This window comes from Symsagittifera roscoffensis, unplaced genomic scaffold (genome assembly GCF_963678635.1).
Source record: "Symsagittifera roscoffensis unplaced genomic scaffold, txSymRosc1.1 SCAFFOLD_63, whole genome shotgun sequence".
In the NCBI taxonomy this organism is placed as follows: Eukaryota; Metazoa; Xenacoelomorpha; order Acoela; family Convolutidae; genus Symsagittifera; species Symsagittifera roscoffensis.
In genome coordinates, this window is record NW_026971067.1 from 1 (window position 1) to 72,089 (window position 72,089).

The 72,089-nt window shown below is 46.6% G+C and overlaps 1 protein-coding gene across 1 annotated transcript; it reads left to right on the forward strand.

Annotated features, from left to right (window-relative positions):
* The first annotated feature begins 4,398 nt into the window (after positions 1–4,398).
* Positions 4,399–6,753, forward strand: LOC134856144 (uncharacterized). The gene has a single exon (XM_063872508.1). The coding sequence runs from the start codon at positions 4,399–4,401 to the stop codon at positions 6,751–6,753; it is 2,355 nt and encodes a 784-aa protein (XP_063728578.1).
* The last annotated feature ends 65,336 nt before the right edge of the window (positions 6,754–72,089 follow it).

Consider the following 72,089-nt stretch of genomic DNA (forward strand, 5'->3'; position numbering starts at 1 on the left):
AGACTGAAGCAGCTGCAAAGAGATATGATAAAAACAGACCCCTCTGACAAAAGTGTTGAAACAGTCAGAAAAAATTTAAAGGACAAGTGTCTTCTGGCAGTGGCGTTTGATAAGGGGCGGGATTTTGTTGTTACGAAAAAGGAGACATGTGAGAAGAGACATACAGATTTATTTAGGCAAAACAATTTAGTGAGAGGAAAAATTTGACAGACAACGTGATCAAAGAAATTTGAAAAAGGCATAAGCAAAGAACTACTCGCCATGAAAAAGAAAGAAAAGATTAGCGAAGCGCTGTATACTAGGATAAGATCAACGGTGGCGCAGCCGGCTAGGCTTTATGGATTAGCAAAACAAGGCACGCCATTTCGTCAGGTCTTTTTTTTACCTGGTAGCTCATTTGACCACCTAAATAAAACATTTGCAAAAAATTTTGACGAAATTGAGGGGCAAACATTGAGAGTATAATTTCCCTTGATGTATCGAGTTTGTACGCTAATGTCCCGCTTAAGAAAGCGGTTGAAGTAGCCCTGATGAGATTATATGAGCAAGTCATATTCGCCGGTTATATCTCGCAAAAAGTATTAAAAAATTACTAAATTTGGCAGAGAGTAAGGTACATTTTAAATGCAATGGTTCCTTGTATGAACAAAAAGACGGTTGTGCAATGGGCGCCTCCCTTGCAGTAATACTGGCCAGTTTGTGGCTCAAAGAATACGAACCTGCCTTAATGAAAGAAATACCAAAATGGACTGAGCTAAATGAGAATAACAAGGAAGTCTGCTCTGGATGTCAGAAAAAGGTGACATATCGAATTAAAGGGGGAAGCTTGTGAAGCTTGTTTGAGTTGGTACGAATTAGGTTGTGGTAGCATATTGGAATCCGAATACGCAAACTTCGCTGAAACAGTATGCTATTGCATGACTTGCAAAAAACAACAGGAAGCAGATCGGACTGAGAATGGTGTTAAAGTGTTCCTAAGATATGTGGACGACATATTCAGAACTGTCAAGGGCAATCCTGGGGTTTCCACGAGGCTGCCAATGAGCTGCATCCAAACTTGCAGTTCACCCTAGAAGAACTTGATAACTTGGACTTTTTGGATTCAAGTGTTAACGTGGACTCAGGAAAAAAGGGTCGCATGTGAATGGTACGAAAAACCCACTGATACCGGCACAATTCTGAAACTCAGAGGCTGCGTGTCTTTGCAAAACAGAAGAAATGTTTTTGAAGGGACGGGCCACAGGGTTTTCAGAAGTACCTCAACACGGGAAAAAATTGACTGGGCATTGGAGAAAAAACGGAAACAATGGAATGAAAATCAAATTCCGAAAAATTGCTTGGACAGAATAGTGTTTTAAACTCTCAACAAGATCATTGAGGGAAAGAAAGCTTAGAGGTGACGGCAGCAGAGCCGAGAAATGATCAATAGTTGAAAGATTCATCCCCTTTTTACAATGCAACATCGAGGCAATCCAACTCAGAACCGAGAAATGATAAATAAGTGGAAGACTCACACCCGTTAACAAAACAATATCGAAACAATCCATCTCAACTGTTAGCTGCAAACATTCGGCAAATATCCGAGACACGAATTATTCTCACAGGAAGAAAATTAAAAACATGCTTGACATCTCTCAAAACTTCCTTTGCTCGTGAACTGAGATCCAAAGTAGTGTATAAGCTTACATGTAGTGAATGTAACTCCAAGTATGTCGGCCAGAGAGTCCTAAATTTAGCCACGAGAGTCGATGAACACCTCAAATAGGACTCTTCTGTAGAGCAACCCTTGTAAGATTGTAATAAGGAGATCGATTATGTTAAATTTGTAAATTGAACAAAGGTTTTCGCACAATTTTAGTACATCTTGATGTTTAAAAATCTAATTAACATAAACAGAAGGATCAAAAAGCATATAAAGTGTCAAGCACAGTATTCATAAATGTAATATATCAAATTTCTCCATAATTTTTGTTATGCAATCAAACTTTAGGAATGCCGCCAAAATTATTCAGGGAATTTGTTATTTTAACTTCTTTATCCCAACTTTTCGTTTTGAGTTTTATGGTCATGCTAACATGAGGAAATTTTAAAATTAATCTGATGTTTTAGCAAAAACGTTTTCGATTTGCGACTTTAGCTTCAATGTTAGCTCCCTGCATCAAAACTCGCGTGTGTTGAGTCCTGGTTTCTCTTTCCAAATAGGCAGCGTTTCTAACGTTAATAACATATTATTGCTATTGGCCTGTTCAAGGATCTTCCAACTTAATTCTGAACTCTAGCCATCGCCACACTTGCTTTCAGATATTGCCCGACGGGAGTATCCGCTTTTTGGTGCTGCTCAATTCTAGTGGTAAGCTGTCTGAACGTTTGGTCGACATAGATGGATTTGCATCCACTACATTCTAATTTGTAAACCACTTTGGATTTTACCTCATACGAAAAAGCTCATTTCAACGACGGAACAATTGTTTTTAATTTCCTCTGTGAATGGTATCAGTTGGTTTTTGATACAATCCACAGCTCAATCTCCTGTCGTTATCGATATTTATTTCTGAATCTAGAATGACAAGATACCCCGCGGCATTTTGTGCTTCAATTGTGAACTGTAACTGAGAATGAAAACTCTTGACAGTTTGAATTACTTTTTCAGGGTTGATCACTCCAACTATATTGTCTACGTAGCGGAGGAAAAGTTTCACATCTTGAGGTTCTGCCTCGTTTTCTTTCCTTGAAACGTATTTTTCACAAAACCACACTATTTCAGCTATGTTTTGGTAAACAGTGTCAGATATATCTCCGCATTTAACGTGATACCAGTTCAAGCATCCCTCGCATTCTACCCTATTGGATTTTTTTTATTGCATTTTTGCACATTTACTTGAAATTAATGGTGTAGTCAATTCTGCAATCTCCAATTTCGGTGCGTATTCATACACCTTGAGCCAAAGATTTGCCAAAGTCACTGCCAGAGAGGCACCATTGCAAAAACTTTTGAACAAATCAAGTTTCATTGCATTTAAAATGCACCTGGCTGACGGCTATGTTTGATAATCCTTTCATGGTCTTTTTCCCATTGCCGATGGTTTTTCCTGCACATATAGTTTTCTAACCACTGCATCATCCAAATTCGAAATTTCGTGTTAAATTTGCGAGATATGCGAGTAAAATAAGGAGATAGGCGGTACTGCTGAGCTGAAGTCAGAGATTATAGACCAAACAGTCAACACTCGGAAGCTACTCACAAAAGAGGCTTGGCATATTTGGAGGGAAAGGCCGGAAATCAACACACGCGATGAATTCAGGAGCCGGCAGTTAACACTAAAATTGTAGTCCGCGTATAACATGGCTAAATTTAAACAAACTGACATCTCAGAAACAAAAATTTTCCCAAATCGAAAGTTTTCTAACAAGGAAAGAACATAAAACTAAAAAATCTCAGATATTTACAGAAAATGTTATTAATGATTACGTAATTTGTTTTGTAAAAAAAGTTGTTCAAATATTGATTGGTCAAGAAATTTCAGAGCATTTTAAGTCCTGTTTGTCAATTTCCAGATCGTTGATCGCTTATAAATATTGAAAAAAAATTTTAATCCTGATGATGCACAAAATGATGTACAAATTAAATTTCTTATAACCTAATAATTTTAATTATCATTTTGCAATTAGACTATTCTTTTTTTAACGATGGGAACAAAATATGTTTTGCAATTTGAGGAGTGCAATTTCCGCCCCAGGGGTCGGAAAAAACGTAAAAATACATTTAACCTAGACAATTCTATCAGTGCTATTATTAGTAGCCAAAAATTCGGAGAGACATAATTAGAGTAAATGATCAATCTGCCCTTTTCGACGCTTTTTTGCATGCAAGTTCTGAAGTAGGACAACCTTGAACTTTTTTCAGACAAAATTTGAAATGCAAGATCGTCGATTATCTGATGATTATGCTAGTTTCATGCTAACATGTAAGATATTTCATTTTTTTGGTTTAGCCAGATATTTCCGATTCTGGATCTATAATCTTAGTATCAGCTCCTGAATTCTAAACTCGTCGCGCGTGTTGAATGTTGGTATCTCTTTTCTAATGTGCAGCGCCTCTAATGTAAGTAACTTAATCTTACAGGACACCTGGTCAATTATCTTACACTCAGACTTACCACTGTCACTACCACGCTGCCTTATATGATGTCTAACTGTGTCCTCTTTTCGGTTTTCCTCAATTCTTGTGGTGAGATAAGGGAGTGTCTGGCAAACATAGTTGGATTTGCACCCACAACATTGGTCATGTAATTTTTTTATATGATGTTTATAAGATGTTGTCTTTCAGATAACTATTGAGTTAAAGCTTCTCCCCAAGCCGTGTTTTCCTCTACACAACAATTTAACTCAATAGTGTCAATGAAGTTCAAACCTCCGCAGCTGCCCACCAATCCCACACCTGAGCAGTGGCGATGGTGGAAGCGCATCTTCATCGACGGGCTAGCCATCAACGAGGTGGTTGAGAATACCCACAAACTCACGTTCCTCAGGTCTCACACCGGCTCGGAACTGTATCCCTTGCTACAAAACGCGGAGACCTTTGACGCCGCCATGGATATCCTGGACGCGCAGTTCGTGAAACCGACACGGGTCATATTTGCGAGGCATGAGCTGCTATCCTGCCGGCAGAAGGAAGGCGAAAGCATTCCTGAGTTTATCAAGCGACTAAAGATTCTCGTCGAGCTCTGTGAGTGCAAACCCCTTACAGCATATGTACATAAACAACTGTTGCTTAGAGACGCGCTTGTTTCCGGATTGAGGTCCGATCATGTCCGAGCGAGGTTACTCGAACTCGACGACACCAAATCTGTCGACGATTGCATAGCACTCGCTAATGCAGTAGAGCTCTCAACTGATTATTCCAGGTCATTCCGCGCTGAAACCTCGGAACAATCAAACTCCGTTTCGGCTGTCCAGCCTGAACAAGTTGCAGGGGCGATTGCACAGAAGTACCCCCGAAATAGCCGATACACAAGCCAAAATAACGCGTCACATTCAAACAACTCAAACTGTGGGTACTGCGGTTTGCGTTTTCACATACGCAGCAAGTGCCCGGCAAAGCGCGACACGTGCCATAAATGCCAGAAGTTGGGGCATTGGGCCACTGTTTGTCGTGCAAGTACTCCAACTACAGCCGCGTTGCAGGGTGAGGAATCCGAAGGATCCCTAGCATCCGTCCTCTGTGCATTGTCTCCCAACACGGAGGCGAGACAGACCGTTTATGAGAAGGTACTGATTGGTGGCGTTCATCAAGAACTTGCACTGATTGACCCTGGAGCAACCGATTGCTATATCAAGTTCAAGCTCGCACGGAAATTTGAATTGCCATTAATCGACGTTGAGTCATCTATCAAACTAGCAAACGGCGACAAATTGAATGTGCTTGGCTTCATCGACACACAAATCACAATAAAGGCAGAATCTTATTGTTGTCGCTTACACGTGGTTGAGTCGTTAATTGCCGATTTGATCATCAGAATGGACGTTCTTGCTATCCATCAATCGGTTTATCTTGACCTCGGCGGTCCAAAACCACCTATCACTTTCCACCTGGGAGGACGTGATACAGAGATTACTCCCCCAATAAGCTTAGAACGAGATCAGTGTACGAAAGCATGTTGCAGCGTGTTCCCAATTACGACAACCGAGCCTCCAGCACCATTTCCTGACAAGCTCCTGACCGTTAAGCCGATATCTTCCAAGTCTCGACGAGTTTCTGCTGACAACGCGCTATTCATGAAAACTGAAGTAAAGAGGCTTCTGGATCTCGGACTAATTGAGCTGTCTGTTTCACCTTGGCGGGCTCAGGCCTTCGTTGTCAAGGGACCAAGCAAAAAGAGAATGGTAATTGACTGTTCCGAAACATTGAATCTATACACCGACGTTGACGCATACCCATTTCCGGATGTCGAGTCCATGCTTACTCGTGCAGCCGCTTTTCACTATTTCAGCAAAATAAATTTGAAATCCACATACCACCAAATACCGTTGCGATCAGATGACAAACCATTCACAGCCTTTGAGGTTGGGGGCAGACTCTACCAATTCACACGCCTTCCATTCGGTGTTACAAACGCCCTCCCAGCATTCCAGCGAATAATGGATAGCTTTATTGAAAGAAACCAATTGCGATGCACCGAACCGTACCTCGACGACGTCTATATCGGTGGGATTACAAAGGAGGAACATGGCCGGAATCTACACGTGTTCTTGAAAGCCGCGGAAAAGGAAAGCCTGACGCTCAACATGGACAATTGTACATTTGGAACCAGGAAATTATCCTTGCTGGGACACATTATTGAAAACGGCTCGAAGAAGCCGGATCCCGAACGCTTACGTGTTCTCATGGAGTACCCAGTGCCCAACACCGCAGCTCAGCTGAAACGGCTACTCGGGTTCTTTGCTTACTACGCGAAATGGGTGTCACAATATTCAATTAAAGTAAAGCCGCTACTAGAGGCCCAGAAACAGGGTGCCTTTCCTTTGAATCGGAACTGTGTCGATGCAATTGACTCGCTCAAGCAGGGCATTAAGTCTGCATCTCTGGCTATGCCTATAGCGGGCGCCGGGCCGCTCCTCCTCGAAACAGACGCATCTGGGACAGCACTAGGGGCAACATTATCACAAGGTGGTCGCCCTTTGGCTTTCTACTCTAGAACCTTGTCTACTTCAGAACAGATGCAGTCGTCAGTCGAGCGCGAGGCCATGGTGTAACATTCGTCTACTGCAGTCACACATGAGGCTTAAGAAAAATAGGCCCTATAACCATTGGCTCAAGAGTCAGGAACACTATCTCTTGTGTTTTTCTACCTCAAATCAGTCGGAGCCAATTCGGTTCGCTTGTGACATGAGACTACGACCCGTTACAGCTTAAAGGCTTCTACCAAAATATCCCCCCCACTCTAGAAATAATAACGTCCCCATACTTAGGTCTCTAGATACCCAAAATACATGAACGCCGTTAAAAACCGGGTCGGAACAATCCGTTAAGTTACTTTTTATTGGACAGTGGAACTTCGATCCATTTCAGATGGATCAACCTAAAACTCGCCTTACCTCAACATAACAATCATAAAACACACTCTAGAAATTTAAATTAAGGACTCACATGTTGATGCGCTCAAGCACAGGAGGTAGTTAAATGGGTGAGCAACTCTAGAATTAACTAAGATAACTAGATAAGTTCAATGTTTGTCAGTTTGAATGGCAGAGGTAAGTTTGAACTCTAGAATGAAGTTTTATGTGAACCATTGGGACACTCAAGCTGTCCACCTTTCCGTCGAAGGTTCACTCTGGTCCAGTTCAAATAATTGTTCTCTCGGGAATACTCTGTCTTCTATTTCAGATAGGACAGCTCTACTCTTGTTCACTATGATGGAAATTGCGAATAGCAATTTCCCACTTGTTTTTATCTGACAACTTTCCCGCGATTGTTATTCGATCGTTCTGATTTCTCTTTTTCGGTTTTCAGTTATCGCGAAAAAAAATGACAGGCTCCATTCGAATTTTTGAAAAACTAAATTTCACTCCAAAATTAAGTGCACTTGCTATTCTCAAGGTCAAACTTCCAAATATGACCGACTGGCACATACTCCCCGGACTCAAGATCGATGTCCTCATCGCGTGCTGTCGTCTGCCAGTGAGTCCCAGAAAACCGAGTGTTGCTCAAGGTACAGTGCCAGTGGTCATTTACAGAAGTTTGCAGCAGACTTAAGCTTATCTACACCCCCAAAATTCACAGCCATGTAAAATTTTCACACTATCGCTAAACAGCAATCAAAATCTGCACACACCTGCACCCTTGAATTCTTGCTTTTCCAGCCAATGATTTAAAATTTCTTTTGTCCCATTCAATTAGGAAATTGTCATGCAGTATTTTGATTTATATAATAGATATAGCATATTAATAACAATATCTGTTTGGTTAAAATTTCTTTTTCGTGAACCCAGGTTTTACCCGAATCCACACTCAAGCCCCCCTTCCCTCGCAAGACTCAAGATCCATTCGAACCATCCACTCATCTCGCACTCTTCGCCTTGGAGGTGCCGCACCCTGAAGTACTAGATACGGCAAACTGTCTCAACAGTTCTTCTTCATCATCGGAGCTAATCACGATCTCCTCCCAAGCCTTCAGCTGTTCATAGGATCGCATCCATTCTCTTTGCTCCTGCAACCTCTTTGCCTGGTTGGGTAGTGCCTTCACCCTAGATTCCCGGTTCAAACAAAAGGAGTTGTGCAGGCTCAAGCTCACGTTCTTCGCCAAGTCTTCCTCTAGTATTGATTCCCTCGCTTTGGTATTGTCTCTAGACATTTTACCGGGTCGGAACAATCCGTTAAGTTACTTTTTATTGGACAGTGGAACTTCGATCCATTTCAGATGGATCAACCTAAAACTCGCCTTACCTCAACATAACAATCATAAAACACACTCTAGAAATTTAAATTAAGGACTCACATGTTGATGCGCTCAAGCACAGGAGGTAGTTAAATGGGTGAGCAACTCTAGAATTAACTAAGATAACTAGATAAGTTCAATGTTTGTCAGTTTGAATGGCAGAGGTAAGTTTGAACTCTAGAATGAAGTTTTATGTGAACCATTGGGACACTCAAGCTGTCCACCTTTCCGTCGAAGGTTCACTCTGGTCCAGTTCAAATAATTGTTCTCTCGGGAATACTCTGTCTTCTATTTCAGATAGGACAGCTCTACTCTTGTTCACTATGATGGAAATTGCGAATAGCAATTTCCCACTTGTTTTTATCTGACAACTTTCCCGCGATTGTTATTCGATCGTTCTGATTTCTCTTTTTCGGTTTTCAGTTATCGCGAAAAAAAATGACAGGCTCCATTCGAATTTTTGAAAAACTAAATTTCACTCCAAAATTAAGTGCACTTGCTATTCTCAAGGTCAAACTTCCAAATATGACCGACTGGCACATACTCCCCGGACTCAAGATCGATGTCCTCATCGCGTGCTGTCGTCTGCCAGTGAGTCCCAGAAAACCGAGTGTTGCTCAAGGTACAGTGCCAGTGGTCATTTACAGAAGTTTGCAGCAGACTTAAGCTTATCTACACCCCCAAAATTCACAGCCATGTAAAATTTTCACACTATCGCTAAACAGCAATCAAAATCTGCACACACCTGCACCCTTGAATTCTTGCTTTTCCAGCCAATTATTTAAAATTTCTTTTGTCCCATTCAATTAGGAAATTGTCATGCAGTATTTTGATTTATATAATAGATATAGCATATTAATAACAATATCTGTTTGGTTAAAATTTCTTTTTCGTGAACCCAGGTTTTACCCGAATCCACACTCAAGCCCCCCTTCCCTCGCAAGACTCAAGATCCATTCGAACCATCCACTCATCTCGCACTCTTCGCCTTGGAGGTGCCGCACCCTGAAGTACTAGATACGGCAAACTGTCTCAACAGTTCTTCTTCATCATCGGAGCTAATCACGATCTCCTCCCAAGCCTTCAGCTGTTCATAGGATCGCATCCATTCTCTTTGCTCCTGCAACCTCTTTGCCTGGTTGGGTAGTGCCTTCACCCTAGATTCCCGGTTCAAACAAAAGGAGTTGTGCAGGCTCAAGCTCACGTTCTTCGCCAAGTCTTCCTCTAGTATTGATTCCCTCGCTTTGGTATTGTCTCTAGACATTTTACCCACTCTCTTCCATCCTGTCGTGATCGCATTTCGATGGGTTAACAGGGGTCTCTTGAAAGCTTCCGGCCCAATCTCGGCCTGGAACTGTCGATACTCCTTTTGATGCTTTCCCATGTGATCTTTCGTCGTCATGTACAACCAAGACGTCAGTGTCGCCCGAAACCATGGAAAGTACCTCAAACGGCTCCATACGTGTCTGACTTCCGTTGGTATGGCGAATACTTTGCACGCAACTCGAGTCTCCTGCTGTAGTCTATCGCATATATTGATTCAGCCGTTGGCGTCGTCGCTTCCCGATACTTCGTTATATTCTCTTCTATCCATCTCAGAGCCAGCATCGTGCTCACTACTAAGAGCGTCACCTTCTGCCGGTGATCCGGTAGTCCGATCGACCGAATTTCTTCCATATCCCACACCAGGCAAAGGTTCTTGTGATCTGGATACCACACCGTTTGTGCCAAACAGTGGCATGGGCATTCGCCATGGGTGATCTCAATGCTCCTGAGGTTACGCTCCCCCGAGGCTTCCAAGAGAGGCTAAAGCTCCATCATTTTCTCATGCATGGTGTCGTTCTCCTCCATGTTTGGAGGACCCCCACAGGTTTTCCGATCACGTTTTGTCTCTCGTGATCGCTTGTATTCTCACTCTCCAACTTCAAAAGCTCTTCTCCCCAGATTTCACTCAAGTCGTCTCTCAACTCTTTCGGTACTGTCCCTCTGATCTTCCTCAACAACTTGTGCGAGTGATGCGATATCCGAGCCAACCTCACGCACTTGGGCACTGAGAAGGCCTTGTCCACCAGTACTCTCTGGCTGGATGCTTCCACCATCGCCATGTGCAGTGGGTAGTGGCTTCCGCACAAGTTGGCCATCATTGACCCTATCAGGGATTTTGCGTTCAATGGCAGGCCATAAGCTTCGCTCATGGGAAACCCCATTTCCGCCTCGAGACCAACCTTCCAGCTCCGGATGTGTTTTTGAGTCACCTGCAACACCCCAGGCCATGATTCTACGCTCAACGCCGTCACTAAATGTCGTTCAGAATCTAGCCTCTCCAGTGAATGCAGACTACACATTCTCGAGAAGAATCCGAGAGCTGTCGCTATATTCACCGTAGTTCTCGCGTAACACTCCGCAACTATTTGCACTTCACTTTTCTCCCTTTCCGTGATGTCTTCAAACCAAGTGACCAGGTCTTCTTTTTGAAAGGACAGTATCCTGACACATGACCGTCCATCGCAGGTGTGCTCTCCGTTCCCACACGTCGAATCCAGACAGCTACCCGGCTCCATCTTATTTGCTGACCCGAGCTTGTTCGTCTTTTCGCCTGACTCCTGCATCGGAGGTGAGATTAGTTTGTGCAACACACTCAACTTTGCCAAATCTTCATCCTCCGTTGGTGCTAGCCTCACTCGCTCTGTGGTTTCCTCGATCAGACTCGCGTGGAGATGTGGGCACCAGGAGGGTCTTAGTAACTTCCATACCACTCCCAAGTTTGTGATTAACAAGCCATTTCCATCGCCCATGTTCACTTCAACTCTCTTGTTCGAGCGCGGTATGCTTACCACCTCTGGTGTTTTCTCAAGAATCAGGCCCAGGCTCGGGCCCTCTTTCTCCACCGAGTCTATTTCCACTATTCTTTCTGTCCAAAACTTCAGTAGCTCCGCTACCTCGTGGTTCCTGTGAGCGCCTCCAGTTTCTGAGTCTAAGAAGGGGTTGTAGGCTATTCCCATCACTCCCGACACGTATTGGTATTCCCCCTTCTCGCTGAGTCTCGAGTACTGCTCTGACGAGGCCAGGTTACGGTGAACATCATGTTCTTCTTCGAACTTCCTATTATAAAACCTCCGTACCTCGTCTAGCTTTCTGTGGTTCTCTAGGGTTAGTTTGGAACCATCTTCCTTTTCTATTCCTGTACTCTGATACACGTTCAAGATGATCGTTGAGACTCTTTTTTCCATGGTTTTTTTTCCGCTTGCTCTCTGGTGGCATGCCAAGATGGTGCTATCAGACATCATTGACATTATCCATCTCAAGAAACATGTGGCATCCTTCCTCCTAGCCAGGCTCAAGCCTGAATTGTCCCTGGCCACGTGTTGCATCAGTGTTTGATACACATCTAGCTTCTTGCTTCCCAACTTCAGCCTGTCATACGAGGTCAATGTCTCCAACTCTATTCCCACCAGACTCCAGGTGAACTTTAATTGTCCTGCAGTTCTAACGAAGGGATTCGCCATCAATGGCGGTGCTGATGAGGGTGTCCTCATTGCCTCTTCAAAATGATCCTTCAACAAGTTCTGCCAGGACCTCTTCAGCTGATTCGCCATTTCTATCTTGTTAACCTCTGGCTTTTGCTGGGTGGCCCAATTGCGTCGCTTGCGAGCTACTCCACTGTCCAACTTCTCCAAGCAATCCTCCATTTCCTTCAACGTCTCGAGGGCCACCCACCACGTCCGGGAGGTGTTCCTCGTCTTGTTCCTCTCCAGTGGATCACTCGTCACTTGCTTGCCCGTGGCCTGGTGTGCCTTCGAGATCCATTCTTTGCCGACATCCACTTCCCATGTCTGTCCGTTCGTTGAACATCTCTTCACGTTTATCTTCTGAGGCTTGAAGTCTTCCTCCGATGTCGAACTGGTGGAAGCCTCTATTTCCCTCTCTACTTCGAGTGGTCTTCTGAGCTCCGAGCTGCTCTTGTATGCCGCCGTCTTGCATCGATCCAAAACCATGGGCGCCGTCTCTCTCAAGTTTCCTTCCGAAACAGCATCCACTGAAGGACTACCCAATCCCTCCACTTCTCTCTTCCTCTTGCGAGTCTTCACATCTCTGCTTGAGGGTGTTGTGGCTGTCATCACTGATTCGACCTCTCTGTCTACCTCCAATCCTTCCAACTCTTGCCTCCCCCCTGCTCGAGCCTTAAGGATATTAGTACTTTTAATCATATTACTAGTCCCAACCTTATCCCTTTTTATATCATCAACTATTTTATCTACAGTTTTTCGTTTCAGAGTAGAGATGTCCTCACATTTTTCTTCTCTAGTCTTCGATCGTGAATTCCTCAGCTCTATCAGCTTGTTCAGCAGCTCTTTTCTCGCCTTCTCATCCAGGCCCGTTCCTATCAGAAGCGGTTCTCCAAACTTTACGACTGTGTCCCACAGTTCCTTCTTGAATTTGTCCAGCGTCGTCTCGCTGCCCACTTCTTGATTGAATTCCTTTAAGAACTCCTGCCAAGCATCGTCCTTCAGAGACCCCAGGAACATGTCCCTGTTCCCTTCGAAAGTGTTCTTTTCCCTTTCCTCCGAGCTCAAGAGTATCATCCCCATATTGGATGTCTCGCTTGCCAATGGCAATTCCAGATTCTTCCGGGGGGACGGAGTCAGAGGTGGAGTGGCAGTATCTGCCCAATTCTCATCGCTCAAGTCTTTCAACAGCTCTTGAGTGGTGAGCTCCTCCCCTGATGGTCCTGGTTCAGGCGTATTCCCCACTTCCATGTCCTCACCGGCTTCACTGAGAGTTTCATCCATACTCTCTTCTTCTGACTCATTTCTCCTTCTCTCGAGAATTCTTTTGAACCGGTCCTCGACGGGTCGACTCCTCTTGTCTCCAGGCGTGTCCACTGACAGTGGTGATGGTGTCGCAGGGTCCAATTTCTTGTATTCCGTCAGGGCTACGTGCAGTTGACCTGCTGCATCTAGTTCTTTTCCCTCCTGTCTCATTTCCACCTGTTCTAAGCCATAGGGTGCCCTGTACTTTCTTGTTGCAAATTTCATGTCGTCCACCAATGCGACGTGCCCCTCCATCATGATCATCCTGCCATCATCCCATATTGGTAGCATGTTCTCTAGTCCCTCCTGCTCAAGAGCTCTCAAGACCTTTCGCACCTCATATCCGGGGGGCTGCGAACCTCTCATCTTTTTCGCTTGCGTCGTCCACGAATTTATCTTCGCCTCGCTAGTGTGGAAGTAGACCGCCGCCGTGTAGCCGATGAACAGGGGGTCCCAGCCATCAGTGAAATATTTCTGCATTTCCTCCGTCGTCATCCTCGCCATTATGGAGGGAACTACCAAGGGACTGTTCATTCCCAAGGTCATCCTCCTGACTATCGGGAACTCAGGCATGGCGGCTGCCAGGATTTCTTTCTCCATTATGGCCTCCAGCTCCCTCTTGACCAGTGCAAAGCATTCCTTCCAAGCAGGAATCCTCAAGATCTCTCGTCCGTCTGCCGTCAATGGGTTCAAGTTCCAAAACTTGGGATACGTTTCGATGGGGCCCTCTCGCTTGCCTCTCATTCTACATTGCATCTGCCCCCTGAAGTTGTACACTATCAGCTCGGCATCTTTCACTTTTCCAAAGAGTACCGTATTGCTCATTCGTGCTCTAAGCATCTCCTGCTTGCACCAATTGAGCGCCGTCCCATCCAGTACGCTGATAAGACTCAAGTGCGTCACAGAGTAACGATACGTTGTTACCAGGGGATCTGGGAATGCGTACGTCACTGCTGGACCATAAATGCAGGTCACCACCTCCTCTAGACCCCTGATTATCCCCATCGGGTCCGACCTCATGGCCAGGCATAGGTCCGTCAACAGAGGCATCCCTCCATTCATCTTCTTCCATTCTTCTCTCGATGTTGGATTCTTATCTTCACCCGTCATGTGCCGATTCTGCATCATGAGGTATTGCACTAACAACGTCTTCAACCCCGCAGCACACTTGTAGGAGTAGGTTTCGATGCTCGAGTGGACTTTCCCCATAGACAGGGGCTCCCCATATTCCATCAATTGATGAAACGACACCAATTCCCCATGGGTCAAGAGTACTAGTGCCAGATACCCATCAACCCGAAGTGTCTCTACTCCTCGACTAAACATGTACGCTGGGCCCATGTTGAACAAGTATCTGGGTTAGACCAGATATAAAGCCAAGAGCATGCCCAGTATCTCCTGCACGAAGGCTCCAAAGATAGTCGCTGTGGTGCCGAACATTCCCGTCATGAATTCTTTCCCCCAGCAAGGACTCAAGAACTTAAGAATCTCATGATCCCTTCTAGTCCTCAGCTCACCCTTGGCGTGCTCTCTCCAGAACCCTCCAATCGTCACTTCATTGGCGGCCGAGACAAATCTAGCCACCGTCATGTCTCTTCCTTCGGCCAGCTCCAGTTGTTTCTCCAGAAAACTCCAGACTTGTTTCACGAGGGGTGGTGCTTCCTTCCTCGTCTTATTCGTGGCGTTCTCCAGCCTTGGTGTCAAAAATGGCCACCAGCCATTCTCTTGCGTCAGGCGATATTTCATCGACTCTAATTGTTTCTCCGTGTCGGCCACATTTTTTCTCTCGTTGCTCGGACCTCTAGACTTGCCGGTAGAATTCGTGATCTTCACCTCCATGCTCCGAAACCACAAGCTGGCCGTCAATTGGCTTATCGCCGGGTGATCGTCCCCAATGACTGGGCTGAACTTGAGTTGCCTGGCAAAGTTCGATATCTCTAGCAAAAGCACCTCGTCCAGTACGATCAGGATGTCGGCTAATCCATAAAAGCCCCTCAGTGCATGAGATATGTCCACCCATGCTGCTGCCAATTCTGACTTGCGGAGCCTCAGGTTCGATGGCTCCAACTCCCGATTGGGGGCTGCCATTAGAATCCGCCATTCGTTTCCCTCTGCTATCAGGATCAAGACCGCATACACGAATTGTAGGGCGGGTGGCATATTCGCGTATCCAGGGGATGTAGTGAACACCACTTTCGTCTTGGATCCAAATCTCGAGACAACATTCTCTTGCACCTCATTCATCGCCGCAAACAACGTCTGAATGGCCTCCCATATCTTCTTCGATGTCGGTTCACTGCCCTTCAGCTGCTCAAGAAGTCCCGCCGCGTGCAGGTGATCATTCATTCCTGCAAACAATAGCAGCTCAGGCTCACAGGGCATCTCCGACTTTATTGCCACCACTAGAGTTAACATCTGGTTTAGTTCGGCTCCTGGCAAAGAGTATATCAGAGTCTCCGGCCAGAACAACTTAGGAGACGTTCCTTCGAAGTCTGATCCCGCCACAATGACTACCCTCGCAGCAACTGGATCTGCTCTATCGTAAACTGCCAGGGTTTTGGCCAGCTGGGTGCTCCCACAGGGCTTCCCGTACCTGGGATCTTCCGCCAATTTCGAACCTTCGTAAGCGGCATCTGGCAATTCCATTCCCCCCGGATTCAGCAGCTTGTCCACCACCCTCAACTGTGCCGGGGTCGCCAACCTGATCCTGGCGATGCTCGTTCGGTGTTTGGGGGGTTCTGCTATGAGTCCAGGACTCCCCAGCAGCTTGAGAGGTCTGTAGTTGATGGGTCCCATGATCGCTTTCATGGGAATTCCGGTCAGGTCCGCGGTCTCCATCAGTTTTGTTCTCGAGAAGTGCGCCTCATGAGCTTTCAACCAGTCCACGCAATGATGTCTGTTTAAGTCTTCGTGCGACACTCGTTCAATACCCAGAGTCTCCGCCAATTCTCGTCTGCATTCCAAACCCTCTAGGTCCAGTCCTTTCACCTTCTCTGGATATCTCAAGTGAGCGGTCTCCATAGGCTTCTTTTCCCGCTTGCTTTCTGCCACTACCACTGAGGATATCGCCGAGCCTGGAGGCGTTGATGACGTCACCTCCTCAGACTCCATTGGCGTGGCACTCGACAATCTGGCCTGGTCGCTCCTCGAGCTGTCTCTAGTGTCGACCCTCGGTCCTAAGCGACCAGACAAGGCCCTCGAGGCAAGGAATGGTGGGTTTGGAGGTGGCCCTAATGTGAATTGGGCCGTCTCTAGCAGATCCGCCTCTAGCGTATTTATATGTCCTTGAAAGACGTCATTCAGCCATTCTGCTCCCCTCGGTCTATCGAAGTGGATTCCATCATTGGAGGTTTCCTCAGGGAATCCCGCTTGCTCCATGCGCTCCGCCACGTCCAACAGTCCGACAGGGAGCACACTCTTCCGGTGGATTTCTCGGATCACCCTGTTTAGGCTCCGCACCTTCTCGTTCATCTCCAAGGCGTGCTGATCGAACTTCATATTATAAGGGACAGTACATACTGTCAACAGGATGGGGTCCATCTGGATCCTCAGCTCCTCAAGAAGGCAGCTCATCTTGTCGTGCAGCCTCGTTATTTTCCTCGCTTCTCCCCTTGACACATCATTCGTCCCGATCATCAGGGTCACCGTGTACACTTTAGTCATCCCTAGCATCTCAAGCGTTGCCAACATCTGTGGTGTGGCAGCTCCAGCGAAACTCAAGATTCCTGTCTGCCAGTGCGACTGGATCCGGGTCAACACCCGCACCAGGCTGTCCCCTATGATTAGGTGGACCGCGCCTTCTGGCACACGGGGTGGCGCAAGATATTCCACCCAGGCTGCATCATGAAAGCAGTCCCTCCTGGCTTTCTGTTCCGCATTCCAATCCAGCCGATTGTGCCTGTGGTACCTCTTCTCTGTGTTTTTCTTATAACTCGAGATCACGACGCTCCTGACCGGCTGTTCCCTCCAAGTTGGGGGAAGCTCCGGTCTTGCCGAACTTTCACGACTTTTCTGCCGCAGTTTCTCGCCCAGCTCTTTCAGACGCGATGAGCCGCCGCTCACCTGACTGTCACTCGAGGTCGAGGTTGGGGTATATCCCGGCAGCATCACATCCATCAGTGGGCGTATGGGTTGCGTCTCTAAGCTACGCAAGGAGGACGTTGCTTCATTCGGTATCCAGACTTCCAACCCTTCACTCATGTGTTCTCGGGCCTCGCGGTCAAGGTTGAACCGTCCTCTTGCGCTGGGGGCTTCATCCACCTCCATGCGTGACTCTGGCCTCGAGCTGGTAACCACTCGCTCCTTTGGCCTGGCTCCCTTCTGTGTATCAAGCTCGCGTTGTCGTTGTTCTATTCTCTCCCGCACCCTTAGTTCCTGCTGATGTTCAGCCTTTAGCATCTCAAGCAACCTCAGAGTCTGATCTCGTTCGTTGACCGCCTGGTCCCTCTCCAGCTGAACCTTCTCCCGATCCAGCTTTGCCTGATCCCGATCGAGGTTCGCCTTGTTCCTTTCCTTCTGCGTCTTCTCGAGCTCTTTCTTTAGAACACCAAGATCCGGATATGCCTCCGTCGTCTGTTGTGCTCGCGTCATCGATAGCACTTTACTCGAGCTCTGGCCTGTGGATCTTGCTGATGGCCTAGTTGGTAGTGGGAATTCTCCTGCGCCATATTCGGTGTTGTTACTCAGGCCAGGATTTCTTGCCAAATCAAAACCCCTTACTCCTCCATCCACATTCCAAGACAACCATCTGGTCTGTTCCTGATTTGATATTCCCTCGGTGGTGTAGCCGATCATCAAGACAGCCTCCCTCGCAGACTCCCTGCACTCACCCTGGTCTTCCAACTGGAGGATGGCATTCAGCATTACCGCCATTCTCTCGTCTATCTGGGTATAATCCAGGTCCCTCTCGTGAGTAGTGCTCTCAGCGCTCTAGAAGTCGTTTGTGGGCTTATACAACTCAAGTATTCTGCGTACACGTCAATGTGCATTATTGTCTGGTCGCTCGGTTCGCTCAAGTTTCTGGTTACCTCGTGGCCGCCCACTGTGATTATCGACATTATTCTAGCCCCGATTTTCGATATGCCGAATGGCTTTCCCGTCACCATTTTTACAGTGTTACAATTCCCGGTCTTTGTTGAGCCTGGTACTGCCTCTGGTGTTGGGTTTGATCCGGTTAATGCTTCGTTGAAATTCTGTCTTTCGATCTCCAGCTTTAGTCGTTGCTCTATTTCTTTCGCAGCCAGATCCTGTTTCACTTTGGCAATTGCTTCCGTCGCCGCTTTCTCCTAGTTTATCTCTAGAGAGTTCCCGGCCGCGGATTCTATCGCACCATTAACATGTGTTACAGCTTTCACTGTTTTCGTCGGCAATTCCGTGCTTGGTGCTCCTAAGTTCCTAGCTTCAAACTCGTTTTGTCTATTCCGCTGATTCTGCACTGCCGCTAATGCCAACTTATGTTTGGGGTGACTCTGGTCCTTGACCGCTTCCCAGAACAAGGGACAATCCATTCTGAAGTGCCCCTCCTGGTTACAGAAGAAGCATCTTGCGCCTATCTTGATGATTAAGCCACTATAGTACTCGTGTTCCTCCATCTGGCTCATGTCCTCCTCATCCGGTGCGTATCCTAGACTCTTCATGCCTTGTTTGTATGTTGTGCAGTCAGCCACGTGGTGATCCGCCGACCCGCAGTTCGCGCATGATCTGCGCTTGTCCATGTCATCTCTAGGCTTGTACCAGGACGACCTCTGAGGTTGACTTCCCCTTGCGTGTTCCTGTTTTCTGAATATGAGTATTTCTTGAATTTCATCAGCATGTATTCCCTTGATTTCTGTCTCATTTCTTCTGGGGTCGGTGCGCTGTCTTTCGACAATGTGTAGTATGTTGCTAACATTGTTCTTAAGTCATCACTTTTTACCCCATCAATGAACTTCGAGGCAATGCTAAAGTTTCTTCTGTTTGTCGACTCCTCTGGGTCACTCCTTCTTCTCAAGCTCTCGAGGTCATCTAGGAACCGATCAATTGACTCGTCGTCCCTCTGCCTTCTCTTTTCAAATCGCATCATCGCTTGGTGACCCTTCATGCCTGATCCGAATCGATTCAGCAATATTTCGAAGATTTTGTCCGCGGTATCGCGTTCTTCTTCTTTCTTTGCAACCACGCATTTCAATGCCGTGCCTTCCAGGTTGCTGAGTATGGCTGTGCATGCTTGCCTTTCATCATTTAAGTTATCTTGCTCTAGATGTAATCTCATCACTTCCACCCACGTGTCAATGCATCCATCGGAGTCGTCTTTGAATTCTTTTGGCTTCTTGAAAGTTTTTCTTGATTTTCCGTCTCTCCTATCGCTCGAGTCAGTGTTCCTCGTAGCGAAGGCCTCTATAGTCCTGTTCATCATCTCCCAAGTGCTTGCCCATGTCATGGCATCCGGACCTGCGTTGCTGCTAGCTGTTGAGTCCCCCGGACCACTCGTTGTGTTTGATGTCCCATTTTTCATGATTGTTTTAGCAACCGTTGGTGTTATGCTTACCGCATCCCGGCTTAAAGGCAACGGTGTCGATTGCCGTTTGTTCCTTTGTGGTTCCACAAAGTCCACTCTGGTGCCTTGCGTGCGATCCGCTGCCGGTCTTTCTTGTGAGGTAGAATTTTTCAAGATTGCATCCAACTTCGCCTGTATTGCACACGAACTTTCGGCCTGATTCCTGTTCATTGTGTCCATTCTCTTTTCCAGGCTACCTAATTGGCTGTTGACATCATCATATCGGTTTTTCAACTGTTGCATATCTCTTTTGATGTTCTTATCTCGTTCTTCATTGGTGGCATCTACCTTGTCCGACATCTGCTGGAGTCTCTCGTCTGTCGCCTTAGCCAGGTTAAAAAAACTATCCAGATACTCGTGTTTGTTGTATTTCAACTCTTTCCTTATTGAGTCTCTGTCTTCCTCACTGTACTTCAGTTTCTTGTCGATCTGATTTAGTTTTGTCATCAGGTCTCCAAGCTCAAGAGTGGCTGTTTCATGATCAGCCGTTGTCTTGTTTTCGGCTGTCGCTTCCGTTCTGGCTTGTTCTTCCTTTAGGTCAGCTTCTGTCGTCTTCGCGCTCACTGTCCCAAATGTTCGTGCTCTTTCAGTTTTTGATTCTTCGGCCGTGTTGTCCTTCGATTTCATTCCGACCATCATCGCCAACTTTTCTGTAAAAGATGTTTTCTTTACTTGAGAGTCGTCTTTCACCGTTTCTCGGGTATTGCCTGTTGTGTCTTCCAACGCGTCTATCGGCAAAAACTCCACGGTTTTTGAATTTTGATCTTCCATATGGGGCATCGGTGTGGATTCCGTGGTCTTCTTCTCCACTTCATCTACGCTCTGGTCTGGTGTCTCTAGATCGATTTCAATTGTGGGCTCCACCTGTTTGTCTTTAGCACCTTCTCGCGTCTTGTTCTCGGTACTACTCCTCGTGCTGACCATGCTAACTGAAAAGTTATCTTTTGTTTTGCTTGGGCCCATTGATGTCGTTCCGCGCAGCGACGAGTTATATTTCGTGTTTGATCCACTTGACCTTTTTTCGAGCACCGGTACCCTACTCCGTCTCATTATTTCTATTTACAATTGCTCTTATTTACAATATTATTATATACACATTTCTATTCTAAGAATAAAATCTTTCGTGGAAAAAATTCTTAAAAGGAAATATACAACGTGATAAAAACCTTTCGTGAAACTTTCTTTATTTGTGGTCTCAACCGTACCGGGTTCCGACTAGTATTGTTCTGTTTTAGTTCTGTCTTAGAACACTTATTGTAATTTTACTTCAATTTTTATACCGTCCCAAGGCTTCTGTCCCAAGACTAGTGTCCCAAGGCTAGTGTACCAAGACCACTGTCCCAAGGCTAGTGTCCCAAGGCTAGTGCCCCAAGACCACTGTCCCAAGACTACTGTCCCAAGGCTAGTGTCCCAAGACCACTGTCCCAAGGCTAGTGTCCCAAGACTACTGTCCCAAGACTACTGTCCCAAGGCTAGTGTCCCAAGACTACTGTCTCAAGACTACTGTCGCAAGGCTAGTGTCCCAAGACTACTGTCCCAAGGCTAGTGTCCCAAGGCTAGTGTCCCAAGACCACTGTCCCAAGACCACTATCCCAAGACCACTGTCCCAACGCTAGTGTCCCAAGACCACTCTCCCAAGACCACTGTCCCAAGACCACTGTCCCAAGACCCCTGTCCCAAGACCACTGTCCCATAACCCCTGTCCCAAGACCACTGTCCCAAGACCACTGTCCCAAGACCACTGTCCCAAGACCACTGTCCCAAGACCACTGTCCCAAGACTAGTGTCCCAAGGCTAGTGTACCAAGACCACTGTCCCAAGACCACTTTCCCAAGACCCCTGTCCCAAGACCACTGTCCCAAGACCCCTGTCCCAAGACCACTGTCCCAAGACCCCTGTCCCAAGACCACTGTCCCAAGACCACTGTCCCAAGACCACTGTCCCAAGGCTAGTGTCCCAAACCACTGTCCCAAGACCACTGTCCCAAGACTGTTAATAAGTGTCTAATCGGTGGGACCTCTTTCTTCTTCGTTATGGGGACCTCTTGATTCACCCTAACTTGTACCACCACTCAAGCTCTAGTAAAATTTTCCCAAAAACACTCTCTTAAAGGCCAAATGCTGGCCCCCCTTTTTCTTTTTTCTTTTTAGTCTCCTCTATTTCAATGTTCCAAGCAACTTGAAACCCAAAACCTGTGCGCAGATATCTTGTGATCACCTGTTCGTATAAAAACTAAACACAAATCTTCACCAAAATGCAACAAAAATCTAAGCAAAAAAAAAGTAATAATAATAAAAACAGAGAGATGAACCCACCTAAAATTCAAAGGTGACAAAATGTCTACCTTCTATCGAAAAAATGTCTGGTACCTAATTGCGACGCGTTCTCTTCCCCCCTGCTAGCGATCTTATGGGGTATCAAAAAAACTGTCTATGTCCGTTCCCCCCTACCGATCCGACCAGGGTACCTACCTTAACCTGATTCTAATTTTGGATATCCGCTTCCTATGACCAACGCGTGTAAATATCTAATGTAACTAAGTCGACGATGCCGAGCAATTAGTTACTCTAATGTGTCCCCCCTTTTTACAAATTATAACCGCCAACCTCTAACTTAACCAATCCCCCTTCTAACCTCCCCCCTTTTTAGCCCCCCTTCCTAAGCCTAAAATTACCTTAAGCGCCGGGTGCTAAACCTCTCAAGAGAAAACCGTAGACCTGTCTCCAGGCCTGCTTAAGTAAAAACGTTCCTCAAAACCAGGGGATTTCGCTTATCCAATTTTACACTTATCTCCTATAATGTAATGTGGATTCTAACGATACCCGTTATGACCAACTTGAGAACTCGTGAACAGCAAAATCCTTCTTTGCTACTTTCCCACTCGACTGGTCACCTTTTCCAGTCCAGTCTCCTATTGGTTCAGCTCAAGTGCTCCTGAACCACTTTCCCACTCGGCTGGTCACCTCTCCCAGTCAAGTCTCCTATTGGTTCAGCTCACGTGTCCCTGAACCACTTTCCCACTCGGCTGGTCACCTCTTCCAGTCAAGTCTCCTAGTTGTCCAGCTAAGTTCCAAGCTATCTAAAAACACTTGACAACGCCCCACACTCGGGCACTTTTTTGAGGTTACTGGGTTAAATCGCTAGGTTGATCGAAACGATCGAACTTGTAAAACAGTATGGGTATACTATTTAATTAATATAAAGGTTTGATCCAACTAATCTGGTGTCAAAGTCACTGTCTTTTTTCGTTTTATGGTTTTTGTTCCTATTTCTATTCTTTTTTGGTTTTTGTTTCGCTTTTTGTCTTTTTGCTCGTGTTTTTGTCCCCCTAGTTGCCCCCCTTTACTCGGTTAGCTAAGCCTCGTTCGGAGAGCGTACCAGGAAGTTTTCTCGAGTTTTCTTAAAAAGCTATCACGGTACAACCGGAAGGTTTGCACGTTCCTGCCGAACCGTACCACCGGTACTCTAGAATGGGCATGTAGCCCGAAGCTGTCTCAAGTGGGTTCGACTCCGTAGTCTTGATGTCGTAAACACCCAGGAGCGCCATAAAAACACTATGTAACATTCGTCTACTGCAGTCACACATGAGGCTTAAGAAAAATAGGCCCTATAACCATTGGCTCAAGAGTCAGGGACACTATCTCTTGTGTTTTCTACCTCAAATCAGTCGGAGCCAATTCGGTTCGCTTGTGACACGAGACTACGACCCGTTACAGCTTAAAGGCTTCTACCAAAATATCACCCCACTCTAGAAATAATAACGTCCCCATACTTAGGTCTCTAGATACCCAAAATACATGAACGCCGTTAAAAACCGGGTCGGAACAATCCGTTAAGTTACTTTTTATTTGACAGTGGAACTTCGATCCATTTCAGATGGATCAACCTAAAACTCGCCTTACCTCAACATAACAATCATAAAACACACTCTAGAAATTTAAATTAAGGACTCACATGTTGATGCGCTCAAGCACAGGAGGTAATTAAATGGGTGAGCAACTCTAGAATTAACTAAGATAACTAGATAAGTTCAATGTTTGTCAGTTTGAATGGCAGAGGTAAGTTTGAACTCTAGAATGAAGTTTTATGTGAACCATTGGGACACTCAAGCTGTCCACCTTTCCGTCGAAGGTTCACTCTGGTCCAGTTCAAATAAATGTTCTCTCGGGAATACTCTGTCTTCTATTTCAGATAGGACAGCTCTACTCTTGTTCACTATGATGGAAATTGCGAATAGCAATTTCCCACTTGTTTTTATCTGACAACTTTCCCGCGATTGTTATTCGATCGTTCTGATTTCTCTTTTTCGGTTTTCAGTTATCGCGAGAAAATCGTGCATGACAGGCTCCATTCGAATTTTTGAAAAACTAAATTTCACTCCAAAATTAAGTGCACTTGCTATTCTCAAGGCCAAACTTCCAAATATGACCGACTGGCACATGACTATTGTTGAGGCGTTTCGGAAGTGGGGGCATTTTGTTCGAACATACGAAACGGTTGTTAAAACGGATCAAAAATCGGTTTCGTTCATATTCTCCAAACACCGGTCAAAAATTAAAAATGACAAAATCACGAGGTGGAGGTTAGAGCTGTCAGAATTTGCGTACACCATCATGTATCGGAAAGGCAGCAACAATGTGGGCGCGAACGCTCTATCCAGACTCTCCGCATTCTCGAAAGAATCCCCATGTGTTACGTTACATTGCCAATTGCAGCATCTGGGCGTCGTCCGTATGTGGGAGTTCGTGAGACGTCATAATCTAGCTTTCTCTCTTTTAGAAGTAAAGGAGGCTATACATGACTGTGATACGTGCAAAGAAGTCAAACCGGCATTCTTCAAACCTGGTGCATCGTCAATAATTCGAGCTTTACAACCCTTTGAAAGACTTGCCATGGATCTTGTCGGTCCAAAATCCGCCGCCCGAAAGACCGGTAACTGCTACGCCCTAACCGTAATTGACGAATACAGTAGATTCCCTTTTGTATTTGGTATCAGAACGATTACGAGCGAATCCATTATAGCATGTCTACGCCAACTTTTCTCAGTCTTTGGGTGTCCAGCATTTATTCACACAGATCGGGGCAGCCAGTTTCTCTCTTCCGAGTTCGACCAGTTTTGCTCACGAAATGGCATATCTCATTCGAGAACGACCCCGTACAACCCGCGTGGTAACGGTCAATGCAAGCGAAACAACGGCACAATATTCAAGACGGTTTAGTGTATCCTACACTCGCGTAATTTAGGTGCTGATATGTGGGAATCTGTGTTGCCAGAAGCACTTGCTGCTGTGCGTGCACTCCTCTGTACTGCCACAAATGAATCACCCCATTCCAGGTTTTTCAAGTCCCCGCGGCGAGCCGGTCTATGCTGCTCTCTTCCAGAGTGGCTGAGCAGCGGCAACCCTGCATATCTGAGAAATTTTGTGCGCGGAAAGGAGGACCCGCAGGTACGACCCGTCAGCATCTCGGAGGTCATTAATCCTCATTTCGCACGAGTGGTATTCCCAAATGGACGTATTGACACTGTCTCGACGAAAGATTTGTCACGGCGCAATATTCCAGCCCAAACGGACGCTACAGAACCCAGGAGCCCGCATCTGTCCCCAGTGAAGAATTTACCGAATGCAATGGAACTTTTTCCAACGATCACCCCCGAGGAAACCAGCAGTATCCCAGTGACGACCGAGCAGGGTGCTGAAGAAGAGGACAGTTCACCAGTAACCACTCCCAAATCAACGCAAGTATCACCATTTGCCGGACTGGAGCTCCGCAGATCAACGCGCCTGCGACGACCGCCGGCACACCTGAAGGATTACATCCAATAACAAGTGGGGGTGAATGTCATGTAATTGTTTTATATGATGTTTATAAGATGTTGTCTTTCAGATAACTATTGAGTTAAAGCTTCTCCCCAAGCCGTGTTTTCCTCTACACAACAACATTCAAGTCTGTACACCACTTTTGATTTCAGTCCGCTGGAAAAGGAGGTTTTTAAAGAAGTCATACAAGTTTTCATTTTCCTCTTCCTGAATATTATCTGCGCATTGTTGATATTGCGCACTTTTTGTTGCTAATGTCTCACTGTGATACCCCTCATATTGAACCTTCAAGATGGGTGGTGAATCACTGCAATAATCACAAGGTTTCTCTTCCTCCGCCTTGTTCTTTTTGTTTTTTCCTCCCTGATGATCTTTTCAAGAACTTGGGACGACCATTTTTTTGGGATATTGGTTATCCAACCACTATTCACGGTTGATTTTCGTCGCCTTATCATATTCTTTCCATGTTGACGTACTGCGGAAAACCCGGTGAACAGTTCCTTCAATCACACGTCTCTTGTACTGAAGGGGGCGCAATTTCTAAAATTTAGTATGTTATGTAACATTCACCCGGAAGATACATATCGACGGAAAACAAAACTAAGTCTTAAGACGACTGGCTAACGTCTAAACAGAGCTTTGCATGTTTTTCACCGTCTCTACCAAGCCAGTACTTTTCGGTGGTCTTTTCTAACATCGGGTCGACAAAAACGCTACTGCTTTCGGCTTCGGTCAAAACACTCAAATTAACTAGATTACATGCAGAAATAGTGAGCTCATGGCTGGGTCTCAGTATCCCCAGACCACGAGGTCACTCCTAAAAACAGGGCTACTACTACTTATTATATTATTATTTTTTTTGTTCAGTAGATAAAAATCATCATCTCCATCGAAGATGGATCAACCCTTTCCCCCAACTCCTAGCTTCTCATCCTTATCAAAATGAATCTAGATGTTAATTAAATTCAAGCCAGGACATGACAGGAAGCTAAACGTTTATCTAACAGGATAAAAGTTTCAGTTCCTTTACCCTTCCGGATTGATGAATCCGCTGGATCAAGCTCGTTGATCCTGATTTCTTCTTAATCCGGAAGGCCGTCTTTTACCCTTCACCGTTGTTCGCAACGGCCTTGCAACTATTGTAGCGGCACAATAGTTGCAACTCGGAGTGTTCTTCTGTTACTCTGTAACTCGTTGTCGTTTTCCAATCTCGATTTCGTAGTTGTTGTTAGCGCAGCTAATGTTGTTCTCTTCCTCTTTCTCGTTTTATTCAAAATGGCCGTTTGTGACGTTTCTCAGAAATATGACATCATAATTCGAATTTATTCATAATTCGAATTTGAAATACCAGAATATTCTAGCCGTCACCGTTTGGCCGATCGTTCCAATAACGTCCTTAATTCTTAATAATCACCAATCCGGAAGGCTCTTTGCTAAAAATTCGAATTCTGCAAAGATTGCATTTTTCACATTCTGGTCGAATGTCACATACTCCCCGGACAGTCCGGTCAATGTCCTCATTGAATCACGCAATGTTCGTAAAATGGTTACAGTGTCATCGAACAGAATTTACAAAATGCACGAAATTACTTATATCCACGTCACATCGACTCACTGCAGAATACAAATGGCATCATACTACATCACTATAGCCTTCAAATTCTTTCATTAATCTGCACATTGAGGATATGACCTAAGATAAAACATATTTTCTGGCTTCCAGTGTCGATGTCCCGATTAAAACTTTTTCTCTTAGATTTAAAAGGTGTTGGCTTGCAGGACAGTCCTGCCAACCAACAAGCTAAAATTATCCTACTACGCTTTTCCCTTCGGAAATCTTGCTTGTTATTGTCCTGAATACTAAAACTAAGAAACTCTGTGGTTAGAAAGAACAATGAAACAATCTCCCTCTTCGAGAGATTACTCAAGCCTTCCATGTCACCACAAAGTGATCAGTTCTCCTAGCTGATTAAAAACAGTCATGCAGGCTGGAATATTTAAATATACTCTTTCACTTAAGCCTTTCTAAATAAATAGTAAGTGAGTGTCTCTAAAGCCACTTCAACTAAAATCAAAATGCAAATTTATAAATGCAACAATTTCAAAACTCAACTAAATGTTTCAGTTTTCAATTACAACTTGGTTGCTTGGTTTCTCACTTGAGTTTTTCACACACATAAAACAATTCTGAGTTTTAACTTTTCTTCATCACTCCTTTGTTTTCTTCTTTTTTCGTCGTTTAGAAGTTCTAAAACTTCTAAATTCTTCTAATTTCGTTTCTTTTTTCATCTTGTTTTTCGGTCATTCGTCAATGCTCCATTTCTTCCTCCTGTAATACTGACTCTGCACTCTCAGTCTCCGTATCCTGTAACACGTCGTTAGCTATCCTGACGCTGCTGGAAGCCGTCCTCCAACACTTCTGCTCTTCTACCCTCTGTTTGCAGCAAGGTAGGGGATCCACGTTAGATTCTCTGTTCCTGCAGAAGCTGTTGTGGAGACACAACGTCACGTTTCTCTCCAAATCTTCTTTCAGCATCTCTGCCTTCTCATTTCCACTACGCTCACTCGTCCTGGAAATTCTTTTCACAGCGGTGGTCACTGCATTCCGATGAGTCACGAGAGCTCGCTTGAAAGCTCCTGCTCCAATGTCCAGCTGATATTCACTGTACACTCTGCCATGCTTCGACATATGCTTTTTCGCATACTCTTACAACCATGCAGTCATGTTAGCTCTGAACCATGGCATCAATCGTTTTCTTGCCCATATCTTCTTCACTTCCATCGGAATGTTTAGATTTTTGCACATTGTCTCAAAAAGATCTAAATCTTTTAGACAATCTAATTTCCGCAACTGTTCTCTCGTCGGTGCCTCCTGTCTATTATTCTCTCTCACATGAGCTTCCAGTCATCGTATCGCCATCATAACTCCCACTATCACTATTGTTACGGGCTGTGATGAATCTGGTAAACCCATGGAGAGCAGCTCTCTAGAGTCCCATATCAACATCAGATTACTACGCTTGGGATACCACCAGGTCTGCAGCAAGCAGTGGCAAGGAAACTCATCATGCGTCAACATGATGCTCCTCCAATTACGTTTTCCCGAAGCTTCTAGCAATGGTTCCACTTCCATCATCACTCGGTGGACTTCATCATTCTCATCTACTGCATTGTAATCTGTGACAGTTGATCCTCTCTGTTTCTGCCTCTCGAAGTCACTGAAGTTCCCGCTCACATATCCCATGAACTTCTTTCCTAGTATTGACTCCAATTCTTCTTTGGTTCTCTCTGGAACTGCTGAGAACATCTTACATAGTAACTCGTAAGACTTTTCAGACATTCTCGCCAATCTCACACACTTCGGCACTGAGAAGGCTTGATCCACAATCGTTCTTGTACTCTTCACGTCCACAGCTACGAAATGTACAGGATATCTGCTCTTGCACATTGGAGCCAACGTTGAACCCACCAAATATCGTGCTCCTGATGGTCTACAATAAGTTTCGCTGTGTCTGATGTTCATTTCTGTCTCGATTGCTTCCCTCCATTTTCCTATGTATTTCTGCTCAGTCTGCAGAACTCCTGGGAATACTTCTACGCTGATGGCTGTGACCACCCCATGTTTCTGTTCTAGATTCAATAGTGACTCTAAAGAACCAAACATGCTGTAGAATCCTAGTGCAGTCACTAGATTCACATCGCTTCCTCCATGGCAATCTGCTATCAGTTCCGTTTCCGTTCTTGCTTTCATCACTACGTTTCCAAACAATACTGTCAATTGCTTGTGTTGTTTCTCCAGGGTCTTCACACAGTCCAGACCTCCACAAACGTGACCCTCCAGTCCACAGACTTCCGCCAGACAGCTACCAGGTTTGACCCAGTCTTCTGGTCCCCAGCCAGGCAACTCCACTTTATCTTCTCCGTTGCTCTTAGAGGCTGTTATCATCACATTATATATGATGTTGAGGTCACGCAGGTTACAGTCTGCATTCAGTTCCCTCTGCACGTCTTGTGTCGCCCGTAATATTGAGTCAGCGTTGGGACTAGGACACCATGATGGCCTCATCAATTCCCATACTGCCATCAAGCTCGTTCTCAGTAATTCATCTGAGAATCCCAACCCAAACTCCACTCTCTTGTCGGATTTCGGCAGTGAAGGTGCAGTCACCTCTTCTTCCAAGAGCAGTCCCACTTTGGCCTGTGTTTTGTTAACGCTCTTAATCGTTACAATTCTGGATGTCCAGAATCTTAGCAACACCGCCTGCTCATAATCGAAGAAGCAATCGCGTATGTCTTCACTCAGGAAAGGATTATACGCTATCCCTATGATCCCGGATACGTAGCTATACGATTTTTTCTTGATCGGTCCACAGTATTCACTGGATTTCGGCAATGCTCCCATAGATTCTTTAGTGAGTCTCAGCTCCTTGTTTGAGAATCTCCTGATCTCGTCTATCTTTTTCATGGGTTCCAATTCCTCAGGTTCTTTCATGTTCACCCTCATCGGTTTACTTTGCTGCATATCCAGCAGTGCTAGCAAGAATAAGGCTTTCGTTCGCTCATCGCCTTCCCTCAACATTTTAACACAAGTGTTTAATGCAGGTACTGAAATCTGCTCTATCAGGAATCGAATGAAACAGAGAGCGTCTCTCCGCTTCGCACACGCTACCGCTGCTCCCTCCTGGACTATCAGATCCCTCAGATTCGTCATAAGGAAAACCTTTTCTTCTTTTGATCTCTTCCTTTCTTCTGAATCATATTCTTCGCGAGTCAGTCCCATCATGCACCAGGCGAACCTGAGTTGTATTTCTGTCTTACGTAAGGTACTGCCACGAGAGCATGTATTCTTGGCGTAGTCCTCATTTCTTCTTCGAAATACCTCAATACTACTGCTTTCCATGGAAGGCTCACTAACTGCTCGATCGTTTCCGCCTGTACGTCAGACGACGCCAAAGTCCCGTACGCCTTCTGCTTGTGGGTGGTGCCTTGCAACATCGTCTCCAGATAACCTTCCATGGCTTTTTCGTCTTCCAGGGCCCTTACATACCCTCTAGCCGAGTTTCGGTATTCCAACATCTCCATGTATCCACCGGTGGGTTCATCTATCGACACAGTCTCCGACACTATTAGTCGGTTGCATTCCACTGGTGTTAGTTGTCCTGCGACACTTCCCTTTCCATGATTCATGGGAGATGGCTTGAAGTCCCTCATTTTGCTCTCTCCACATTGGCTGAGTATTTCCATTTCTAAGGTGGCTCCAGTCAGAGTGCGGTCACTCCTTTTGGATTTATAACCGGTTGACTTTATCCCTGCCATGAAAATGGGTGGCACCATCGCTATGTCAGTTAATATTCTATCTGTGCCAGACAATTGATAATCACCTTGCCCCAAATCCATGACCTCCTCGACTCGTTTCCTTTTCGCTGAGTTACCAGCTTTCATCGATATTTCTGAATCCACTTTCGTCTTTCCAATTCTCCTCGGCATCACTCTGCTGCCTAACTTCATTTTCATCGCATTGATTTTATCAATCACCATTTTTGATCGCATCGTCCCTCTCCTGGTTCTTGACAGGTACACCACCTCTCCTTCATCGTCCTGCGGTGTCATCTTGATGGGAGAATTCGCTTCACTCTCATCAGTGGCTGAGTCGATCAGCAACTCACTCAGTCTCCCTTCACACTCATCAAGCTTGTCAAGTACTTCTCTCATCAAGGGTTGGTTGAGACCCGTTTTCAGAATAGACTGGGTCCCATAGCTTTGAACCACGGTCCAGACTTCTTCCATAAACGCCACTCTGTCCAGCTTGCATCCCGTCCTATTCTCGTGGTCTCAGTGATGTACTTCCCATTCTTCTTCGGGCAGCGTTCCCAAGAAAGGTACTCTGTCTGATGCCTCTATTCTTCTCCTCCGAGGTGATTCCATGAGGATTCTCTGGTCGTTATTTCTTGAATTGCCATGAGAGCTGCTCTCCGGCAAATTCCGTTTCATTTCCATAAAGGCTGACGGAGGCTCCAGTGTCGAGATGCCTTCATCCGCTGGCTCAGTCGTTTCCAACGTATCTGCATTGTTCTCAAGATCACTGAAGATATTGAAGTCCAGGATGGATGTTCCTCCTGTCGATGCCCTGTCGTCTTTCCCACCAGCTTGATCTTGTTGCATGGGTTCTTCGGTTTGACGGCTTCCACCCTGTCCTTCATTTACTTCTGACTTATCTTTGTTCGGGCTCGATGGTCCTTGTTCGTCATTGTCGGCTTCTTCCTGGAATTTCGGTATGAGCAGTGTACCGGCCGATTTATCTTCCTCTTCTCCATGGACCACTTTGATCTCTTCGCAGCCGAAGAGTGCTAGGAAGGTTCTCGTCTGCAGTACTCCTCCCACTTTCATCTCCTGTTTTACGCTAGTCAGGATTAATGCAGCTTCAGGCAATTCAGTCCTGCCTCTCATTCTCATCGGAGCTAAGCCTAATCCCTTCCATTCCTCATCAAATCTTCCAGGCTTGGGAGTAGCGGCGTTGCTTATTCGCCTTCTCGTCGCTTGATCCGTGTATGCGAATCGTGTGTATTATAACACGGCGGCATTTCTCCCTACAAAGTATGGATCCATCGTTCCCACGAAATTCCCTACTCTCCTTTCATTGGTTTCGAATGCTCTCAACCTAGGAGTTTGTACCACGGAGACTGCTCCGAGCATTATCGTTCTTATCAGGGGGAATTCAGGGATTGCCTCCGGTAGCTTCTTGTAATCGCCCCAGTCCTTCGTCTCTTCTCTCACTTTGTGATATGCTGCAGTGAGACGAGGCACTCTGGTTATTTCACCATTCGTTTTGTCATAGGGTCTCAAATTCCAAAGCTTTGGAAACACCTCGATGTGTCCTCTTTCTACTTCTCCCATGCGGTCACGGAAGTGATCGTCAAAATTGATGACTGTCATCTCTAACTTCGATATTTTCGCAAATAACAGATCTTCACTCATGAGCTCCCGCAATGTGTGCTGCTCACACCAGTTCAGTGTACTACCGTCCACCGCCGATATGAGGTTCAGGTGCAGCACCGACCTCCTATATGCTTCCACTTTAACGTCAGGGAACGCAAACGTGACTGCTGGTCCATAGATCACTGTCACGAACTCCGTGACTCCTCTGATCAGCGCCAAGGGATCGGTTCTCATAGCCAAGCTCAGATCAGTTAATAGCGGCATGCCTCCAACATGTCGTCTAACATCCTCCTCTCGTTCAATCGTCTCGTCTTCTCCCGTTCCAAAGCGATTCTGTTGTAGGAGATATTGGATAAGAGTGTGTCTCAGGTCTCTTATCTTGTTCCACGAGTCCGTGAATTTCTTCATGTCCAAGTTCCTCACTCTCTCTTTCATCTGCTCTGGACAACGTGCCAGTTTCATTAGTCCTCCCAAGTTTCCGTGGGTAATTGCGATCAATGTCAGAAGTCCATCTAGCCACAGGTTCTGTATTCCATCGGTGAGCAGTATCGCCGGTCCTTTCACGAAAGTCTCCGCTCCGAATGTCACGAACAAGGCTATTAGTTCCACTATCGATACTCTCACTACTGCTTGGAGGAATTCCTTTATCAAATAGTGCGAGACTTTCGGGTAAACTTTTGCCAAGAAGGACGCGGTCCATCCGGCTCCCAACCCTTCTAGCATGCTGTCTGTCCTTTCAAAGCCCTCCTGTCTTTTCATTTCCTGGGTCCAGAAGGTTTCCAGAGTAATCTGACATATTCTGTTTACAAACTCAGCGGTCTTTTCTCCGGCATTTTCCGCCAGGTTCACCTCCTTCAACAAGTAGGCATGTATCTTTGCAATCATCACGGGGCCTTGCTCAAAAGCATCTGCACCCAATGCCGCCACTCTAGGGTTCAGGTGTAGCCACTGGTTGGCTTCCGGCTTGGTTCTCAGACCATCGCCTCCAGATGAGCTCTCGTCTCTAGTGAATTTTTTCTTCTTGTGTCTTCACTTGCCACTTCCATTGCTCGGAACCATAAGTCGTTGGACATTGCCGTGATCACTCGATGGTCGTCGTCTATTCCCGGTTTCAGTTTGAGTTGTCGACTGAAATTGGACAGTTCCAACCCCAGCACTTCGTCCAACACTAACATGAGTAGCACGTGGTCCTTGAATCCTCTCATCGCGTTTGAGATATCTGACCATACTGCAGGCAGTTCAGCCTTAAGTGGCCTCAAGTTCTCCATTTCTATCATGCGATTCGGGGCTGATATTATCACATCATATTTTCCTTCCGAGACTAAGGCGACAATTGCATACACGAATTTCAGTCCATCCGGGAGATGTGCATATCCCGGAGACAACGCAAATACTACTCTCAATGCCACTTTATTGAATGATCCCTCCTTCGTCGCATCCACCACTTCACCCATCGACTCCAGGATGTCTTTTATCGCTGGTCATACTGCATTTTCTGGTGTTGTAGGATCTCTGAGTCTGCTCAGAAAACCTCTACTGTGTAGATGGTCATTGATGCCAGCAAACACAATCGTAATTGGGTTCAATGTCCATCTGCCTTTGTACCCCTATAGCCAAAGATACTGATTGCAATAGGGCCAGGTCGACCACGGCCAACATTATGACGTCCGGCCAAAATAAAGACTTGGAGGTGTACACGAACTCTGAATTCGCTACCACCATAATCTTGGCCTTCCTCATCTCTGCTTTGTCATAGGCGGCGAAGATGGTCTCATCTTTCTTTATCGCTGTCAATCCGCCATATCTCTGGGCATCACCATCTTGGTTCACTAGTTTTGGGTACACTCTCTCCTTCACATGACCAGGTGGTGTCGTCAGCTGCCTGAATAACTTAACGTGTTGTCCAATCGGCGCTCTCGTCGTCAGGAATCTTCCTGGTCTCTCTTCACGATTCCCTTCATCATGATTCAGTCTTACATCTTGCAACGGTCTCGCATTCACTGGTCCCATCGTGTTGTTAGAGGGCAGTCCCTCCAAGTCAGCAAAACTCAAGGCCGTCGTGGAGCTGAAATTTATGCTAGCGGCTATCAACCAGTCTACGCCGGTTATCGAGTACAATCTGCTGACGGATAGCATCGCTCCATTCAGCATCCTCCTTGCATCTTCGATGAAGCTTACTCTCTGGAGATCCAGCTTCATTAGTTCGTCTTCGTATATATGCCAGGGAGACGGTATGGGTCTCGACCACATCAATGAGCCTCTGCTCGGTCTCTCCTCTCGACTGGTACTCGTCGTCTCCGATCTAGTGTCCGATCTAGATGTGCCTGCTGTCTCTTCGATTGGGTTGACAGGTCCTATTCTTCTCCTAGGATGAATAGTCCTCCTCATCGGTGCTTCTCCCAATCGATCCTGTACGTCTGTTCTTCGACCTGGTTCGCTGGAGCTTTGTTGCCTGTAGTTCGTGACGGCCGGGACCGTACCCAATCGTGTTTCCAAGCTAGGAGGCACAAAGGTGGTAATCACCGCGTCACTCACTGTTCCTTCTTCCTTCAGCACTCCTGTGTCAAAGAGTTCTGCTTCCAGCTCGTCCAACCGCTCTTGGAAGACTCGATTCAACCAAGCTTGTCCTTCAATACTGTCGAAATGGATGCCGTCCGTGGTCAGTCTGGCTTGATCCATGGCTCTCAACTCATGTTCGATGTCCATGAGGATCATTCTTCCGGCATTTCGACTTGCTAGGTTTCTCAAGATGTTGTTCCATCTTACGACTCCCTCGTTGTGCCTTCTTCCTGATGCTGTCAGGCTTCTCGCGTTCATTGGCACAGTGCAAACGGTCAGCACCGCGCAACTGAATTTCTGCCAGAGGGTAGTAAACAAACACACCATCATTGACTCCCATAGTGCTTCCTGCTCGTCTGAACCTCTGGAGATGTCATTCGTCCCAACTAAGATCATCACATTGGGAATCCTCCCTGGATTCATCAGTTCCACCATCCGATATAATTGGGCTATCGTCGCTCCTCCAAAGGCCATCACCGTGGTGACCCACGAGGTCCTCAAATTTGACAGCACTCTGACCAAGCTGTCTCCCAGTATCAGATGAGATGTCCCGAGCGGTGGTTGCTGCAGGTTCACAGCCGGGCTCCAGGTAGCTCGATTGAAGCAGGCCCTCGGATCTGGATCGGAACTCCCGTGAAATTATATTTCAATTGATTATTCTTCTGCACGTCTATTATGCGAGACACTTTCTTCGCTGGCATCTTTCGTACTTTCCTCTCTGGGATTCTCGAGCTCCCCATGAGTGGTGTCAAATTACTTATCCCTTGTCTGATCACGGTCTGGGAGAGTTGTACTCTGCCCGTATCGTCAATCGTTCCATAGGGTGCAGTCACCCCGGAACCTGGCGCATTCTTGTTAGCGACCAGTCGTCCAGCTGTCTATATCAGCTTCCTCACTGTCTGTTCTACGACGGGATCACCCAAGGTGTCACTAGGATCCGGGATTGTTACTCGATTTGTCTCTGCTGGAAGCCGTGTCTCCGTTGTTTGACTCATTTCTCGAGGCGTCAAGAGCTCCATCGGGGACTGCCCACGAGGAATATCCCTTGCAGGTATCACTTTCTCCACGGCCGTTGTCAACGCCACCTGCTCCGATCGCTCTTTGTATTCCTGCCTCAAGCGCTCAATCTCTTGACCCTGCTTTTTGTTGCAGTCTTCAAACAACTTTCTCCACATGTCCCGATCTTCCTCCATCTGGAGCATGCTTCTGGTCATCTCGTCCAGCTCCTTCTTCGTACTTTTCAGCTCATCGTTCATCTCGTCCAGATCTTGCATGGTTTGGTTCGTCTGAACCTTCTGTGCTACTTTCGCCCTTTTTGGTGGCACAGCTGCTCTCAGTGGTGAACCAGACGAGGTCGCCTCGCTGTTCATTTCCCGATGCATTCTCGTCAGCCCAGGTTTGGGCTTGGAGGGCATTGGCATCTCACCTGGTTGGTAAGTCCTAGAACTTCCCAATCCAGGCTCATTCGCCAAGTCACTCCCTGAGAGAGCCCCGTTTCTCCACCTCATCACTCTCATGTTTGGGCGGTCTAGTACTCCTCTTTCTCCATATGCTGCCATCAACAGGACTTCCGTGGGGCAGTCCCCACGGTTGTCTTGCCCTAAGATGTTGATCAGGGCGGTCAGCAACATGACTACCTCTGGGTCCTCCAGAGCGAAGTCTCGATCGATCAGCCGACGATAGATCGCATCTACCATCGGTCCCACATATGCCTCTGCCAGGTCCATCAATTCATCCAAGTTGAAGTTGTCCATTCTATTCTTTTCAAGTTTGATTTGATTCGATTCGATATTTGACTCAAGTGAGTTATTAAATGATCAATCAGGATCTAGAAAAGAAGTCACAAATATCACACTTGTCTGTTTCACCTTAACATATATCGTTAAAATTTGCTTAAAACAGTTCAGATAAAAAGATATTTATCCTAAAATTTATTAAAATCAATTGGTTTCTAAAATTTTGGAATTCGACCTAAGATTGGACAGTCCAAACTTTGGATCTATTCCCAAGATCATCATTTAGTTGTTCATGGTCACTAACCCTACTCACCCATGATCTTAATAACCTAACACATAACATAACATAACATAACATAACACACATATCACATATTACATACATTTTAGTCTTTGGCCTAACACCCTCTCGCACATCACTCAGCCTATACTTAAGTATTATTTCTTATGTAGGTATACTTGTATATTCGTATCAGAGAATATCACATGTACAAGCGCGTACAATTCCCGAGGATGCAGTCTTCCTCTGTTTTGATCGTACACTGGAAGCGAGAGCTCCTTCACGTCCATTTCGACAAGGAAGTCCCTCAGCCTCGTCATGGACAAGACTAGGTTCTCTGGGTCCACGTGCTGCTTCTCCGTCGCCCTCGTTACCAAGAAGCACAAGTATTTTCCCGGTATCTGCGACGCCGTCGGAGGTAAGGCTGCTACGCCCCCTATCCCTGGTCTTTGCTTCCAAAGGAAATCCACGTTTTTGTATTCTCTCTTAAAATCTGCCGCTAACGCTGTCTTAAAACTCATGTCTGCTGTGATTGCTATCGCACATGTTCTATTTGTGAGTATGAAATCACTGTCTGTTAGTATTATGTTACTTGAATATTCATTTGGTAAGTTAAAATATGACTCAACTACCCTGCCTATGTCAGGTTCTTTGCCTGTTTCTGCTTCTAAGTCTCCTGTTTCTCTTGCTATTCTTAATTTTTTTATTATCAAGTTTTCAGTGTGGGTAAGTCCTACCCCCACTCCCCGGACAAAAATAGCCATCGACGTCCCCGTCGATCGCAAACCGGGTATCAAGTCAAGGTTAGAAGCTGGAATGAGTAGTCGTCCTTCCTGGGCAGCCCAGGAAGGATCATCTCTTTCGGTCTTGATGTATTTCATGCTTTCAAGATCTACGTCTTGAATCGTGACGCTGGTCTCCTCTGGATCTGAGGTTGTTTCATTCAGCCACTCTAAGACACGCAGGTTCGTCAGGTCTTGTTCATATGACTGCTGTTGCTCGTCGTCGAATGCCACCTCGGGTTTCGACCAGTCGTCAACCCACTCATCGTCGTGATCATCGACTATGTCAATGTCTTGCGACACAGTTATCTCCTCTAGACCCACTACTTCCTCCACTATCTTCTTTAGATCTATCCTATCCACTACAAAGTCGTCACCGTAAGGATTGAATTTCTTTCTTGATCTCATCCCGTCCTTCTGACGAGTCTGTATGGTGAACGGAAGATACGGTTCCAAGTTCTTGGGCACCTCTATCTGTTCGGGATCCTGCCAATCTTCCTCTGCGTAGGGTAAGGTTTCATCGTCCGCTTCGATCTGTTCGTTTGGATCCAGGTCCAGCGGTGTATCCGTACCTTCCTCTACGACTTCGTTTCCATCGTTCTTCTCCCTAGTGCCTTTTTCATTGACCTCACAAGCAGGATTCATCATTAGATAATCCCCTTCTTCCATGTCTGCAGGTAAACACCAGTCTTCTGTCGATGGATTGTGTGGCTTGATGTTCTCGTAGTGGGCGGCTCGGCCAGTATTCAGTCTATAAAAGCGTCCCTCCTGGTGCACCTCTGTAATCATGAAGGGTCCCCTCCACTTTTTTAGAAGCTTCTTTGTCCCTTTCGGTGGTAATACCCATACGTAGTCTCCCACCGAGTAAGCCTTTGCACCAGCTGCTTTCTTGTCGAATTTTTTCCTCTGCCTTGCCTGTGCCTGCTGAGTGTTTCGTCTACACAAATCGTTCAACTCCTGTTGGCGTCTGATCACATCCCTCACGTAGACCTGTGGGGACGTTTTCTTTCCCTCATATTCTGGGTAGAAGAAGGTTAAGGGTAAAGCCTTTTCGTGTCCAGTTAGCATCATGTGTGGACTGACTCCAGTGGTTCAATGTTGCGTGCTATTATATGCTCCCATCACCTGTGGAAGGTACCTGTCCCAATCGGTCATGTACCTGGAACAATATACTCTCAGCATCGACACTAACGTCCTATTCTGTCTTTCCACTAAGCCATTCGTCTGAGGGTGGTATGTCGTGGAATGAGCCTGAGCGACCTGTGAGCGTCTCATAAGCTCTTTCGTAAGCTCTCCTACGAAAGCTGTTCCATTATCCGATTGAAACGTCATCGGACAACCATGTCTTGCTATCCACGTATTGATCAAGTGGTCGCATGTCTCTTCCGCCGAGGCAGTTATGCAGGGCACGGCCTCTGCATACTTCGTAAAATGATCTATCATGACCAGCACCTGATTGTAACCATTGTCTGTCATGCATATCTTTTGGTGATCTATTTGCACCACCTCGTTGAATTCAGACGACTCGATCGATTGTAAAGGAAATCGTAACTTCCTTGGATCCTTGACCTGTTGGCATGACAGACATGCTGTTACCCATTTCTCGCATGCCTTTTTCATCCCAGGCCACTCAAAGCGCTTCAGGATCCTCTGATATACTTTGTCGATCCCCTGATGGCCCATTTGATCATGTGACCTGAAACATAGTTCTGTCTGATAGAGTTGCGGTAACACTATTGCGTTATACTTGTATAGGACTCTGTCTTCCTCCCTTCTTTTGCAAGCCACAATCCCGTCCTTGTTCAAATATAACCTCCCTTCCTTCTGCATGAAGTATTGTCTCAGGATGCGATAACTATCTTCCTCGAGGTCCCCTTTATCCGGAGAACCATTCTCGATCCACCTTTTCAGGTTGCTTGTCATGCGATCATTTCTCTGCGCCCTTAGAAGGTCCGAGAGTCTGTATCTCGCCTTCAAGTACGTCTTCATGACCCTCATCTGACTATTCAGCTCGTTGGGCTGATGTGTGTCTTCTTCCATCTTAACGCACCAAATCTTCGCCAACGGTTGTGTTTCTTGTTCAAACGGCAGACTTCTACCTCTTTCTGCGGCAACAGGCTTATCGAGCGCTTCGATACCGCTATTGTCTCCAAGTCATCCGCTGCGTTGTCAAAGATTCTTTCGCTTGGTATAAGGTAGCGATCGCTGTCAGGATCCTGGTACACCTCTCTGTCCAGGTCCCTTGCCCGAGTTTCCACTAGTAGCGTGTGTATCGCTAGTTCTGACAGTTCTGATCCCGAGCTCGAATTCCTGTCTGAATAGGTGTCTATTCCTGAGCTTCCTGAATTATCATCCGTCGAAGAGGTTGTGCTGGACACTGCACGCTCCTCCAGATCATGTCTGTGCTTTCTTTGCATCCATCTAAACTCCCCGGACAAAACCTTGTTCTCTAGGTCCTGTTTCTCATCAGGAATTTTGTCGTCTATCTCAGACTCCCCGGACAAAATTTCTTGTCCCGGGTTTTGATCTTGTGATCGCTGGTTCTTCTCCTCATCCTTCTCCCCGGAAAAATATTCTTGCAGCAGATTTTGTTCTACCACTTCACCCTCTTTATCCCGTTCCACAAAGGTGACGGTTTTCTTTCGCTTGCTGCTCCCCTGTTCTTTCTGTCCGTAAGAAGTACTGGTTAAAATCTCTTGGGGTATTGAGGATACTAGTTGCTGAACTATTGTCCTACAATCCCTTCGTGCTGTCGTCTGGACGGCATGATCTTCACCTTCTCACTGACTGTTAGCGATGCCACTGCTGCTGTCCACTCGGGGTCATCTCTGGTCACTTCTCTTTCTAACAATCCACCCAGCATCCGCATCACTTGTGGTGTGACTTGCACCGTTTTATCCAATAATGAGAGGCTGTTTATATTCATGCGAGAGAGTTCTTGCTGGACCAGGTTCGAGCGCAGCAACAAATCCAAGGGGACCGGGTCCTCCTTGGACAGGATCTTTATCTCGGCTGCTTTCTCTACAGGTAACTCAGGGTGCCCTGGAATTGGATATCCAGACTTATCCAACCATCTCGTTAAGGGAAGCGCTTCATAAGTTTCATTGTCCAGAAACGAGAATCCCTCCTTTATTTCCGCCTGATTGGCCTGCTTCTGCTCCAATCTTTCATAGAACTCAGTTTTCTTGCTGAGGCTGTCAGCATTCTGGTGTTTATCACGCATCCTATGTTCGATTATCATATGGTAGCCATCCAATCTTACTATCCATCTACCAATATAACTCTGATCCATCGAGTAGGTTTTCAACCAGGATAACGCTCTGTTGTCTACGCGTAACTTGAAGGGAGCGCTCCCCAAGTATGCACGGTACTTTTCCACGAAGGTGACTACTGCAAACATTTCTGCTTTTGGTGCGCCATATTTCATCTCTGTGTCACTCAAGACCTTGCTGCCGTATGCAATGGGACGGAGAACTGTTCTTCCGTTCCATTCTTGCTCTTGATGCAAGATTCCTGAGATGGCCACCACAGATGCGTCTGTGTCGAGAACATACATGCCCTTTTCTGTAGGCATGTCCAGCACTGGCGCTTCGCACAGTTCCCGCTTTATGTTCTCGAAAGCAACCTGTGCCTCATCTTTCCATTCGAACTTTTTCCCCTTGTTGCGCATCAGCTTCTGCATCGGATACACCTTGTCCGCATATCCTTTTATGAATTCTCGGTAGTAATTGGCAAACCCTAGGAAGCTCAGGAGCTGTGTGTCCGTTCTGGGAGCTTTCCATGTCAACACTGCTTCCACTGCTTCCGTGTCCGGCCTCACACCATGCCTATCCACCATTCTTCCCAGGTACTTTATCGAATCCCTTAGGATTTCACATTTCGATGGTTTGCACTTTAATCCTGCTCTTTTCATGCATCCAAAGACCTCATCGAGCCTATCAAAGTGGTCTTCCAGGGTCGGTGTCGCTATGACTACGTCATCCACGTAACACATCACGAGATTCCCGTACTTCTTGGTCACTCTCGTCAAAGCCTGAGCCACCAGTCTTTGAAAAGTGGCCGTTGCATTGCACAAGCCGAAGGGCATCCTCTTCCACTGGTACAATCCCAATTCGCACGCGAATCCGGTTTTCTCTCTGTCCTTCTTCCGCAGAGAGACCTGCCAGAAGGCAGAACCTAAGTCCAATGTGGTGAAGAACTTGGCATCACCAAGCATAGATAGGCTCTCGTCTATTCGCGGTATCGGGTACGCATCTTTTATCGTTACCGCGTTCAAGTAACGAAAGTCGCAACAAAATCTAAGCTGCCCCCCTTTCTTTTTCGCCATTACTACCCCGCAAGCCCACGGCGTTTTCGGGGGTTCTATCATGTCGTATTCAAGCAACATTTCTATTTCCGCTCGGCACGCTTCCGATTTATGTGGCGTCATTCGCCTTGCGCCTTCCCTGTGGGGAACGGCGCCCTCTTCTAGTTCGATTTCGTGTTTGACGAAATTACAGCAACCGATATCCGCCTTATGTTTTGAAAATACATCTGCGTTCCGATTTAGGAGGTCCCGCAATTTTTTGAAATCTCCCTCACCTATTTTCCCTTTTAAATGTTCTATCTCTGGCAAAACCGGTTTGTCAGATTCTAGTTCATATGACTGACGAGGGGCGTTCCGGAAAATTCGAGCAGCTTGATAAGCCGTCGTCCGTTTCCGATTTCATTGAAAACAATTTATGAATAGATTTTATTTCATTAATCCTCTTTAAAATTATATTTTTTATTGGCATGATAAGGACAGTCTTTCACACTATATTTCTTCAAGTTTTGTGTCTCCTCATAGTCGGTCCTCATCGGCAAAGCGTAGCCAAGCTTCTTTCCACGCTGGATTGAAACCGTGGTGTCCAGTGTGTTCAACAACACACTGACACACAGTCCGTTTCGCGTTACCGAAAAGCTCCGGTCTAAAATCACTGAACTCTGACTATTTGGATTCGGTACTAAGCAAACCTGTTTAGTATCACTTAACGAATTTAAATTTCTCATTCTAAAAATTGCTACTACAGCTTGTCCTGGTTGTAATTTTACTTTTCTATCCAAAAAAACTGGTACCTTGTTTTCGTCTGTTATTATCCTATTAATTGGTCTCTTAACATACTTTCGGTCCGAGTTTCTAATCCGTATTAGACCGTTGTTCAAGTCAATCATCACGTCAAAATTCCTGACAAAATCTCTGCCCAAGATGAATTGGTCGGCGTCGTCCAGATTCTCTACCACCAGGAAGCTCATCGAAAGATCTCGTCCTCCCATGTGAAGGACCGATATTGGTGTTCTTCCGGCTACGTAGATAGCTCCTCGATTTGCGGCGGCCAGTCGGAGATTCGTAGGAATCAGATCTTCCCGCGTGAAGCCCATTCTTTCCCAAGTTTTTATCGGCATCACACTCACTACCGCTCTTGTGACCAGAAGCCCTGTGACTCCGATTTTTGTTCCGTTGGTGTCGAGCAGATGTGCTGTCACATCTGCTTCATATCCAATGTGTACCGCGTCTTGTTCCATCATGGCGTCATGTCCTATCCTGCGGACTTTGAGTTCCTCTTCGCCCAAATAGATCTGCCCCATTTGGTCATCATCTGTTGTTACATAAGTCCTGGTGTAGATACTGATTCCATCCACGTTCAGCATTATTTGATACGGCCCATAGACCTCCAGGTATCGTCCATGAAGTTTCTCCATGCGAGGGCCACCCGTCGTTAGTAGTGCTCGCACGGCTCTCGACTCGGTGCGTGGCTCCACCTGCCTCAGATAATCTGCATATGTGTCCAAATGCATCAAAGTGAACTCGGATGGTTCACTCAGATTTCTTATTACCTGGTGTCCAGCCACTGAGATTGTCGACTGTATCTTATTTCCTTGCGGCACCATGCCGAACCTCTTACCGGAGATCACTTTAAGTTTCATGTTTAAACTGCTTGGTGCTTTCGTTTCTTCGAACTCCGTTGCTTCGAAGGTATTCAGTTGCTCCTGAAGCTTCTCATTTTCCAGTTCAAGTTTCACTTTTTGTTCGATCTCTTTCGTCACCATTTCCTGTTGTACTCTATTTAGAGCATCCCTTGCGGCTGCCTTATAATCGATCTTGAAGCCATCAGCCGCAGTTGCCGGTTCCGGCTCACGTGTCTCCTCTGTTACCGCTTGCATTTTCTTTGCCGCCAGCTTTTGAGGTTTATCCTTTCTGCGTGCCTCCGCTTCACTCAAAAGTCGAGCCTTGCTGGCTTTCACTCCTGACAAAGCTTCTTCATGTCTTGGATGCTTGATGTCTGCCACTGCATCCCAGAATTGCGGACAATCTGATTCAAAATGACCTTCCAAGTTGCAAAAGAAACACCTCGGGCCGAATTTCGCAATTACTCCTCTCATGAAATCCTCATGGTCCAATTCTGACGCATCTTCGTCCTCGAGGCTAAAGCCTATTGCTTTCATGCCTTGTTTGTAAGCTGGGCATGCTGACACATGATGGTCTGTTGAACTGCAATTAGCACAAGAGCGTCTCTTGTCCATATCATCCCTCGGTTTGTACCAATTGTTCCCTTGGTTTGCTGGTCCGTTGTTAAAATTTCCATAATTGTTCTTGTAATATCCAGATCTCGAAGGAGGTTTCAACAAAAGATACTCTTTTGATTTGAGCCTCAATTCCTCCGGTGTTGGCGCATTGGTTGAAAGTGGCGTGTAATGCGTTGCTAGCATCGTAGGAAGTTCATCATTCTTCACACCATCGATGAATTTTGAGGCTACGGCCAAGTTCATCCTTCGGTTTGACTCGTCCGGTTGGCTGCGTTTTCTCAGCATTTCCAAATCATCGAGAAACTTGTCTATCGTTTCATCCTCTCGTTGCCTCCGTTTCTCGAAGCGCATCATCGCCTGGTGCCCCTGCACCCCTGATCCGAAACGGTTTAACAAGATTTCGAAGATTTTCTCAGCAGTGTCACGTTGGTATTGCTTCTTGGCCATGACACAGTTCAGGGCTGTCCCTTCCAAGTTGCTGGTGAGCGCCATGCATTCCTGTCTCTCCGACAAATCCTCTTCCTCGAAATGCAACTTCATTACCTCTATCCAGGTATCAATACAGTCATCAGATTCGTCTTTGTAGCATCTTGGTTTCTTAAAGACTCTTCTGGACTTCTCACTGCGTTCATTGGTTCTAGATAACCTTGTCAGGAATGTCTCCAAAGACCTGTTTAGGGGTTCAAATGCTGTGGCCATTGCCGTAGCATCCCTTGAGTGTCCCGCTTGAGTGTCCTCACACCTCGTCGAAGGCTCTGTGTGCGGTGCATCCCTGCAATCCGAATCACCGTGAGTGTTTCCCGCTTGGCCCACATGACTCCTCCTCGGGCTTGCATGCCCCCTGTTGCCGGAATCACTTCTCCCAGTCGCATGTGTGCCTTGCGTTGGTCGTTCGTTAGAGGTTTGTCTGTTCCCCGTTGAACTTCGGGCCCCATGCTCCATTACCCCTTGTGGCATGGCCTGATGAACTGCCCCTGCCTCTAGTGGATCCATACGTATTCCTCTTTTGATGTTCATTGAAGTTCACCCTCGGCTCCCTGCTGGGACCTCCCGAGTTCGGCTCTCCTTCTTTTGGTCCACTCTTGCTGCTTAGTAGCCCGTCCAACCTATCCATGATAGCCAGAGTTCGCCTCTCCATCATCGCGTCTATCTTTGTGTCAAGAGTCCCAAGAGACTGCTCTTGCTGAATTCTTAACTTCTCCATGTCGTCTCTTAAGCGTAACTCTCTCTGTTCCGCCTCTCTTGTCATTCGCGACAAGTTCCTCGTCATATGTTCATCCGTTCTTTCTTTCAAGCGTTTTTCGCTCCTGCCAACTTCTTGTCTGTTGCGGTTTATTTCTTCCCGCAGACTTTCTCTTTCAATGTGAACTGCTCTTTCTAGTTCACTCATCCTTATTGACATCTGCTCGTTTTGTTCTCCTAAACTGTCCGCTATGTTGTTTAAGGCTTCCTCTAGTGCTGCTCCGTTATCCACGAGTGGCGTCACTGGTGGTGGTGTAACCCTGTCGGTCCCAGGTAGCTTCGTGCTGGTCGAGATCCGGGCCTTGACTCTCTGCTTCAACGTCTTTTCATTATCTATTTCAGGATCCACTAACGCGTTGCCTAGCCCTCTGGTTCTACTCTCTCCAGGTTGTGGCTCTGAACTTGTCCTAATCGCGAAGTCTTTTGACTGGCCCGGTGTGTTTGCCTCTTTGCTTATCGTTGTCACTACACCAAATTTGTCCATGGTTCCACTCTCTCTTCCGATGTGTGCCTCACTCTCCTGGATCGAACTATTGAGGCTGACTTGAGGATCCAAAGTCCCCTTGCTCCTCTTCATCCTCTTCCTCCTGGGATTCAACGTAGTTTCCTGCTCCTCCTCCCATGCTGAATGGAAAAATGTTTCCGAAGGTGTTCTTCATTCTTTCTGAGAATGATGATGACGTTGTTTGTTTCCCAGTTCCGCCTGCCATCATAGTGTTGTCTGTCGGAGATATTCTAGTTGCCGCTACTTCAGTTGAGATGTCGGACAGTTCCGACATCTCCTCTCGATCCAATGTCCCGGTGGAAGTGGCAAAATCATGGCCTTGTTCTACCGGAGTAGATTCACTCGCAAGCCTTCTGCCTGTCCCTTCCAGTCCATTTAGTTCCTGGTTGTCGTTCATGGTATGGTCCGTATTGACCTCCACTTCTAACAGTTCTTTTCGCTCTTCTGAGGTCTTCTGACTTCTCGTTTCAACCGTTCTGCCTGAAACCGTCTACCCTTTATCAGACCGGGATCGCTTGATCCAATCCACAAAAGGATCGGTCATCGTTTTTCTTTGCTTTTCAGGTATGAATTTCCTAGAGCTATTACCTCGTTTTGGTATCCTTCACTTGTCTAGACTCATTCTCTATTTGTCACTTTCTAATGCCTATACACTTAACTCGATTGCTAGAGACCTTATAGTTTTATTAACAATAATAAGGACACAACACAATAAATTTCACAAGATTCTATTAAATAGTGACCACGAATCCCTGTTTGTTATCAGAGTACAATTTGTATAAAATTTATTCACACTAACCGATTATCGGTCGTAAGATTCGAAAACTAGCACAATATGATGTTATCAGTCAATTTTAAAGATAGTGTACTCACTACCCAATCAAGCACAGTTTACGTTGATTTAAAATCAAAAACAAAAAAATATATATATATAAGGACAGAATATGAAAATCTCTATAAAAAAAAACGTATGTGTCTTGTACTCTTAGTCGGTCGCAGTACAATAGTCGAACCTGTCTTTTAAAGAAAAAGCTTTCCCTGCTCGGTGCTGCACCAAACAGACAAAATTTTGAAGGCAGTAATTTTCTCAAGTGGGCGTCTATAGCACCCACCGAGTACTGTGTTACCTATCTGCCTTCGGACTGCCCGAGCTAGACCTACTAAAATCCTCAGGGCAGTCACTTTTCCCAAAAACGTATTATGTTGCAATCCACACCAATGAATCACGCTCTTTTATATTTAGACTTAGTGTCGCGAATATCCGAGTTCGGACCTGTTTTGTTTTGGTCTGGTTCTTATTGAAAGGCAAGTTACCAGTGCAGTCACTGATACCTAGCCTATGTGCTAATAACCTAATACCTCTCACTTTAGTCTTTCTTCCGTCTACTTAAGTCCTTTAATAAAATAATACCCCTCCGGGTTGGCACAAATAGGACCCTTCCGGACTAATCGAATCTAGACCCCTCCGGATTGAGACCCCTCTGAGTTAGTTAATATAAGACCCCTCCGGATTTGGACCCCTCCGAATTAGCAACTATAAGACCCCTCCGGATTCGGACCCCTCCTAACTTGAAAAATTTTTGACCCCTCCGGATTGGGAGCCTTCCGGTTTTGTAAAAGCAGCTTTTCTTTCAACCTATACCCCTCCAGATACGTTCACCGATGCAATTTTGCTGTTTCAATTAACTAGGAAGGGTACGCACTACTTTCCTAGACCCTTCCGGATTGAAGTTAAGCCTCTTATTTGACAATTCACACTAACGGTGAAGGGTCTTATCGCTCGCCTAACTTCGGTTCGCTTAAGCTTTTGCCGTGCCTTTAGCCTTCCCATTTCGTCTAGAACAGCCTAAAGTTACTTTATTCAACCGCTATTACCTTTTGGTAGGGGTATAAGGGCTTTTCTAAAAAAAAATTTTGTAAAACGTGAAGGGTGTACCCTTCCAAATTGAGGAATTTGCTAAAAACAATCTCAAAAAATTTTCACGCTTACTTTTCCGAAAAATTTCTGTCCTTATCAGTAAGCTCGGCTAATTTCTGATCTATTGGTATCAAGATCAACTCGATATGCCCAGTAGTTCCAAAGTTATTAACCAAAACGTCTTTTTTCTAAACTCAAGAATTTTCTCTCTTATAGGTTCCGCCTAACTTTTTCCGCAAATCTGGTCCTTTCGACCTAAAAATTATTGATCCGAACTCAAAAGGCCTATACTCTTCTAGTTCAATTCAAAAGACCCGATCTAAAACGCTTTTGTAGAAAAAATTTGCAAAAAACTATGCTACCTGTACCCCTCCGGATTGATGAATCCACCAAATCAAACACGTCAAGTTCGATTTCTCTGCAACCCGGAAGGCTTTCGGGTAGCGGGTTTTAAAACTTGTAGATTCACTAGTGGACGTTGTCCGGACAACTATTTTTACTGTCGTAACTCAAAAATTTCAAAAAATTTTCTGAATTTATAGTGTTTCGTTTTCTCAAAAATCACGAAATTTCGGTTTTCGGTACCAAAATAGTTCCAACCACCTTCGAACTTAACTTAACCGGTTCTATCTATTATTGTAGTGCAGTTACGATGTAACACACTATTTTAGCGCTTTTTTCCGTTTCAAAAAATATCGATATCTCAAAAATCGCGACTTGTGGGGGGATCAAAATATCGCTATTTTGACCTTAAAAACCGGTCTATTTTCGTTGTTTTTCACTGAAAAACGATGTAAGACTATTAATATAGGCTATATAAGTAATAATATTAATAATACTATACCCCTCCGGGTTTGTTTAATATCCGAATTAAGGTGCTTAACTCGGATATTTGCAGTTCGGTGAAGGGTCACTACAGTGCAGCACTGTCGAGCCCCCCACAGATTACTATCTTAATTTTTGGACCAAAAGGGATACAAAACTTGTTAACGATACCCAACAGTCGATTGTTGTTGTCGTTGAGCCTCTTCTTGTTGCTCCTTGTACTGCTTGCCGGATCAGTCTTCTCCCATGACCCTTCCGAATTGAGCGCAAATCAGCTGACCCTTCCGGATTGAGCGCAATTTATCATTAACGTGCTTAAATGCTCAAATAACCCTACAGTACAAGCCTCACAAACGGGCCACAAAATTGATCGTAACAATCCTGACTGATATAAATGCCTGTAACAACAATATATCCATCAACAACATTGATCACATGGGGGTTGGATCACATCTTGTCTGGGGGGATGATTTCTACTGATTTTTTAGTTTTTTACCGTTTTTGGTTTTTTCGGTTATTTTTTATGTTTTTTGTTTTTCTTGGGTACTATATGTGCCATTCTGCCAGACTGGCACAGCACAACCTTCCGGCGACGTAAAAAAGAACGACTAAAGGCCTTATTGACGAAAAAGCATTGCGAAGGAGGGTCGGAATGTTCTAGAATTTTTATTTTTAAAATTTCGATTGGAAGAAGAATATTTCTCAGAAATACGAAAAACGGCCATTTTGACTGAAAAAGTGACGAGAATCAGAACAACGACAGATATTGTGAAAAACAGTCGTACCAGAGACGGAAAATACGAAGCCTCTTATCGTGGCAACAACGCACGATAAGACACTTGTCAACAGATATTGGTGGAGAAGGAGGCTTCAGTGGGGGAAGAAATACACCACGGAACCCTCCCGGGACACGAATTATAAGAGATAAGAGCGTTATCTCAGGAATATTACGGGAGCGGAGGCTTGGTCCCCCAGAGACTGTTCTATGTGAAGGGACTGTGTAAACCAACTTTATAGCTGCTGTAACGTCATAGATCTCTTAATTAACACCGTTATTGTTTGATGTTTCAGAATATGAGTAGCTAGGAAAAGGAAAGGGTCAATCCATCTCCAATGGATTTAATATAGAACTGTCACACAAAAACATGTTAAAATAGGTTGTTCGAGCCGTGTTTTTAATGACAATCACGTAGTCTGAGGATTCGAGACTCAGCTATGTGGTTCTGTTCGCATGTAAACGAAAGCTGATCAAAAGTCGTTTGACTGATGGCCTAAAAATGGTAACTTTTTACTTAGCCCTAGACAGACCAGAAAATCAACTGGCAAGGTCGAGACGGTGAAAAACGAGTAGGATTAAGGTAACTGACGCCTGCCAGTCGTTAATAGGTACTTTTTCTACGCTCCGTCGCTGTGTAGTATTTGGGCGAATGTTACATAGACGTTTTTATGGCGCTCCTGGGTGGGCCTGTCAAAGGCATAAGACCATCATGATCAGCAAGCGTTTCAGCGACGAACCCTCCGCTCCGGGCGTATGCCCGAGTTAGAGGCCTTAATGACCGTTATTGTACTGGGGGGAAGGTGCGTACCCTCCGTCCAGTGCTATTTAGCTTTTTAACTTAGTTAACACCGAAAATTCCGGGGGCCGGAGGGTTAGGTGGGAAATCTAGAGCCCGCTTGTCCCGAGGTCCCAGGACCAAAAACAATTAAAGAGAAAGTGTAAAACCAAACAAAAATAGTGTATAACCAAGAAAAGGCCAAAAATAAAATTATTTTAAAACAAAAAAGTACAAAAAACAGTGAAAAAATCCAAAAAAGACCAAAAACAGTAAAAAATGTAAAGTGACAGTTTATATGTTATTTCCGGACGAGATGTGATCTGACCTTCCTATTTGTTGTTGTTTCAGATTGATTTATATCGTTTCTGATAGAAAGATTGTATGTTTTGGTGAAGGGTTGGATACCCTCCCTCGAGTGTAATTTGAGTGTTTAAGCACGTTAATGGTGATTTTGCCGGTGGCCGGAGGGTAGAGTGGCAAGCTGATCAACGTGTTCCACACTCAACAGGGACATCAAGGACAACATCCGCAACGACTGTTGGGTATCGTTGAAGCAATTTTAGTATCGCTCGGGTACTATTTCGTTAAAACTTAAGTGGTGGGGGGCACGATTGGCGCGGTCCGATTGTACCCTCCATCGATTACAAATTTCCGAGTTAAGGGTCTTAATTCGGGTATTTTGGTGCAAAGGAGGGTATAGTACTATTCATTAACGACTACTAATAGGTTATTATCCTTATTACATATTACTTATCTCCTAAATTAGACCCAAAAAACACCCAATTCTGTCGAAAATCATCGATTTTCGATCAAACTGTAGACCCCCAAATTTTCGGATATCCGAGCTTTTCCGATAGGCAAAAAGCTTTTATATAGAGAGTAGCTACGTAGTTCGATCCCCTTCACTAAAAAAACCGCGTGAGCAAAGACTCAGTAGAAGTTAGAAAAACGGAAATTTTTCGATCAAAATTTTGATAATTTTCTGTATTTTGTCAATCTGTTTTGGGGATCGAGTTTTTGAGTTTTTAGAGTTAGAGCAATAAAATTTTTTGCGTTAGGAGCGTGCTAGCATAACGTGCTCGGTTACTAGAGAAATTTTTGGGGAACCCTCCGACTAGCTCCGTGGATAGAGCTAACGACTTAAGGTTTGGAAAAGGAAGGAATCGGAGGGTCCAAATTTGATAGTTTTTGGCCAAATTTTTGTTTCTAAACCAATTTTGGTCCGGTTTTTTGCATTATTCCAGTGCGGTACAGGGCTACTACGCTCATTTCAAGTATTTTTAGGCACTTTCGACCGGAATTGCGGAAAAAGTCTTTCAGAACCTATACAGGTGGTGAAAAAAGGACATTTTGACGAACGCGTTTTTGGCGATTTCTCAAAGACTAGTTATCCGATCGGGATAATTTTGGTACCATAATTCGACGTTTTTGACCACTTTTCCGAATCGCAACCGTTTTGGGGATTGATTATTTCGGAAAAGAAAAACTTTTTATCACCTTTTATCCTACTGGGAAGTTTGACCGAGTCAGCCAACCTAGTTTTAAGACAGGTAGACCGCTCCCAGAGGCTTTACTGCGGTGATATAACCCTTTTTCTTGATTTTGGGGGAACCCTCCGAAGAAGTGACCCTCCGGAGTCAGCTAAACCCCTTAGCAACCCTCCTTAGTGGAAGATTTCCACGAGATCACCCAAAGAAGTTAAAACAGCTCCCCTTAGAGCTCCTAGCTTGTTTTCGAAGCTAGTGGGAGAACATTCTAAGCGAGATCGAAAAATTTGAAAATTTTGGAGGTACCCTCCGAAGTAACCCTCCGGAGCGTATTAAGCATCTTATTGACCCTCCTTAGTAAATTTAGGGGGACCCTCCGAAGTAACTTGGGTGATTAAGGTACCCTCCGAAGTAACTTGGGTGATCAAGGTACCCTCCGAGGTAACCCTCCGGAGTGTCTTAAACCTTCTAACGATCTTCCTTATTAGAGACTTGAGTAAACCTTCTGTGGCAATTTGGGAAAAGGAAAATATCCATTTAATTTAAAGCATATTAGGATATTAGGCGCGCTTATTAGGATCATAAGAGTCCATCTTGACCCGGAAATTTGTGATCAACTTTGGACTCTAGATCGGGTGTATCAGAAGTACCCGAACAAAAATTTTTTTTTTTTGATTGTGATTTTGGTTGTGCGGTTGCCTTGAGCTAATTAATAGAAAAGTTCGGGCAATCCGGGAACAAATAAAGGAAGACCTCGGTGGGTGTATTAGGCAAATACACACCCACTTGAGAAGAAAAATTGTTCCCTACTCTCGTGCACTTGGAGCAGTCCGAGTGTGGGATAGCTTTTTCATAGACTTGACGAATTTTCGATCAGAGGTTGCCTTGAGCTACTTAGTAGGACAGCTCGGGCAATCGCAGGACACCTAAAAGAAGACCTCGGTGGGTGTATTAGGCAGATACACACCCACTTGAGAAGACTGTGTCCTGGGCTTCGTTCTTTCGGATCGTTCCGATTGGGGGAAGTCTTTTTCTTTAAGACTAAGTTTTATTTATCTATTTCTGAATCATCACTGCTTTTAACCAAAGATTGTTTGATTTTAACAACGCAGTGACTTGATAAGAAAGTGGCCGTAAATTGATACTGATGAAAGGTCGCTGTCACCTGTAGGATATTCTTATCTGATTATCGATTGTGTTTTGTGTGTCGATTATATCTTGTGGAAACTTAGTGATACTGTTATACTATACAACAGGGTTGAGTTAGCATTATATCAATACTGGGTAGACCCTGTGTGTAACTTTAGCTGAGTCACTAGTTTAGTCGTGAGAGATCTAAGAGACGTTTTGATACTGACGGAATCGAGTAGGCAGCGTTAAGTGATTTAACTAGGTCTTGTTTGTGGTACGTTTGCATTGCCATCAAATTACGAATATTTTCATTTTGTTAAAAACTATGCAGCGCAGGGACTCGCTAGGATCGACTACTAAAATTCCCAGGCTAAGCAAGGGAAGCACGCGGAAATTTAAAACTAGGCGTAGCCAAACCTCGTTTAGCAGCGCTTCCGACGCGTTTGCTGAAGACGAATCGACTAAAGTTCAACCTGATCTTTCAGTGAGCGAAATGAAATTAAGGAGCGAAAAAAACCTCGATGGCAATCAAGGGCGGAGCGCCGAGGCCGGGCCTGCGAGCGAACCGCTGGCGGATCCCTTTGACGAAGGGGAGCGAACGCTCATTCGACCCGACTTTGAGCCAGACGAGGTCCTCGAACGGGAGGAAGTAGAGAGGACAGAGGAGACCTCGGAGCGTCCCGAGGTCGAACCTCGGGAGGAAGTGTTGTACAGGGGAATGTCCAAATCGGAGACTAAGAGCTATAAGTGGAGAAGGGAACCTTCACATCAGACAAGTACACACTCATCTTTGACCAAGCAGAGCAACAACGCGATGATGTCGAGTATGAGTCCGGGTGAAGAGCAGACGTTCTCGAAGGCAAAGAAAAGTTGGAAGTCTTTGTACGATGAGCGCGTGACGTCGCTACAAGCCGGAGGTCTATCCTCTAGTTACGACCAACCGGAAATAACCCATCCGGATGTGAACTTCACACCGTGCCCAAGGAACGACATGAGCAGGGAGGCGTCTTCTGCCTCGCCGACCAGGCCTATGTCAGATGGGATAACGATGGGAGCATCATCAACGTTTGACAGACTGATGAAGTCAATGCACAAGCAAAAGGGCGGTGCGTCATCGAGTACTAGGCTACAGCTGCAGTTGACCTCGTCTTCTCTGGGGCTAACCCGCCATTGGGGGCAGCTGGTGACATAAGTGACATGTTCGCTGGTGTGATGAATGGCCTGGATGAATTGAGGCGGGACATGACTAAGAGGATAGATCAAGTTGACGAGAGAGCTCACCATGGTCGAGAGAGTTTGAAAGATGAGCTAACGCACGTGAAGTCGCAGGCGAGGTTTGATCAGGCTCAATTGATTCGTAATACCGATCAATGCCTGGCTGAGAGCCTGGCACAGGCAAACAAAGAGTCAGAGGAAAGAGAGGCTAGGATGACAAGAGAGATCGAGCGATTATTGAATGATCATGATAATACCTACGCCCAAACGATGACGGGCCTGGAAAAGAGGTTGGACGCCAAATCTGACTTGATGATGCGGAAGCTTGACGCGATCCTAAATGGGAGTAGTTGGCAGGAGCATTCCAACTCAAGGGAGCGCTCACGCCATGCGAATGTTGGAGATGATACGGGCTACAGTGCCAGAGCCCAGCAAGGCTCGAGAACGAACTACGAACATAGAAACAAGGAGCGGCCAAGGGCAGCCCCGCAGAGGCCTGGCTGGACGAATCCAGTCCCGCCGGAGGCAGATGCCACCCCGGAGACAAGATTGCCAACCGTGCCACAAGTCAGTTCAGTACCAGATCTGACTACAGTCTCACAAGACACAACGATGTATGCCTCGATGTTTGAGCCTCTGAACAGATCTCTTGAAACATTCATCACCAAGTTCTCGAAGTCAACTGAGAGAGGAGAGAGGTCAAGAAGAACACTGAAAAAGCCGAAGTCATATAAAGACGAGTCAGACGGCTGCATTGATACTTGGATAGAGGTGATGAAGTTACACTTTGAGGAAGAGAATCTCTCCGAGAAACAAGAGTGCAGCGCGCTGACGAGCAACCTGGAGGGTACTGCATTAAGTTGTGTAATGGCGAAAAGAGCCAATGAGAGAGACAGCGCTCGCAAGATATTCGACATCCTGCTGAATCGTTTCGGCTCTGGAGTACAAGGGCACCAGGCTATGGTGAAGTTCGAGAAGAGGCGTCAGAGAAATGAAGAATCAATAGATAAATTCTTGGACGACCTTGAATTGCTCAGGAGGAGAAGCAACCCGGATGAGAGAATATCCGAGCGAAACTTGGCGATTGCTTCGAAGTTCATGGATGGAGTAAGGAGTGAGGAGTTGAAGACGATGTTGGCCACTCACTTCACCCTGTCGCTTGACCAGGTACCCACGCCTGACGACTTGCGTATGAAGTCACGCGAGTATTTACTCATAAAACCGAGGGCGCAAAACCGTTACAGCAATTATGGCAACTATAGCGGGACAAACACTGGTGCGAATTCCAGTTGGTACAAACCTCGCGATGACATGGACAAGAGGAGGTCGTGTGCGAATTGTGGTTCGATGGACCATCACGTTTCTGCGTGTTCTGCATACAAACAGAACATGAAGGCCATAGGCTACTTTCTCGAGGACGCCGACGCGACCGACGAGGATCATGAAGAGTACGTCAGAGGGCTCATCATGAAATATGGTCCGAGGTGTTTCTTCTGTAATTTGGAGGGACAATTCAAGTCGGATTGTACTCAATTTTGGGACGCAGTAGCGGACGCGAAACATCCCCGCCACGAAGAGGCGCTTTCGGGTGTCAAGGCCAGTCGAGCACGTCTGATGAACGAGGCTGAATCTCGGAGAAAGGAGACGACACCGAGCACTTTCACGACCAAGAAGGTTAAGACATGGCCTGACGAAGTGGTAGCCTCGAACCTCGAAGCAGAGTCGTCTAGCCCACTCAAGGTGGATTACGGCCTGGCGGCAAGGACAGCGCTGCAGAATGTCAAACAGGACCTAGCCACGAAAGAAGTGGAGCAATGGGTAAGGTCGGAGCTGGAGAGCACAGATCTCCGGGAAAGTTTTAATGTCCTGGGTAAAACGACAAAAGCAGAAGACAAAGAGGAACCGAAGAAACAGGGACTAAAACTGAACGTTATATCTGGTAAGACTTTCGGCATGACGAAGGCGGGGACCAAAATAATGTCCATCATCTCAGTCGCAGGGCACCAGGTGGTCAAGAACTTGAGTGAGCCATCCGAGATTACACTAGTCCACCTGGACATCTATGCTGACTGCCTGAAGGAGAAGGATCCCAAACTGGACTCCAGGGCAGTGCGAGCGCTGCTCACAACGGGAGGTCCGAGGCTGATGAAAGTGGACGGACATTATATCGATGTCCATGGCCCTTACCCAATCCTGATGAATGTGGATGGCATCAATATCTACACGAAAGCTCACATAACTGATGCGAACGATCAGATTGGCCGGACATACAATGACAGACAATGACAGACAGGTGTGTCTGGTACCAAATCCAAACAGTAAAAGCTCGGCTATTTTAGGAAGAAGCTTCTCACTCACTCAAAGCGGACTGTGTGTGAGTGTGTTATTGAACACAGAAGCAACAACAGTGACCAGTGACAATACAGAGGGGAAAGAAACTTGGCTACGCTTTGCCTCTGAACACAGACTTTCAGAGTGTGGAGAACTTGAAAAAATTTGATGTAACTAAATGTCCATTGCATGCGAACCAAGAATGTATAATGAAAAGGGTGAATGAATTGAAATCTTCTAGGAAATTGTTTTCAATGAAGTCGGAAACAGATGATGGGCTGTCTAGTTGTTCCAACTTCCCTGAGAGACCGACGGAGGCAGAGTTAGCAGTGAATAAACCTGTCCTACCTGAGATAGAACATCTGAAGGGTAAAATATCAGACAAGGAACTAGATTCGCTCAGGGCGGTGCTAAATCGGAACGCAGACGTTTTTTCGAAACATAAGGCTGACATAGGTTGTTGCAATTTTGTAGAGCACGAGATCGAAATAGAAGAGGGCTCGGTACCTCATAGGGAAGGGGCGAGAATAATGACCCCAAACAAGTCAGAAGCGTGTAGGAAGGAAATCGAGATGTTAATGGAGTACGACATGATCGAGCCGTCGAAGTCCCCCTGGGCTTGTGGCGTGGTCATGGCGAAAAAGAAAGGGGGACAACTCAGATTTTGTTGTGATTTCCGTTATCTGAACGCAGTGACTATAAAGGATGCATACCCGATTCCCCGCATCGATGAGAGCCTATCCAAGCTGGGAGACGCGAAGTTCTTCACGACGTTGGATTTGGGCTCTGCATTCTGGCAGGTGCCACTCATAAAGCAAGATCGAGAGAAAACAGGCTTCGCGTGTGAGCTGGGACTGTTCCAGTGGAAGAGGATGCCATTCGGATTGTGCAACGCGACGGCCACATTCCAGCGACTGATGGCCCAGGCACTCACGAGCGTCACTAAGAAATACGGGAATCTCATTATGTGTTAATCTCGTGATTGCAACACCAACCTTGGAAGACCACATAGAGAGGTTGGAGGAGGTGTTTTCTTGCATGAAGCAGGCGGGGCTGAAATGTAAACCCTCTAAGTGTGAAATCCTCAGGGATTCCATAAATTATCTGGGCCGCCTGGTTGACAAACATGGAGTGAGACCAGATCCCGAAGCGGTTGAAGCGGTGCTGACCTGGAAGGCACCTAAAACAGATACACAGCTGATGAGTTTTCTGGGATTCGCAAATTATTATCGAGAGTTCATCAAGGGGTATGCTGACAAGATATACCCCATGCAGAGGTTGATGAGAAACAAGGGCAAAAAGTTCACCTGGACTGATGAGGCACAAGTTTCATTTGAAAACATCAAGCGTGAACTTTGCGAGGCACCGGTCCTCGGCATGCCAACAGAGAAGGGGATGTTCGTGCTGGACACGGATGCATCAGTGGTTGCGATATCGGGCATACTTCACCAGGAGCAGGAGTGGAACGGGAGAACGGTTCTTCGTCCGATAGCCTACGGGAGTAAAGTCCTGAGTGATACTGAAATGAAGTACGGCGCACCAAAAGCGGAGATGTTTGCGGTGATCACTTTCGTGGAAAAATACAGGGCCTACTTGGGGAGTGCTCCCTTCAAGTTACGTGTGGATAACCGTGCCCTTGCCTGGCTGAAGACCTATTCGATGGACCAAAGCTATATTGGTCGTTGGATCGTGCGCCTGGATGGATACCACATGATCATAGAGCACCGTACCCGTGACAAGCACCAGAACGCAGATAGCCTCAGTAAAAAGACAGAATTTTATGAGCGCCTCGAGGAGAAACAGGCTAACCAATCAGAGATCAAAGACGGGTTTTCCTTTCTGGATAAAGAAACCTACGACAAGCTGCCACTTACTAGGTGGTTAGACAAGTCAGGACATCCTATACCTGGACACCCTGACCTTCCAGTGGAGACGGTCGCGGAGATAAAGCTTTTAGCCAGAGGCGAGCCCGTTCCGTTGGATCTGCTAGTCCGATCCAACTTGGTACAGCAAGAACTAACCAGGCTGGGTATAAACAGCATGGCTCTATTGAACAGGACGGTGAACGTGGCGCCGGACGTCATGGGAAAACTCCGTGACTTGTTGGACAGGGAAGTGGATAGGCATGATCGTGAATGGATGGAGACCATGCAGCCGTTGACTGTCACCGAGAGAACAGAGAAGAGGCCAGTGTCCATTCGCAGCCGAGGCGTTGAACGGGATTGCAGGTCGATTGTCAACCAGCTGGTGAGCTCGATGCCGAAGGAAGTCTTGTTGAGAACTTCGTTCACTGAATATGGAACACTGAATCAGAACCAAACTACTGAGGAAGTCAGGATCAGGTCGAAATCTAGCTTCACGAGGAGAGTGCACTTCACGGATGCAAAAGAGGAATACGAGCCGAGCCCAGATTGTTCGTCCGTGGACGAGACAATGTCCGGGGAGTCTGATACCTTCGAGCCAGTCAAGGACGACTCGTCTGAGGAGTCGGACACCTTTGAGCCCGTGCAGGACGACTTGTCCGGGGAGAGGTTGACTAGACCACCTAGGGGCAAAATTTTGTCCGGGGAGTCGGGTTCAAAGCAACCGATGGACAGAGTTTTGTCCGGGGAGTCGAGAAACATCTCAAACAACTTGGAATATGATGTTGGAGAATCAGTCGACTCAAGTGTTGACTCGGGACCCCAGTCCTGGAACAACACGTCTGAAACAACTTCCAATTCCGATATGTCAGAAATCGCAATCCACTCCTTATTGGTAGACTGGAAACACATCAGGATCCAGACAGGGACAGATACACCTCAGATGAAGAGGCACTGTGGTAGATAATGCCGCGGACGAGCTCGAGCTGATAGCAGTTTCGAAACGCCCAACCAGATTGCTGCCACATGGTACGGTCGTCCGTACCAATCTGGAACCATCTGTGCAGGAAGCGACGCCTTTGAAAAAGATATGGTGTGTCAAGTTGATGGACGATGCTCATGCTCCGGAGATAATGAGTGGGCAAATGAACGTGGTGAAGACGTATTTGAAAGCCAGGTACAGGCTGTCGGATCTCCTAAGGGCTCAACGAAATGACAGAATGACGAGCAGTCTGAAGAGATGGATCGAGAATGGAGCACCAGACAAGGGAGATTTGGAAGAAGACAGCTACAAAATCCTGAAGCAATTCTACCTGAAGCGAAACGACTTGTTGTACCTGAACAAGGACGGAATCGTAGCCTGCAAACGAAAAGAGGAGGACAAGGTCCTCTATAAATACAATTCAATAGTGTTACCACAGTTGTACCAGACCGAATTGCTCTTTCGCTCACATGATCAGATGGGCCATCAAGGCGTGGACAAAGTGTATAACAGGATACAGAAACGATTCGAATGGCCGGGATTGAAGAAGGCTTGTGAGAAGTGGATCGCAGCATGCCTGTCATGTCAGCAGGCGAAGGATCCCAGGAAGCTAAGGTTCCCCCTACAGTCAATAGAGTCGTCAGGTTTCAACGAAGTGGTGCAAATTGATCATCAGAAAATCTGTATGACAGCAACGGGCTATAATCAAGTGCTGGTAATGATTGACCATTTTACGAAGTATGCGGAGGCAGCACCCTGCATGACAGCATCGGCGGAAGAAACATGCGATCATTTGATAAATGTGTGGATAGCGAGGCATGGCTGCCCCTTCACGTTCCAATCGGACAATGGCAAAGCATTCGTGGGCGATCTCACGAAGGAGTTGATGAAAAGGTCGCAGGTAGCGCAGGCCCACTCGACCACTTATCACCCGCAAACGAATGGCCTAGTCGAGAGGCAAAATCGCACACTGGTATCCATGCTGAGAGTCTATTGCTCGCGTTACATGGATGACTGGGACAAGCACCTGCCGCAAGTGATGGGTGCTTACAACAGCACGGAGCATTCCACCACGGGAATGAGTCCGCACATGATGTTAACGGGTCATGAAAAAGCGCTCCCGTTGACGTTTTTCTACACTGAATATGAGGGGAAGAGGACAGCACCGCAAACGTACGTGCGGGATGTTATTAGAAGACAGCAGGATCTCAATGACTTATGCAGGAGAAATACGCAACAGGCGCAAATTAGACAAAAAAGGAGGTTTGACAAAAGGACATCTGATGCGAAAGCCTACTCAGTTGGCGACTACGTCTGGGTGTTCCAGGAAGTGGTTCCACCAAAAGGAACCAAGAAATTATTAAAGAAATGGCGTGGTCCATTTCAGATAACAGAGGTGCACCAAGGAGGTCGTTTTTATCGATTGAGCACTGGAAGAGCAGCTCATTACGAGAATATCAAACCACACATGCAAGAGGGAGACTATTTGATAGTGGATCCTGCTTGTGAAGTGAATGAAAGGGGTACTCGCGACAAGAACGACGGGAATGAGGTGGTGGACGATTGCGATCTACCACTGGATCTCGAGTTGACCGAGCGAGTAGAGGTGGACGATGAAACTCTACCTTATGCCGAAGAAGACTGGGACTGCCCGGAACAAACCGAAATTGACAAAGGAATACAGCCTGACTTTCCTCTCACTATATAAACACGCCGAAGCAAGAGAGGAAAAAACCAGAAGAAATACAATCCGTACGGCGAGGACTTCGTTGTAGACAGGATAGTAGTGAATGATGTCATAGACTCGCTGGTGGGACTGGACGAAGTGGCGATAATAGAAGAAATCGACCTTGTGAACGATATGGATCAAGATTGGATCGACGATCGATCAGAACCAGAAGTGGAGTTCGAACCAGAAGCGGAACAGACTCATGAGCAAGAACTAACAAACTTGCGCATGCTTGAATGGCTCCATGATCTGCCGACAGATCCAAAAGAGACGATCCTGACGATTCAGGACGTCGATAGAGACGGCGTCAAATACATCAGTCATGACAATACCGAGTCCAACTGGGTCGCCCCAGATGGTCCTCTACGTGTTCCACAATCCAACCTCGATCTCCTAGACTTTGGGCGATCGACGGGGACGTCGATGGATATTTTTGTCCGGGGAGTGGGGGTAGGACTCACCCACACCGAAAATCTCATAATAAAAAAATTGAAATCGGCAAGAGAAACCGGAGAACTGGAAACGGAAGGCGAAAATGCTAAAAAAACCACCTTCCGACACCTATCTAGCTCCTCAATTCCAGGAATCATTTAACCAAGTGGCCAGAGCCACAATGGATGAGATCAACAGAGGCACTGAGCGGACACTGGTTAGGATCGTTCCTTCCCAACGTCGTGATCATTCATCAAATAGCTCGGAGCGAGCAACCCGCACGATAGCGTCCTCGAGGTCAGCGCCTGGTGGAGTGTTTCAGAAGTCTCGCGTAGTAGACATTAGGAAGAATCTGATGGCGATTTCATACTTACGGAACGTACATGTGCCATAGCGATAACGGCGGATGTAAGCTTCAAAACAGCACTAGCAGCTGACTTTAAAAGAGAGTACAAGAATATCGAGTTTTTGTGGAAACAGAGGCCTGGTGTAGGAGGGATGATAGCGTTGCCCCCTGTCGCATCACAGATACCAGGGAAATATTTGTGTTTTTTGGTTACGAAAGCTACTGATAGGCAACACGTGAATCCGGAGAGCTTGGTGTTGGCCTTGACTCGACTTAGGGATTTCCTGGTTGAGAGAGGTGTGACCTCTCTCTCGTTACCAGTTTATGATCCCAATAGAGGGAAGCTACACCCGAGAGAGTTGTACGCTCTTGTGCATGTGATATTTTCAGAAACTGACATAGAAGTTTACTTACATAAAAAATACTATCTGAGTATATGCTAGGAAATGCATTCAGCGGTAAGTGATTTTTATTAAGTCAACTTGACAGAGATCAGGATTAAGCTTAGATTAGGATTAAGTTTTATGTTTTTAAGTGATAGTGTAGGTATGTGACGTTTATGTGTTATGTTATTATTATGATATGTTTTATGTTTTATGTCATAAAGGACCTGGAGTACTCCTGGTCATCGAGGTGACAGCACTCATTTGTGCTACCCTGACGCAGACACAGGTGGACAATCCACCCTGGTGCTAGAATTTTAACTCAGAATTGAAAAAGAGAATTCCAATGAAGAGTTTTAAAGAGTTGATTGATGTTCAATCTAAAAATGATAGTTTTAAGTCGCAAATTGTTTTTTTTTAGATCTTGATTGATCAGAAATTGTTTATTGAATTCATTGAATCAAACGAAGAAATTACACGACACGACAACAAGAATCAAGACGATAAGAAATGGGTGACACGAACGAACTCATGGAATTCCTCTCAGCGAGTCTAGGAGCGACTCTAGACGAGATCTATCAGCGGCTGATCGGTTGTGATTTCACACGAGAAGACCCGGGGTTGGCGATGTTTGTGGTCGCGCTCCTCAATGCACTAGGACGAGAGGGTCGAGGGAATCGCCCTACAGAAGTCGTGTTGATGTTGGCCTACGGTGAGTCCGGGACCGCCGAGAGAGGTCGAAACCGACTGATGAGATGGCGGCGTGGAGAAATGTCTGGCCACGACCTGGCTCGTGAGCCAGGACTGGGTGAACAGAGGGACCACCGGCTAGGTGAGATGCCCTTACCCGTCCAACCTGCGCAGCCACTCATTGGAGCGAAGAGACAACGTGATGGGCCAGGCCCGTCACACTCGGTCGACTCTCCGACAGCTGCTCCTCCCCCGGTGAGAGTGAGAGTGAGCGAGATAGAGATCCAGACGTCGGAGACGATTGAGACACTGGAGAAGAAGGAGAGAGATCAGAGCGAGCTGTGTGCCAAACTTCAGGAGTAAAGGACGATAGCTCGAGAGAGGGACGAATGGAAAAAGAAGTTTGAAGATCTGCAGGTGGCCTACAAGGAGGATGAGATAAAGCACCTGAAGGAGCTGTATATGGCAAAGGTGAGCCAAGTGTCACCGGAAGTTATGGCGAGCATGAAATCCTTGGAAGGATCCAGCGATAAGCGCCCCAGGACAACAGCGCAGGAGCTGTGCGCATCGAGAGGACCTGAGGCTCTGGACTTACGTGCATCAAGGGGGCCCGAGGCTCCTCAGCAGACACGACCGTCTGCTTCGAGTCAAAGGTTTACGATACCAGACCCTTCCGACACCTATCTAGCTCCTCAATTCCAGGAATCATTTAACCAAGTGGCCAGAGCCACAATGGATGAGATCAACAGAGGCACTGAGCGGACACTGGTTAGGATCGTTCCTTCCCAACGTCGTGATCATTCATCAAATAGCTCGGAGCGAGCAACCCGCACGATAGCGTCCTCGAGGTCAGCGCCTGGTGGAGTGTTTCAGAAGTCTCGCGTAGTAGACATTAGGAAGAATCTGATGGCACGTCATCAGTTCACGCAAGTGCCAGCCGAGCATCCTCGAGCCTGCCTGAATGACATGAGCTGGAACCCCGCCACGAACGACCAGGTAATTCCCCCAGGGAGTCGCCATTTGATCATTGGAGACAGTTTGGTGAGAGATCTGAATGAGATCTTCCTCAATGGTCAGACTACCATTCTGTCCTTTGGAGGAGCCTCAGTGGCTCAGGTCATCAAAATGATGGAGTTCCAGAGCGAGGATCACCTGGATACATTAATAATAATGCTGGGGACCAATGACCTCTCGAGAGCCCCGGTGACTCCGGAGAGCAAGTGGGAGCCCCTATTGGTGTGTCTCTTGAACGAATTGAAAGAAAAGTACAGACCCAAGCTTGTGATCTTGTGCACGATACCACCAAATCCTTTGGTGGGCACCATAGTTGCAGATTTCATGAATGGCAACGTGACGCGGTGGAATGAAATGACCCGCAGTCTGGTGAGAAACAACCCTGACGAGTTGCGACTCCTGGATCTCGAAAACATGCTGCGCATGATTGATCACATCGCGCTCACTAGAGATGGAGTACACTTCAATACCCAACGAGGGAGGCATTGGATTAATGATGTGTTTCAGACGCAATTGAGGGAAGCGGAGCAAGAGTCGAGGGCGACCGGTTCTCTGGCTCGGACCAGTTTGACCGGAGGAAGTAGAATAAGGGCAACCGTGCCCGAATCCCTCGTCAACCGTCTAGGGCCCTTGGCAAGGGAGACGGTTGCAGCGGCAACCGTTGCTCCGAGCTCAAACGTGAGAGACAGGCTAGGAACTGCTCCTCCTCCCAGGGCGCAATCGATTGGAAGCCGACTCGGGAGATCAAGGGAACAGAACAACAGGAATAACTCCCAGACCGCGTCTAGGAGGAACGATCCGCCTGCCACGACAAATCCTGCTTCGATAGCAGGACCGTCCACAAGTACCGTGCCAGCGGAGGGAATCGAATCAGGCAGCGGGCTGCTTTGGAATAGATCAGATCCTAGTCATTGGGGTCAGTATAAGACGGACATGTCGGCAAAGTTGAACATGAATACCTTGACGTGTCGGGAGGACGCAATGAGAGTGACTGGCGGAGAAAGTCCCACAGTATCGCGACTTTATCGGATACCGGGAGTGGATTGGCTGTTAGCAGAGCAGGAGAAATTCAGCTCCTCGACCTCACTCCGACACGTGGACTTGAATGGATTGCCTCATGACAATACCTTTGGACCTTTGAACACCCGGTCGCTCACCGATGTTCGAGATAGGACCCGGGAAAGGACACCACCTGCTCGCAAGGGCAAATTCCAGACAGAGAACAAGCCCAATAACAAGCATCACAAGATGTACAGGCAGTTCGCTAAACCACCCGGTCAGACGCCTGGCGAGTATTCGAGGGACTACCCCCGAACGACAACAGTGGTTGGAGACGATAAGAGATATGGGAAACTGAAGGCCCCAATAGGCGATGGCCTTTTTGCAGCTTATGAGCCCTTGGACATGAAGGCTGCCAAGTATCTGATTGTGGCCGGCTCCGATTATCTCTACACGCCCCGTTCTCTCTTTTGGCCCGATGTGATTTTCTTGACGGCACCTAAATTGGACTGGGGACAAGCAACCGGCATGATGATAAGTGTGCGAAGGGTGGTCAGTATGGAGCCGCAGGTAATGGTGGTTGCAGGCTCAAATGATCATCTGCAAAGCAGGGGCTTATTGTCACGTCTGACGGATGGGTCGATCCCGAGTAACGAGGTTATAGGGGAGGCGATAATGACACTGCTCTCGGCGATGGCTGAGGTAGAGGCAGCAGCAAGACAACGCTTCACCATGAATGTGGTGAAGGTGATCTTTGTATTGTCACCAGGGTACGCTGCATTACCAGAACCCCTCCAATTTGTATATACAATGGTCACAACAATAGCAGAGGGGAGGTTCAATGTGATAATTCCTGCCCCAAACAGAGTAGTGGACCCGGACAATTACTACCCGTCCCGATCTGAGCTTCCCGCCGTTTGGGCTGACATTTCGAATGCCATACAGGGGCTCAGAGATTGTAGCACAACTCGGTTGGTGCTAGATGAGGTTCTGGGGTTGGAGCTGTCCAACTTCGCCAGATTGCTGAAGTTAAGACAAGGGGTAGATGACGATCATCTGTTAGTACAACAGGTGGCTGATGATCTCTGGTTCAGACAGATGGATCATGCAGAGAATGAGCAGGGAAGGATGATCAGAAAGAACATGACGTCAGCGGAGGAGACCTCATGGCAATGGCTTGGCGTACGAAGCCGCACAACAACGTATGGTTGTATTTGTCACCGAGGCTGTGCACCTTGGGTGAGGACGCGTTCGAGCATGCGCCGGCTATAATTAAAGAGATACACGTGTATCTAAAGAATCTATTTGATGCCCGGGAGTTAGCTGGAGGCAAGATGTTGAAACTGATGCAGGACGTTAACACGATGTCGCTGGACAAGTTCCAAGCTGACGTGCTGGCCACTAAGGCACAGTATGAACGATCAGATGCTATCTTGGGTGGAATGGGAGTGGGATGGACGCCATCTTTCCTATCGACGTGCTATCCGAAGGCATCTAGGAACCTGATCGCGAGTTTCGTCAAGGACATCAGGAAGTTGTCGATTGGCCTGGTGCTAGCCCTATACCTGACATTTGGTCATGAAAACTTTGTGAAAGGACCGGCAAACCTCTTTACCCAAGCGTTGGCAGATTTGAGATTGGATGGACTCCTGACTCTGATTGCCATGACCTACGGTCGACTGGGTGACTTGCTTGTGCTGTTGCGTTACCCTGAACAACTCCTGGGAACAAGTCGCGAGTTCAATGCGCAGTTGGAAACAGCCTCGCTCAGGAAGATGAAGGATTGGAGGACTCTCCTGCTTCAATACCTCTTGCAACAGAACAGAAGCGTCACGGGAGAAGACAAGGTGGCGACGAACGCAGGCGAATGTAAGCAGTATTGTGGCATGCCTTTACTAACAGACTTGGCTGTCATGATGCGGATCGATCCGTTGGCTCTGGTCCACGGACTGCGGGAATTCGTCACAGTGGTGTATGGACCGGTGATAACTTTCGCGTTCCCGGACGTACAAGTAAAGGCATACAGGAATTCGGTGTTGTATGTCAACCTGGTCTCAGTCGTGGATTGTTCCGTGCTGAATTGGGTAGAGCAGAGTGAACTGAGAAGGCTGGCTAGCGACGATAGGCTGTTCGGAAGAATAGCAGAGCCAGGCTGGGTGTTAATGGACTTCAACAACCACTTCAAGTGCCGAATGGGCCGTGAGCATCTGTCCCACATCCAGTTTAACCCAAAACTTTGGAATTTGAGACCAGTGGTGAAAGATACCGGAGAGGCTGTGAGAGTACCTCAATTGCCAGGAGCCTACACACACGCGAAAGAGAATCAGCAAACATGGCTTCCTGGGTCCAGGCCGCTGCCGGACCAATGCCCTCGATATCCACCGATAAGGAGGATGTTGTTGGGAGTCACATCTCCCATCATTGCCCCTCGCATCGGAGCAGCTCGTGACGCAGAGAAGAGAATGCTGAAGTGGAGTGAAGGGATGGAGCCGCGCTTCATCAGCTGGAACGCTGCCGCCGCGCACACGTTTGACTTCTCATTCCCTGATGCTTGGAGCAGGAAAAAGATCAAGGCACTACCCTCCAGGAGACCAGAGGTCTCGGCTGAAACGTGGAACGAAGTGTATTCTCCCACGGATGACTTATCGAGACTGAAGTGGTCAGGAGAAGCGAAAGTAGTGATGCTGGAGGTGGCAAGGGAGAGCAGAGGAGGCTCATATATAACGATAGAAGACCTGGCTCCACATGGCGAGGAGTTAGTAGAATTCCTGGTGGATGATGAATTGTTTTATCACGCAGGAGACATGACCGTACCGGCTCGGCCGGACTCGGGCACTGACTCACGACAAGGACCTTCAGGACCCAGGCCGAAACCTGGTGCGGACGACGATGAATTGATGGATCAGGACGATAACGATGACGAGACCGGAAGTAAGACGGAAAAACCGGGAGAGACCGATCTAGGAGCGTTGGAGAGGGACTTGCTAGAGTACCGGTTCAGTGAAGACGACGATGGGTAAGTCGATGGGAGTTTATTGCTGATGGCACCATCGTCCTTCATGTCTCCTACAAAAGAGGCGTCGGCCGATCTATCTCCGATGGACCCAATAAGCCAGGCTAGAGAGTGCCGAAGCAGGGATCCGCAGAGACTGCTTCATGAATCACCGAGGAGGAGGAAAATCGAGGAGTCAATGAAGATATCATTCCTCAGTACGTTACCAGAAGAGGAATGGGAAAGATATCAAATGGAACTGGAAGGCAAGACAGGAGCAACCTGGAGCCGGGTGAACTTCATGGAAAAATCATGGGACGTGATACGACGATATGGGACACAGTCCATAATGAAGGCGGGATTGAATCAACCCATCATGCGTGAGGTCCTGGAGAAAATAGTGAACTCCATGGAGTCGGATGTTCTGACCGAGTCAGTTACAGAAGACGGTGCCGATGATCAGCAGGGCACAAAGAAATTACTTGTTAGACGAGCCAAAAAAGGGCTGAAGAGACTGAAAGGAAGGCCAGGGAGTCGAGTCGTGAATCAGAGGGTGGTGAAGTCAAAAGCCAAGACAGTGGTGACCTCTCTGATTAGTGCGGGTCGTTCAGGCGAGAGCGGGCAAGGAGATGGTGCGACACCAGCCGGGGGAGAAAAAGAAAACCTGATACCCCCTATGCTCTTGGCAGTTCTGACCATAACCGCCACGAGGTCGAAGAAGACGGCGCGAACCCTGGCAGACACTAAGTTAGAAATGGAAATCATCAGTCAATGTGGATCTGGAGGACTTGAAGATTATAGACCCTCGCGAACCAACATGGCCCGGATGAAGCTGGAGGGACAACTCGACGTGGTCGAGTATAGTCGGATCACAGTGCCAGACTCAGTCCACATGGGAGATCCAGCAGGGGGTTATGTAGAGATGCTTAAGGCAAGGAATTCCGCGAGAGGGCACCTGATGGACTGGGACGAGAAGCGAGTCATGCAGGAATATCTGAAAGAGCTCACGGAGAATTCGAACTTAAATCGAAAAGAATACGGAACGGTAATGTCCTCTGAAGCGAACGAAGTCGGATTGGAAAAATTGCTAGAAATCTCCTGGAGGGCGGCCCTCCAGAGATACTTCGACGAGGCGATGCATGCACCTGCTACGGTGGCGGCATACCTGGCTCATCCTTGCGTGAGAACTGATCTGCAAGTACGGTTGGCTTGGTGCTTGATGGGCATCAAGAGAGCGGAGTATGAAGCCAGTAATGATTCGAAATCACGGGAACAGGAACTAGAGTTGATGGAAGCTCTGCGAGCGTTGATTTCGAAAGATGATTCTGCGATAGCATGGGCTAAGCGTAAGGATGCCCTTTGCTTTGTCAGGTTCGTGGTGGATCGTATCCCCACTCCTGTATTGGGAGAATGCATAAAGATCATTCGGCAAAAGGGAGTTGATTGTGAAAGGAACTTCCTTAGGGCACTCCTGGAACTATATCAGGACATGCCATTGACTGTGCCAAGCAAGGAGTCGAATGATATGGAAAGCTATCGCAAGTTGGAAGAGGTGAGAAGATATTCCAACAAAGAATTGAAAGTGAGCCGAGAGTTGATTGAAGCGGTCAGAGGACAAAAAGAGTTTGCAACACTAGGGAAACTGAAATCGTTCCAATATGTGTCTGGCATACCGGGGATGGCGTATAATCCCTTCGTGAATGAAGAAGCCAGGGAAGCGTACTTCGACTATGAGCAAGTCATAGTACTCAATTTCTGGGTTGAACGTAATATTAAAGAAACTGGGATGCTGATGGTGGAACAACCCAAGCTGGGAATTATTTTGGAAGAACGAGTGGTCGAACCCTCGGTTCCCGAGCTAAAGGGGCAAGTGAGTTTTGATTGTGGTTCTTGGGACGGTTCCTTGAAAACCAGTCTAGTGACGATGTGGGAACTCATGAAGCCTTTTTGGTGCCCTCATCCTAATGCCGGTTTAATCTGGGACATGACGGCGGATATCACGTTAGACCTAGATGATGACGCGAGTTTACATGATCTGGCCATGATACATCATCTGCTGGCCATGAGATTGACGAAGTGGAAGAGCAACCCATCCACGGAGCTGTCCGAGGAAGGTCCATCGAGTAATTGGTTGAAGCAAGGCACATGCTTGGCTCAACACAGTGGGATGGAAGGACATGTTTGTAACCTGGGACACTGCCTGGTTACGCTGAGCGAGCAGCATCGGCAACTGGCACGATTGTACGGAAGACTGAGCATGTCGGATAAAAGTGGTATGGAGTTGGTCGCGGACTGTCATGGGGTGACGGACGTAAATTTGATCACAGCCTTGGGATTTTGCAGCATGACGAGTTCGATTGAATCGCTTGAGCGCCTGGAGCGTGCCCATGAGCTAGTGACGTCCCTCAGCGTGGAAGTATTCCCTGGAGCATTGCAGACAGAGCAGAAGATCGGAGGCTGGAGAGAAGCTCTAGAAAATGAAATGAATCTGAAAGATAGTGAGGCCTATCATAAACCGACTGGTTCAAAGTATCTGGTGGGTTCAAGCTCCGCACCATATTGCAGTAGTAGATATCCTACACACATGGTGGTGATGGATGCGAGGACACCTTTTCTTTTCTGAAAAAAAGGTGGTGATGGATGCGAGGACACATGGATGCGTTGATCAACTTTTCTGAAGGCGAGTTGCAAGACGTTGTGGGTGAAGAGTTCATGAGACTGAACGAAAGCAATGTGAGTGAGTTCCAGAAACAGAAAGCGAGTGGAGCCTTACCCACTGAATTCCCCACAATAGAAGAAAATGACGACTTATATAGAATTCTGATGGAGGTGGAACCGTTGCTGGGAGCCTCAGGGTATCGGACCCAAAGGAACATAGTGAGAACCCATGGGGAGTATCCTTGCCACTGCTTGGCGCAGACGTTGTGGTACCCCAAACGCGGGAATCTAATGCTAGTATGGGACGTGGAGGAGTTGTACTCTACGGGGTTGCCCGATCAGAATCAACAGGTGTCAATTGTGGTGGTTAGTGCCATGCTGGCAGTGAGATGGCTGGAGGCTAACGCGGACACAAATGAGCAGGAGATTAATGGATTTAATATAGAACTGTCACACAAAAACATGTTAAAATAGGTTGTTCGAGCCGTGTTTTTAATGACAATCACGTAGTCTGAGGATTCGAGACTCAGCTATGTGGTTGTGTTCGCATGTAAACGAAAGCTGATCAAAATTCGTTTGACTGATGGCCTAAAAATGGTAACTTTTTACTTAGCCCTAGACAGACCAGAAAATCAACTGGCAAGGTCGAGACGGTGAAAAACGAGTAGGATTAAGGTAACTGACGCCTGCCAGTCGTTAATAGGTACTTTTTCTACGCTCCGTCGCTGTGTAGTATTTGGGCGAATGTTAAAATACTACTTTTTGTTTGGTTTTATATATATCTTTAAGTGTTTTTGGTCACAAACCTCTCAGGGAACGAGGGAATGGCCAATCCCCCCACCCTTCCTGATTCGTGAATTTTCGGTCTTAACTAAGTTAAAAAGCTATTCACGGTAATCCGGAAGGCTTCCGCGTTCCGAACTACCCTTCCGCCCCGGCGGCTTAGGCCTATTAAGGACGTTAATGTGAGCATCCACTCGGCGCGGAGTGCTCGTTAACGGTTCTGCCGGGCATGATGTTAAAAAAGAACAACACCCAGGAGCGCCATAAAAACATCTATATAACATTCGCCCGGAAGATACATATCGACGGAAAACAAAACTAAATCTTAAGACGACTGGCTAACGTCTAAACAGAGCTTTGCATGCTTTTCACCGTCTCTACCAAGCCAGTACTTTTCGGTGGTCTTTTCTAACATCGAATCGACAAAAACAAAACTGCTTTCGGCTTCGGTCAAAACACTCAAATTAACTAGATTACATGCAGAAATAGTGAGCTCATGGCTGGGTCTCAGTATCCCCAGACCACGAGGTCACTCCTAAAACAGGGCTACTACTACTTATTATATTATTA

Coding starts and splice junctions, on each gene's coding strand:
- LOC134856144 (XM_063872508.1), top strand. CDS start 4,399: ATGAAGTTCAAACCTCCGCAGCTGCCCACCAATCCCACACCTGAGCAG.